This window comes from Neovison vison, chromosome 2, assembly GCF_020171115.1.
Source record: "Neovison vison isolate M4711 chromosome 2, ASM_NN_V1, whole genome shotgun sequence".
In the NCBI taxonomy this organism is placed as follows: Eukaryota; Metazoa; Chordata; class Mammalia; order Carnivora; family Mustelidae; genus Neogale; species Neogale vison.
In genome coordinates this window covers 19611296-19681523 of record NC_058092.1, presented here as the reverse complement: position 1 = coordinate 19681523, position 70228 = coordinate 19611296, and the positions used below count along the sequence as shown (strand labels likewise).

Genomic DNA, 70228 nt, shown 5'->3' with positions numbered 1-70228 from the left:
TGACAGACAGAGATCACAAGCAGGCAGAGAGGCAGGCAGGCAGAGAGAGGAGGAAGCAGGCTCCCCGCTGAGCAGAGAGCCCGATGTGGGACTCGATCCCAGGACCCTGAGATCATGACCTGAGCCGAAGGCAGCGGCTTAACCCACTGAGCCACCCAGGCACCCTAAGCTTTTATTTATTTGAAAGAGAGAGAGCACACGAGGTGGGGTGAGGGGCAGAGGCAGAGGCAGACGCAGGCGCAGGCAGGAAGCCTGATGAAGGGCTCCATCCCAGGACTCTGGGATCATGACCTGAGCGAAAGGCAGACACTTAACTTACTGAACCACCCAGGCACCCCTACATTATAGTATCTTGAAGGCATCATAAACTTCTTATGGACCAAAAAAATTTTTTGCTCACACATCATTAAATTATTCTCTAGAACACTTAGTGCTAGTCACACCCGGTTCTGTAAAACTACCATAAGAAATTACTGGAGAAACCCTGGGGAGGTAGGATGAGGTCACTTTTTGTCAAGCAAGGGTCAACATGTCCCAAGAGGCTTGCTGCTTTTCATAATTCTGAATCTCAGACCTACCAGCATATCTGATCTTATCTTTCTTAGTTGGCTTCTCATTCTCTTCTGCTTAAGGAATAAATGCCTGGAAGTTCCTGGGTGGTTCAGTCAGTTGAGCATCTGACTCTTGATTTCTGCTCGGGTCATGATCTCAGAGTCATGAGATCGAGCCCGAAGCTAGGCTCCATGCTCAGCAGGCAGTCTGCTTGAGATTCTCCCGATCCTTCTGCCCCTGCCCTTGCATGGCCTCTCTCTCTAAAGTAAATATATATATATACGATTTTTTTTAAAGCAAATGGCATAATAGGTCTACAAGGTCCTTTGGGATCCTGGTATCGCCCCACCGTGGCCCCATTAGGCTGATGAGAGAGGAATGCAGGAGATGGGGAAGATCTCCTGGACGAAATGACACTTGAGATGAAATCTAACCAATTTGTGGGAGAGAACTAGGTGATGGTGGTGAAGAGCTTTCCAGGTAGGAGGAACAGCGTGTACAAAGTTCTTGAGGCTAAAGGGACTCCTGTGCATGTGAGCAACTGAACGACTCTTGAGGAAGAGTCAGGGAGAGGAGTCTGTAGGTGCCAGATCCTGCCTGTCATTCCTGGAGGCATCACAAGCACTGTGATTTTTTTGTAAAGGTTTTATTTATTTATTTGCTACAGAGAACATGAGCAGGAGGAGGGGCAGAGGGAGAAGCAGACTCCCTGCTGAGTGCAGAGCCCAACATGGGCCTCCATGTGGGGCTCAATCCCAGGACCTCAAGATCATGATCTGAGCCAAAGACAGATGCCCAACTGACTGAGGCACCCAGGTGTCCCAACAAGCTCTGTGATCTCAATGCTGTGCCCTATGGGGAGCCATTTTGAGTTTCAAGGAGGGGGAAGACTTCTATCTAATCATTAAATAACAAATATTTTTTGAGCTTGGGATTTTATTTTATTTTTTTTAAGATTTTATTTATTTATTTGACAGAGATCACAAGTAGGCAGAGAGAGAGAGAGGAGGAAGCAGAAGAGAGCCCGATGCGGGGCTCAATCCCAGGACCCTGGGATCATGACCTGAGCCAAAGGCAGAGGCCTTAACCCACTGAGCCACCCAGGTGCCCCTGAGCTCGGGATTTTATAGTAACAAAATTCTTTTTTTTTTTTTAAAGATTTTATTTATTTATTTGAGAGAGACAGTGAGAGAGAGCATGAGCGAGGAGAAGGTCAGAGAGCGAAGCAGACTCCCCATGGAGCTGGGAGCCTGATGTGGGACTCGATCCCGGGACTCCAGGATCACGCCCTGAGCCGAAGGCAGTCGTCCAACCAACTGCGCCACCCAGGCGTCCCTATAGTAACAAAATTCTTATGGTCCCATACCATCTGGAAACTTATATTCTTTTTTATTGTATTTCTTTAAAATACATTTTTAGGGACGCCTGGATGGCTCAGTTGGTTAAGCGGCTGCCTTGGGCTCAGGTCATGATCCCAGCGTCCTGGAATCGAGTCCCACATCAGGCTCCTTGCCCGGCAAGAAGCCTGCTTCTCCCTCTGCCTCTAGCCTTCCACTCTGTCTGCCTGTGCTTGCGCTCTCTCTCTCTCTCTCTCTAACAAATAAATAAAATCTTTAAAAAAATAATAATAAAATAAAATAAAATGCATTTTTAAAGTTTATTTACGTAATCTCTACACTCCATGTGGGGCTCAAACTCACAATCCTGAGATCAAGAGTTGTACAATCAACAGACCGAACCAGCAAGGTGCCCCTACGATTCTTTCTTTCTTTCTCTCTTTTCACAGAATGAGAAACTTCTTTTTCTTTTCTTTTTTTTTTTTTTTTTTTTAAGATTTTATTTCTCTACGTCAGACAGAGAGATTGAGAGAGCGAGCACAGGAGCAGTGGGGAGGGGCAGGGGGAGAAACAGATTCCCTACTGAGCAGGGAGCGCAACTTAATCCCAGGACTCTGGGATCATGACCAGAGCCCAAAGCAGACACTTAACCAACTGAGCTATTCAAATGCCCCTAAGATTTTTTTTTAAGAGAAAGTTATACATACACATGGTTTAAAGAACTAACAAGTATTACAGGCTTTTCTATGGAAACAGAAGGCAGTCCATCACCCTTTCCCCACATTTCCACTTTCCCAGAGGCACCTATTTTCAATTCTTTCAGCTGACTGTTTTTTGCATTTATCTCTGTCATCTCTAAGTAGCCTGCTTGTTTGGCCATTTCTTGATGTTTCAGTTTTAAGCACCATCTCTTGACTTTCTACTGAGAAAGATAAAGTTTGAACTCTTTCCCCATCACCTGCCCCACTGTACACATAATCTTTCTTCCCCCAACCACCAACACAATTTTGGTTGATTCAGTAGTCATTGCGCACATTATTACATGTAAACTATGTTTCCTTTCTCTCTCTCTCTCTTTTTTTTTAGATTCATTTATTTATTTGAGGGAGGGTATAAGTGGGAGGGGGAAGGGCAGAGGAAAAGGGAGAGGGAGGGAAAGAAGCAGTCTCCCTGCTGAGGACAGAGCCGGAAGGAGGCAGGGAGGCTCAACCCCATTGCCCCGAGATCATGATCTGGGTCGAAACCAAGAGTCAGATGCCCCACCCACTGAACCACCCAGGTGCCCCTGTTTTTCCTTGTACAGCTGTTTTCCCCAGACTTAATAATTGTCCTGTTTTGTCACTTGCTTAGTTTTTGTGAGTTTCACCTTTTTTTTTTTTTTTAGGTAACTCCAGCAGTTATCTAAATGTCTTCCCAAAATGTTCACACCCATCAGCTGGGTGAGGAAGTGGGTGGAAGCAGGATTGGGCAGAGGGAAAGGAACTTCGATGAGGGATTCTCGTGCATGTGCAAAGCAGGGAGCTTTGGAGCAAGGATTGCCCGTCAGAATGTCCCAACCCCAGCAGAAATCTCAGGCCCTTAGACCCTGCCTGGCTCAGTCACAGTGTGGGGCTGCCCCAGGGAATGATGCTCTTTTGTACAGTAGCTCTCCATCTGGAGCCAACACAGAAGGAGCAGGAGTTTACACCTGGTGAATGGTTAGCATTCTGGGTGGGAAAGATCTAGATTTTGTAGGGTTTCAAGTTTTAAAGTTTATACAGTCTGGAGACCCTTAAAAAAAGAATACAAAGTTAGGTATAATTTATAGATTGATAAGATAAACCAGTAAATTCCTGGAGCTTCGAATCCCGGGAAGACTCAGCACCTTTTCTTCTGAGATCTCATCAGGCAGTCTAGCAGAAATGCTTTCTGGTTACAACTTGGCTTCTCCTGCCCACCTAGAACCCTCTATAGCTCCCAGCGCTCACAGGGTCCCGTGGACATGCAGGACCCTGGAACTTAGGCTGTAGGAACTTCTTGGGAAGTTTGCCACTGATCCGGGGATCTTCTTCAGTCTTCCTAGGGATTCCTCTGTGATCACATTTTTCTTGATTTACTCCATCCTTTCTGTGGAGCCCCTATTTCAAAAATTTCTTGGGGAAAAGGGTGTGGGAAGTGACATTTTGAGACCTTGCATGTCTGCAAATATCTTCATTCTACTTTCACCCTTAATAATTTGGCTGGGGGGGCGCCTGGGTGGCTCAGTGGGTTAAGCCGCTGCCTTCAGCTCAGGTCATGATCTCAGGGTCCTGGGATCGAGCCCCACATCGGGCTCTCTGCTCAGCAGGGAGCCTGCTTCCCTCTCTCTCTCCCTGCCTGCCTCTCCGTCTACTTGTGATTTCTCTCTGTCAAATAAATAAATAAAATCTTTAAAAAAAATAATAATTTGGCTGGGTACAGAATATATTTTAAAAAGCTTCTAGAACAGTGCCTGGCATAGAGGGGCACCTGGGTAGTTCAGTTGGGTAAACATCTGCCTTTGGCTTAGGTCATGGTCCTGGGGTCCTGGGATCTAGCCCCGCATGAGGCTTCTTATTCAGCGGGGAGCCTGCTTTTCCCTCTCCCTCTGCTGCTCCCCCTGCTTGTGCGCTCGCTCTCTCTCTCTCTCTCATATGAATAAAATAAACAAATAAATAAAAATTAAAAAGAACAGGGGCACCTGGGTGGCTCAGTGGGTTAAAGCCTCTGCCTTCGGCCCAGGTCATGATCCCAGGGTCCTGGGATCGAGCCCCACGTCCAGCTCTCTGCTCGGCCGTGGGCCTGCTTCCTCCTCTCTCTCTGTCTGCCTCTCTGCCTGCTTGTGATCTCTATCTGTCAAATGAATAAATAAAAAATCTAAAAAAAAAATTAAAAAGAACAGTGCCTGGCATATTTTAAATACCATTGGAGTTTTGGTATTACTATTATAAAAAATTCTAGTTGGAAATTCTTTTTTTTTTAACTTTCTATTTTTTATTTTCTTTTTTCTTTTTTTTAATTATGTTCAGTTAGCCAGCATATAAGTACATCATAAGTTTTTTTATTAACATATAATGTATTATTTGTTTCAGGGGTACAGGTCTATGAATCATCAGGCTTACACAATTCACAGCACTCATCATAGTACATTCCCTCCCCGATGTCCTTCACCCAGCCCCCACATCCTTCCCACCTCATTCCCCCTAGCAACCCCCTCAGTTTGTTTCCTGAGATTAAGAGTTTCTTATGGTTTGTCTCCCTCTCTGGTTTCGCCTTGTGTCATTTTTCCCTTCCTTCCCTGATGATCCTCTGCCTTCTTTCTCAGATTCCTCCTATCAGTGAGATCATATGAATATTGTCTATCTCTGATAGACTTATTTTGCTTAACATAATACCCTCTAGTTCCATCCACATTGTTGCAAATGGTAAGGTTTCAGTTTTTGATGGCTGCAAAGTATTCCATTGTATATAAATACTACATCTTTAAGATTTTATTTATTTATTTGACAAAGAGAAAGACAGGGAGAGAGAGAGACAAAGAGACAGAGACAGAGCACACAAGCAGGGGGAGTAGCAGAGGGAGAAGCAGGCTTCCTACCAAGCAGCGAGCCTGACGAGCCTGACGTGGGGCTCTATCCCAGGACCCAGGGATTATGACCCCAGCTGAAGGCAGTTGCTTAACAGCTGAGCCACCCAGGCACCCCTATACCACATCTTTATCCATCCATCTGTTGATGGATATCTAGGCTCTTTCCATAGTTTGGCTATTGTGAACTTGGAAATTATTTTCTTTTAGTGCTGTTACTGAGAAGTCCAAAGGCCTCGTGATTCCTGGTGCTTTGTATGAGATGTCTTTTCCACTCTGGAAGGTGGAGAATCTTCTCTTTTTCTCTGGGGTTCTGACATTTCACAACCGCATCCTGATACTGGTCCATTTTCATCCACGCACTGAGCACTTTGGAGATACCTTTCAATATGGAAGCGTCCATCCTTCAGAACTGGGAATTGTCTTCAATCTTAATTGATATCTCCTCTCTTTTTGTGTTTTCTCTTTCTGTAATTTCTGTTGTCCACGTGTTGAGTGTCCCGGACCAGTCCTCTAATTTTCTTTTTTTTACTTTCCTCCTTTCCATGTCTTTCTGTTTTAGTTTCTGGAAGGTTTCCTCAAATTTATTCCAACCCTTCCATTGAATTTTTTTTTTTAAGATTTTATTTATTTATTTGACAGATCACAAGCAAGCAGAGAGGCAGGCAGATAAAGGGGGAAGCAGGCTCCCCGCTGAGCAGAGAGCCCGATGCGGGGCGCGATCCCAGGACCCTGAGATCATGACCTGAGCTGAAGGCAGAGGCTTTAACCCACTGAGCCACCCAGGCGCCCCTCCATTGAATTTTTGATGTGCAGGGCCTCGTTGTTGTTGATGATGTTTGTCGCTCTTCTTCTTCTTTGGTGTATGTTCTTTTTATTTTTATTTTAAAAATAAAAATTGTACTTTAAAGATTGCATTTATTTATTTGACGGAGAGAGACACAGCGAAAGAGGGAACACAAGCAGGGGCAGTGGGAGAGGGAAAAGCAAGCTTCCTGGAAACAGGAAGCCGATGCAGGGCTTGATCCCACCACCCCGGGATCATGACCTGAGCTGAAGATAGACGCTTATTGACTGAGCCATCCAGGCGCCCCAGATGTTTGTTCTTTTTAAAATAACATCCTGGGGGTGCCTGTGTGGCTCAGTCCTTAAGCGGCTGAGAAAACTTTTCTGATCCCCTGCCTGGAGCACAAAGCCCCAGCTGCCACCTTCCTGGGGGGCCAGCTGGGAAACAGGAGCATTTGGGGGGGTCTCAGCATTCCCAGCGTGTATGTTCCTGCCACTGCCTGACTTGGGGAGGTTGCCCCTGCCGTCCCCTGCACTTGCGGTTTTCCTGTTCCCCTGAACTCGGGTTATCCTTTCCAGGGAACAGACCTCCATCCAGTCTTCTGCTGGGATCGAGGAAGAAACCCTGATGTCGGGTCCCCAGGGAACCTGACAATTCTGATTTGAAACAGCTTCCAAACTCATTTCAGATGCCCCCATGTTTAAACGGGTACCTGGACCTTTTGGGGGAGTCTGTGACCCTGTGACCCTTCTTCCCCACATGCAGCTTAGCCTAGGTTTTCTTTTTCTTTCTTTCTTTTTTTTTTTTTAAGATTTTATTTATGTATTTGACAGACAGAGATCCCAAATAGGCAGAGAGGCAAGCAGAGAAAGAGAGGGGGAAGCAGGCTCCCTGCCGAGTAAATAGCCCGATGCGAGGCTCGATCCCAGGACCCTGGGATCATGACCTGAGCTGAAGGCAGAGGCTTTAACCCACTGAGCCACCCAGGTACCCCCAGGTTTTCTTGTACTTACCTAGGTCTTGTACAGCCTAGGTTTTCTTGTCCTTATCCACCCAACCGTCTGTGTTTGAGCTTCCTGATGCTATGCTCTGATGTCTGCCCTCATTCTCCTCGTCTCAGTGGGTTTGTGCCTTAGACAAAATCTCTTTACTGTAGTTTTCTCGGGGTTGTAGGAGAAATGCGGAATTAGATATGTATGTTCAATCTGCCACAATTTTCAGAACTTCCATTCTTCCGAAATCAGTAAGCAGATGAGTAATTAATTATAGGCTGTGAGAGTTATGGAGGGAAACAAACCTGGGGCCAAGATGAGCATAGCAGGCAGGACAGCTCAGACCTAAGAAACTCAGATTTTGTCTTTTACTTTTTTTATGATTTATTTATTTTTTGAGAGAGAGAGAGTCTGCACGTACCAGTGTGATTAGGGGGAGGGGCAGGGAAAAAAATCCCAAGCAGACTACCCTGCTGAGCCCAGAGCTTGAGGTGGGGCTTGATCCCACCACCCCGAGATCATGACCTAGGCCGAAGCCAAGAATTGGAAACTCAATCGACTGAGCCCCCCCAGGCGTTCTATCAGATTTCTGTCTTTATTTTATTTTTTTTTTTAAGATTTTTTTTTTTTTAATTTATTTGACAGACAGATCACAAGTAGGCAGAGAGGCAGGCAGAGAGAGAGAGATGAGGAGGCAGGCTCCCCGCTGAGCAGAGAGCCCGACGTGAGGCTCGATCCCAGGACCCTGGGATCATGACCCGAGCCGAAGGCAGAGGCTTTAACCACTGAGCCACCCAGGCACCCCAGATTTCTGTCTTTAAATGACACCCCTCACTGCTGGGAAGAGAAGAGACCATCCAGGACCAGGTGTGGAGTCAGAGCTGGTGGGGAAGCCACCAGGAAGATCAAGGTGAAGGGGTGGGGGTCGGTTTGCAAAGGTGAAGGGCTCTAGAGCTGGAAGGAGCGATTTAGGACAGGGACCATGAAGGCAGGAACCTCCCAGAGGGCATTGCACACACCACTTCTGTTTTGTCCCCTGCTGTGTACATATCCAGGGCTTACCAATGTCCCTCGCTACCAGAGACACTTTATAAAATGTTTGTGAAGGGACACAGTGAGGGTGGGGCGTGAGAAAGGGGGGAGGTGAAGACCATCTAGAGGCTTCTCCTGCTAGTGTGGACTTTGGAGGCCAACTAAGGGCTGTGTAGTGAGCAACCAAAGGGAGCCACAGAAGGTGTGGAAGTTGGGGACTGACCCCTGCACACAGGCTCAGTGTCACCATGTCCTTCCCCTTCCAACCTGTCTTCTGTCACACCCTTTCCCCTCTGGCCATTCCTGCTGCAGCCTGACTCCTCCTGACATTTTGGCCTCTGCCTGATGCCTCTTCCTCCTCCCGGCCTCACCTTTCTGCCTCACGACTCCTCACTCCTGTCCTGGCTCCAGAAAGCCACAGTCTGATTCTTCAACCATGTTCTTATTCTGCTGACACTGACCTCAATCTGCGATTGGATTCTGGGTTTAACGTCAGATTCCCCCACAGAGGTGAGTTCCCAAGAGAGGGAGTCAGCCTGTTTCACTTGCCATGGCGTCCCTAGCAGCTAGGACTGGGCCTGGTGTGCCAAAGTGGGCTCAGTTAAAAAAAAAAATTATGATTTATTTATTTGAGAGAGAGAGAGAGAGCACAAGTGGGAGAGGCAGAGGGAGAGGGAGGTGAGCGCCAAGCTGGTCACAGGGCTCAGTATCAGGACCCCGAGATCACGACCTGAGCCGAAACCAAGAGTGTGACACTTAAGTGACTGAGCCACCCAGGTGCCCATGGCTCAGTAAATTAAAAAAACAAACTGAATTTAGGTTTTATTGACATATGATTGACATATAACATCATATGTCAGATATTACAAAAAGATCAGCACAATAAGTCTAGTTCACACACATCACCACTCATTGTTATAGTTTTCTTTTTTTTTTTCTCATGGCGATAACTTTTACATTTACCTTCTTGGCAACTTTCAAATATACGACATGGTATTGTTAGCTCTTGTCACTTGCCAGACCAGTAATTGTTGCAAGAACCAGACGAAAGTGGACATCATCTTGTGTAAACGGTGGATTGGAGAAGAGGTTGAAGGGGAGACCGTGGCCAAGGTATGTGACGTGGAAAGGAGAAGGGACAGCCTGAGCATAGGTGAGGGGCAGAAGTCCTGAGAGAGGAAGGGATAGGTCTCAGGACCTGGTGGACTTGAATGAAGCCATCCCCGAGCCTTTGCTCAGTGCTTGGCCCTGAGCCCTGGGCGATGGGAACGTCTGTAACACAGAACTGGGTGAAATCAACAACAGACCAACTGTGCTGTGGGCAGATCACACCTGGTGAGGGGGTGAGGAGGAGGAGGTTGCCCTGGAGATGGATTTTCAAAGCTGAGGGAGGGGTGCCTAGGTGGCTCAGTGGGTTAAAGCCTCTGCCTTCAGCTCAGGTCATGATCTCAGGGTCCTGGGATCCAGCTCCACATCAGGCTCTCTGCTCAGCAGGGAGCCTGCTTCCCTTCCTCTCTCTCTGCCTGCCTCTCTGCCTACTTGTGATCTCTCTCTCTCTCTCTCTCTCTGTCAAATAATAAATAAAATCTTTAAATAAATAAATAAATAAAAGCTGAGGGAGATACGGCCGGCAAGGGGGTGTGATTCCAAGGCCTCCAAGGTTCTGAGCCTGGGTGAGTGGTTGACTAGTGGGGCCGCGGTGGAGACAGGGGATGTGGGTTTCGGAAACACCGACCAGTCCGGGACCTTGGAGGATGTGCAAGGACCTATGAGGGGTCAAGGTATGAGGCGGGGCAGGGCACACACCTCAGGCTCACCCCACCCTCTGCATGGCCTTGTTTTCTTCCTGAGTTTGACCTCACCCAGACCTACTGCACCCCCCCATCCCTGCTGCGTACCCCAGCGTAGGTTCTAGGCCACTGACACTGGGTTGTGATGGCCCCATTCCCCACCTCATTCCCAGCCTCTCCCCAGTTGGCCTGCCCTTCTCTTCCATCCACGAGCCTCTTCCCCTCCTTTCAGCTCCCCTGGAAGTCATCTAGGGAGTTGTGTGTTGGGAACTTTGGGAGAGCTCTCTTTTACCCCCTTGCATTTGGTCAGATTTTAAAGCTAGGAAAATTGGGACACCTGGCTGGCTCAGTCAGGAGAGCATGTGACTCTTGATCTCAGGGTTGTGTGTTCAAGCCCCATTTGGGCCTTCAAGCCCCCAGTGAGGATCAGTAGAACAGATCAGGGAGTTAAATTTCGGTCTGCTGACTCTGATGCTTACTCTCCTCATAGCACTCCAAAGGCCAGGCAGACAAGAACCTGGGGAGCAAGGCTCTTTCTCACAGCCAAAGCTCTGGGTGCCCTGGGGGTGGGGGGTTCCTATTGTACTAAACAGGAGAGGTTGAATCTTGAGGGACAATGCAGTGTTTAGAAGCATAGACCTAAAGGCCCTAAGGACCGGAGTGCTCAAGCCAGCTCTGCTGCCTCCTATACCTCAATTTTCCCTTCTGCAAAATGGGATGAAAATAGTACTTGCCTTACTATGGGTATTGTAGGGATGAAATGAGGTGCATAGAAAACACTGTATGTCATTATCTTCTTTCCTGGAGCCCCTCTGCCCAGTCAGGAGCTCCTGTTCCTCCTATTCTGGCCAGGGGTGTGCACCAGGGAGTGCGGGCTTCCTTCCTGCTCTGGCCTGGGGCCCAAAGACAGGAGGAGGTACTCTTTCTTTCTTTCTTTCTTAAAGATTTTGTTTATTTATTTGACAGACAGAGATCACAAGTAGGCAGAGAGGCAGGCAGAGAGAGGAAGGGAAGCAGGCTCCCTGCTGAGCAGAGAGCACCCTGCCCTTCCCCCGCCATGTGGGGCTTGATCCCAGGACCCTGAGATCATGACCTGAGCCGAAGGCAGAGGCTTAACCCACTGAGCCACCCAGGCGCCCTGGAGGTACCATTTCCTATCTCCATTTTATTAATGAGGAAGCCAGGTCTCTGAGAGGAGAGATCACTTGCCAAAGGTCATGTTCAGGGACAGAGTCAGGATGAGAAACCCCATGTCTGGAATCTGGCCGCTGCACAGCCTGCTCCCCCCACATGGTGTTGATTCTCTGTGGGCAGGATGGGAAGACCCAGAATCCCCTTTTTCCAGGCCTAAGTTAGGCAGAAAACCCGTTATCTTCGGGAATGAGTCTCATCCCTTCCCCCATTGCCTGTCCTGGGCCAGACCCTAGCCCCACACTGTCGCTCAGGAGCCACCCTCTCCCACACCACTGAACACTGGGGATGTCCAGAGGTGGGCAGTCGGGGCACAGAAGGCAGGCCAACACTGGTAAGGAGAGTGGATCGTGGGTTCTGGAACCCAGTGGCCCTGGGTTCTTCAACCATGGCCAGCTGTGTCACTAGTTTACTAGATCACTCCGTCTCCCTGAGCTGTGTGTCATCCAGCCGTAAAATGACAGATGGAATAAAACGTCTCATTAGGACTCTTGTGAGGTGGGTATTTTGAGGGTGGTGCCAGTCAGCAGCTGGTAACTGGCTGTTGAGGGGCCGCCCGACTAACCAGCTGGAGAGAATAGGTTGGTTAGCCTGGGGCCTGGCGGGGCGCTGGCGGCTTCTGGGGCACAGCTTCTCGGGGCCGGGCCCCACCACTTACCAGATCTGACCTGCAGCCTCCTCCCCAGCCCTTCTGTGCTCTCTTGCCTGGGCCCTCAGGCTGCCACCCTGGAAGCTGCTGTACTCCCCGCCCCTGTTCGTGGGCAGCGAAGCCCACCCCCAGCTTCTGAACATGACCCTCACTGTCCCAGCTCTGGCCCTGCTTATGATCTCAGACCTAAGGCTTGTCTCTCGTCAACATCTCATATTTGCCCGCAACTCCAGTTCACCTGTTCTCAGAACAGGTACTGTTTGGTTCCTGCATAGGTCGTACACGATGGTGGCACCTATGGGTGGGCTCAGAGTGCTTGAGTTCGAATCCCAACTTGACCACTTACTTGCTCTGTGACTTTGGGGAAATTATCTAACTCTCCTCTCCCTCAGTTTCCTCATCTGTAAAATGGGGTCATAATATTATCTACCTGATAAAGTAGAAAACGATTGCAACCTAGAATGGACGTTTGGTAAGAATGAGATTCTGGTCTGTTTTGTTGGGCGTGGTATCACTGGTGCCTGACACACAGAAGGTATTCAACAAATATTTGTTAAACACGTCTGTGCCCTAGTGAGGTAATACATAGGAAATGACGAAGAACCACTAACAGAAATACAACACGAGCCACATACAATTTTAACATTTGTAGAAGCCATGTTTAGAAAAAGTAAAAAGAGAAAGGTAAGATTAGTTTTAATAATATATGTTTTAACATAATGGATCATTGCAACATGATATCAATATAAGAATTATTACTGAGAATTCTTTTTATCTCTATGCCCAACATGGGGCTCAAACTCACAACCCTGAGATCAAGAGTCTATTGCTCTACTGACTGAGCCAGCCCAACTACCCTGAGATATTTTCTGTCCTTTTTTTCCTACTAAGTCTTTGAAATCTGGTATGTATTTTACCCCATGACATCTTTCAGCTCTACAACAATACTGTAAGCGAAGTCCTGCCAAAAAATAAAGCATATTTAACAAATATTTTTGTTTCAAAATTTAAAGTAATTAAAATTAAATTAAATTAAAAATTTGGTCCTTTCTGGCATCTGCCACATCTCAATGGCTCTGGATCCTCATGTGGCTCGCGGTCACCAGGCTGGGATGGCACAGGTACAAAGTACCCAGGGCCTGAGTTAGGTTCCCCGGGGAAGTTCAGCTATGATTATTAGTGACCTGGAAGATGTCTGTGCTTTCAGTTGAGTGGAACAAGAAAACCACTGAGCACTGTGCACAACATGATTTCACTTGTGCAAACAAAGAAAAACTGCACCCCCACGCTATTTCTGTTTGTTAAATATGTAACCCAGATGTAAACAGAAGCCTCCTCGCCTTGTAAGAGCTCCAGGCCCATTCCATGAGAGCAGCAAGAGAACATGAAATGTGCCACAGATGTCTGCTCAGGAGAGTGGGCCCAGAACAATGGAGGGCCTTTGTGTTAGCGCCAAGAGGGGTTGCAGAGGCGCTGGAGGGCTGAATTACTTGGGTTAGGAAGGGAGGAGAGTGTGAATTTCCTGAGGGTCAAGGTGGTAGAATGAATGGGGCAAAGAGTCAGGGAGCACCCCTTCCTGGGAATGGGGAGGCTTGGGAGGGCATGAACCCATCACAGAGATGATACAATGGTTTGCCATGTGGGGTACAATGTGAACACTTCTGGGACCCCCGAACCCTCTGGGAAGTTTGTTCGACTGACCAATGTCTGTGTGCGTGAGTTTTAGGGTAGAGTTCAGAAAGAAGCTGACCTTTCATCTGGGTCAGAGAAAGGAGATGGCCAGGGCAGAAGCAAGAGCCAGAGACTGAGGAGACCGACACGTAAGGGTCCCCTTCTTTCTCCCAACACCATTCTTGGGACTCAAAGAGGTGACTGTCAACCTCTCATGATTCACGGGGGTGGAGGTAAGAGCTCCTCTAAGCATGTCCCCTAGATCTCAGAGGCAAAGGGGGCCTCAGAACACTTCTGGACTCGTCCATGTTTGTAAATAAATGCCCAGGAAAAACCCAGAAGGGTCCGTATCCACATGACAGGGGCTGCCTCTGGGAGGAGAGTGGGTTTGCAAAGGTGACGATTTTCATGTTTGCCTTCGGTATGTCTTTATTGAGGTGTTTCAAAAAATGTTTTTATACTGAGCCATCAGTACTGTTATGTTCAGAAGGAAAAGAACACTGCCCAGCTCCTTCCTCCGGGCCCACCCAAGGAGTACATGGCCAGTGTGGAAAACTCAGGATGTATGGGTAGGTAAGTAGGAGTAAGAAGCACGAGTCATTATAACTCACTGCCTGGTAGGTACCACTCTCCCAAATGCTGCTGAAACTCTGGGGAAATAAATGTCTGGCCTCTGGGCTGGCCCTCTGTAGTGCAGGCCTGAATAGGCCTTGCCATTTTGCCCCAGCCTCAGACAAGCCAAAGGTCAGAGTAGCCAAAAATGTTGCCTTAGGGCCCAGGGCCGTGAGGGGTCTCAGTCCTGTGCCTGGAGTGCCTTGGTGGAAAATGGGGCTTTTGCTTTGGCGTGGGGACTGCCGCGGGCCTTGGGCATGTCTCTGTTCAATTTGGGAACTATGCAGGGAACCTGGGAACCCTCCTGTGGCACTGAGGATACCGCCTTCTCATGACATAGAGGTCAGGAGTTTGGTCAACTTACTGGGAGCAAGTTACTTAGCCATTCCAGGCTTCTGTGTTCTTTTTTGTAAAATGTCGTGAGGGTTAAATGAGATAATGCCTGCCATACGATCGGCATAAAGTAACCTTAGGAAGCATAAGGATATTCTAAGAACAGTCTTTGCTCAGCTAAGCCCTCTAGCCCTCATGAAGGAGGTGAGAGGGGATGAATTTTTTTCTCCTAAAGGAGTGAGAGATGGAGCGCGAGGGCCAGTGTTCTGTCTGGTTAGAGAGGGAATAGTTGTGACTCCCTGTCTTGGGGCAGCGGCACCAGCAAGGAAGCTGGACACTTCCAAAGTTTCAGTGGTAGAAAATGGTGGGTAGTGGGGTGGCGGTTGGCTGCTTTAAAGGGTGGTGCCGAGGGGCCCCTGGGTGGCTCAGTGGGTTAAGCCGCTGCCTTCGGCTCAGGTCATGATCTCAGGGTCCTGGGATCGAGTCCCGCATCGGGCGCTCTGCTCAGCGGGGAGCCTGCTTCCCTCTCTCTCTCTGCCTGCCTCTCTGTCTACTTGTGATCTCTCTCTGTCAAATAAATAAATAAAATCTTAAAAAAAAAAAAAGGGTGGTGCCGATCCGGGGCCCAGACCACTGTGGAGGCAGGTGTGGATTCTAGTCTCCACTCGGCCATCATTGTGGCCCAGAACATGCCACTGGGCCTCAGAATAGTGTGGAGGTTTCTTATTTTTTTCTAAAGTTTTCTTTATTTTGGGGGCGCCTGGGTGGCTCAGACAGTTAAGTGTGGAACTTTGGCTCAGGTCCTGGGTCCTGGGATCGAGTCCCGCATCGGGCTGTGGGCTCAGTTGGGAGACTGCTTCTCCCTTCCCTCTGCTGCTCCCCCAGCTTGTGTTCTTCCTCTCTGCCAAATAAATAAATAAAAATCTTTAAATTAAAAAATTGTTTATTTTAGAGAGAGAGAGCACATATGAGTGGAGGTGGGGCGAGGGGGGAGAGAATCCCTAGCAGACTCCCTGCAGAGCCCGACAGGGGTCTGGATCTCACCTCCCTGAGATCATCTGACCTGAGCCAAAATGAAGAGTTGGATGCTCAAGTGACAGAGCCACTCAGGCGCCCCGTGTGGAAGCTTCTAGAGCGGCCTTCCTTTAGGCTCATTGCATCCAAGTCAGATCAGGTTTAGTCCCTCACCAGCTATGCAATTTGGGGCAGGTTACTTAACACTCCTAGGGCTTCAGTTGTCCCATCTGTAAAATGGGAAGCATGATGTTACGAGCTTCTTGTGAGAATTAAATGTGGTAAGTCCAGCACGTTCCGCAGAGGCTGGAGGCTTCCGGCGAGGGCTCGCTAACCATGCGGACTCGTTGGCGTTGGCTGGCTGCGGCAGGATGTGGCGGGTGACCCTTGGGGTTCTTTCTGGTTTGAGAAGTCATCACCTTTCATGTCTGATCCAGCTTCTCTGAGGGCAATTTAAGAGCCGTCCCCTCCGGTTCCATCTTACATGCAGCCCGGAAGAATGACAAAGCTCTCAGATAACTGGGAAAACCTTCTCTGCCCCCTGCGTTGCTGTGGGAGCAGGAAGGGAATGTTTCTGCTCTGGCCACTCGTTAATGCCCCAACTTCTCGGTCCAGAGCCCAGTCCAGGCTCTGATCATTTACGTTTCCATCTTCAAAGCCAGCTCACTCATTCCCATCGCAAATGCTCTCTGAGCATCTGCAGAACGGAGTCAAGGGTCACAGAGTGGGTCCTGGAGCCAGATGGGCCTGGACTGGACTCACGACTGGACCCCCCTGGGTCTCCCAGACCCTGTTTCCTCACCTGTAAAATGGAGAAATTGTTTCCCACTTCTCACGTGAATGTGAGGATAAGATCAAACAATCTCTTGAATCCTTTGGGGCTGTTTTTAGCTGCAAGCGATGGGTTATCTGACAAAACGAATCAAGGCATTTCATTCTCTCCCAGAAGGATCTAGATTTGGTAGCTCTGAAGCTGGCTGGGCAGCTATCTCAGGGTTGCTCTTTTCGCTCTGCCGTCCTTAGGGTCTTGAACTTATGATCCCAAAGAGGTTGCTGCAACCCCACACTCCATATTCTCATTCAACATACTCAAGCAAAAGGGCGCCTGGGTGGCTGGGCTGGTGAAGCATCTGCTTTTGGCTCAGGTCACTATCCCAGGGCTCTGGGATTGAGCCCTGGTCAGCAAGGAGGATGCTTCGCCCTTTCCCTTGGCGGCTCCCTGTGCTTGTGCTCTCCTGCTCTCTCTCTCAGATAAATAAAATCTTAAAAAAAAAAAAAAAAGAAAGAAAAGAAAAAGAAAAAAAAACCACACTCAAGCAGGAAGCCAGCAGGAGTAGGAGAGAGCAACAGCCCTTCTCCTCTAGAAACTCCTTTCTTTCCTTGAACAATCTTTCTCCAACTTTAGCAGGTACAAGACTCAGCCGAGCAGCTTGTCGAATCCCGGAGTCCCAGGCTCCTTCTCCAGAGATCCAGACTCCAGGGGTCTGAGGCAGGACTCAAGAACTGTGTGCTGAGGGCCCCTGGGTGGCTCAGTGGGTTAAAGCCTCTGCCTTCGGCTCAGGTCATGATCCCGGGGTCCTGGAATCGAGTCCCGCATTGGGCTCTCTGCTCAGCAGGGAGCCTGCTTCCCCCTCTCTCTCTGTCTGCCTCTCTGCCTACTTGTGATCTCTGTCTGTGAAATAAATAAATAAAATCTTAAAAAAAGAAAAAAAAAAAAAAAAAAGAACTGTGTGCTAAGCTCCCAGGCATGCAGAGGCCCCAGAGTTCACCATGGTTCGCATTGGGGAATGTGTCTCCCCCTAGTGCTAACTTTGGTCCTTAAGAAGGAAGAGGCTGGGGCATCTGGGTCGCTCAGTAGGTTGTGTCTGGCTCTTGATTTCAGCTTAGGTCATGATCTCAGGGTCCTGGGATTGAGCCTCATGTCTGACTACCTTCTCAGCAGGGAGTCTGCTTCTCCCTCTCCCTCTTCCCCCTGCTCATGCTCTCTCAAATAAACAAAATCTTGAAGGAAGGAAGGAAGGAAGGAAGGAAGGAAAGAGAGAAAGAAAGAAAGAGAAAAAAAGAAAAGAAAAGAAAGAGGAAGAAAGAAAGAGGCTGAAAAATGGGTCCAAGCCCTGGTCCTTTATCGGGAAGGTGCAGGCCCAGGGAGCAGGGGGCGGGGAGGAAGGAAGAGGGGAAGCAGGCAGGGAGCAGAGGAAGGGGACGATGAAGTCCCTCCGCTCTGACTCCATCTTCTGTGACTGAAGTTTGAGTCACTGAAGTCATTGAAGAGGGTGTTGGAGACGAGAGAGGAGACCAGGGTGAGAAGCAGGCTTTCCGCGTGAGAAAAGGTGACTATTTCAGGGAACTGTGGCAGGAGAGCTTGGCAGTGTCGGGGCCCACTTGAAGTGCGGCCCTAACTATGAGGGGCATCGGGGCAGCGTGGTTGGCGGGTTCAGCTGCTTGGGTGGAGGTAGCTGCCGGGGTGCGAGAGAGAGCCAGGCCGGAGTGGATGCGGTGTGCTTAGAGCTGGGCAGTGAAATCTGAGCCCAGGAAGGAAAGTGGAGACAGGAGAGAAGAGGTGACTGGTGCAGAAAAGGTGCAGAGAGGTCGGCTCCGCGGGCTGGAAATCTCAGTGAGGCTGGAAGAGGGGAAGGTTCTTCTAAAAGGCAGTAATAAAAAGTTAACCACAGGACAAAAACACACCTTTCAGAATACCACGTACGGATCCCTGCTCAGTGTGGAGTCTGCTTCTCTCTCTCCCCTAACCCTCTCCCCTGCTTGTGCTCTTGCTCTCTCGTAAGTGAAAAAAAAAAAAGTTTAAAAAAAGAAAAGGGAAAGAAGGGAAAAATAGACAACAGAAGGACTATATATAAAAGACTTGGGATACATGTAAATATAACAGAAAACAGTATGATGGATCGAGGCCAAACATATTTACCATTTTATGCTGCTGTAGAACTGAGGAGCCTCTACAATGGATTTCTACAATATATTGGCTTTTGTTTTTTTCTAAGATTTCATCTGAGGGAAGGAGAGAGCATGTGCAAACTGGGGGTGGGGCAGAGGGACAGCAGCTCAAGCAGACTGTTGTGGGGCTCAGCCTCACACCCATAAGACAGTGACCTGAGCCGAAATCAAGAGTCAGATGCTTAACTGACTGAGCCACCCAGGTGCCCCAGGATATACTGTTAAGTGACATGCAAGATGGAGAAATGTACTGTATGCTTTTTTTTTTAATTTATTTAAAGATTTATTTGAGAGAGAGGGTGAGTGAGTGTGGGGTGGTGGTGGGGTGGAGGGGAGGAGCAGAGGGAGGGAGAGTCTTAAGTAGACTCCACCAGCGAGCCCCATGGGGAGCTTGGTCCCACCTCCCTCAGATCACAGGGTGGAATCCAAGAGTTGGATGCCCAACTGACCACACCCCCCAGGCACCCCTAGATGCTCACTTTATGTAAGAAAGGGGAACAATAACATATTCATCTGTTTAAATTTAAAAAAAGATTGGAATAATTAAATCAAATTAAAAAGGTCACTAAATGGGGGCGCCTGGGTGGCTCAGTGGGTTAAGCCGCTGCCTTCAGCTCAGGTCATGATCTCAGGGTCCTGGGATCGAGTCCCACATCGGGCTCTCTGCTCAGCAGGGAGCCTGCTTCCTCCTCTCTCTTTCTGCCTGCCTCTCTGTCTACTTGTGATTTCTCTCTGTCAAATAAATAAATAAAATCTTTAAAAAAAAAAAAAAGGTCACTAAATGGGAAGGGAGGGAATAAGGTGGAGGACATAGGAACAGAAATTAGACTTTGAAGAGATCTTGTTTTGTAGATTAAGACTTGGAACTCTAACTATTTAATGTATTAAACTAGGAGAATTTTTTTAAAATATTTATTTATTTATTTATTTGACAGAGATCACAAGTAGGCAGAGAAGCAGGCAGAGAGAGGAGGAAGCAGGCCCCCCGCTGAGCAGAGAGCCCGATGCAGGGCTCGATCCCAGGACCCTGAGATCATGACCCGAGCCGAAAGCAGAGGCTTTAACCCACTGAGTCACCCAGGCGCCCCAGGAGAATTTTTTTTTTAATTCTATAAGGAAATGCAAGTTGACATTTTCTCATGTCCGAGATACGTAGAAAGGATGGATCTGCACGTACATTTCCAGGTGTAACTCCACTTTACTCACATGTCATAGATGGCTTTACAGGAATATTTTTATCGTGACATTTCATCATTTTCTTATTCAATACCGCACATCGTGCTTTGGTTCATCGTTCCCTCTGTGGTAACCCACTGAGGGCCGCATGGGGCATGGAGCCCCTCCCACACCTGCGTGGCATCCTCCCACGGCGCATGTGCTCATCTTCTCTGGGTTGTTCCACTTCTAGTCTGTGTGCTGCGAGGGCAGACCGAGAAATTCTTTTTTTTTTTTTTTTTTTAATTTTGTTCATCCATTTGAAAGAGAGAGAGTATTAGAGAGAGAGCATGACAGGGGAGAAGGTCAGAGGGAGAAGCAGACTTCCTGTGGAGCTGGGACCCCGATGCGGGACTCGATCCAGAGACTCGGGGATCATGACCTGAGCCGAAGGCAGTGGCTTAACCAACTGAACCACCCAGGTGCCCAACCCGAGAAATTCTTAAAAAATGGAAAAATACATAAAACAGGTTAATGTAAATGCGCATTCAGTGAGTAGCAAGCCACACAGAGGAACCACACTAAACTGGAAATACCGTGAACCAACTAGCTGTGTCTCAGGAAATATTACCAAAACAAAGAACTACAAACAAAACCTTAAACTCCCTTTCGTTATTCTGATACTGTTGTGTGATATGGAATTTAACAACTGAGTAACTGATTATCTATTTCATAACTCAGGGTACAAATGAGAATCGGGATTCTCATGTTGGGGGTAAATATACAGATGGAAGATACAAGAGTTAAGAAAAGTCTCTTAAGGGGCGCCTGGGTGGCTCAGTGGGTTAAAGCCTCTGCTTTTGGCTCAGGTCATGATCTTACCGTCCTGGGATCAAGCCCCGCATCAGGCTCTCTGCTCAGTGGAGAGAGCCTGCTTCCCCCTCTCTCTCTGTCTGCCTCTCTGCCTACTTGTGATCTCTGTCAAATAAATGAATAAAATCTTAAAAAAAAAAAAGTCTCTTAAGTCTTGAACTTGAATGCAAAGTACGGATGTGTTTTATCTTAAGAAGAAACCATGTAGGGCACCTGGGTGGCTCAGTGGGTTAAGCCGCTGCCTTCGGCTCGGGTCATGATCTCAGGGTCCTGGGATTGAGTCCCGCATCAGGCTCTCTGCTCGGCGGGGAGCCTGCCTCCCTCTCTCTCTCTCTCTGCCTGCCTCTCCGTCTGCTTGTGATCTCTCTCTCTGTCAAATAAATAAATAAAATCTTTAAAAAAAAAAAAAAAGAAGAAACCATGTAAAAAAAAAAAAAAAGAAACCGTGTCCTAGCTTTGTCTACCAAAGGCCATAAATAATGACCAATAAAGCAGTAGACCTTCTAGAACCTTGATTTTGGTGTTGCAATGCCATTCACCACTAAACGGAACTAGGATTTTGTTTTTTTTTTCCTGGAAATAGATCACCCCAGGTCTGGAGCAGGAAATGTACAACCTAAATGTGGAATAGCCTATCATAGTAGTTAGGAGGGGAGTTACCACACGCTACCATCAAAAGGGTTGTTATCAAAAGGACTTGGCAGGCACTTGAGGCCCCCCCACTGGGCAGAAAGAACAGTTTGAGCATCATTAAGTGTAATTAAACTACAATGAACTGAAACATATAAAATGTTTAATTCAGTGACCATGAAACTAACAACATTAAAAAACCACCCACTGGTCACTTTCGAATGGAGGATGCTAGTAAACCCAGCTCGTTATTTTGGAAACTGGCCAAAGATTTGGGCATTTATCCTTTTTCCGATACGAACTCTAATTCCAGCTAACTGAAGAGCAGATGAGTCAAGAAGTTTCTCTTCACGCTGGTATTTTGGGCATTATATGAAGAAGGGATGGTAGAATTAGAGGGTCCTCATTTTGCAACCCTTGATGAATTAATCAGTCTAGGAACTGAGCTTCAAGGGCCACAGTATCTAGAGACAACCAGGTGTGATGCGTCTCTGTGAGGTTTTCTTACCACTAAATCTGAATCCAATCACACATCCAGATCTACTCCTATTTAGCAGGAAACACAAAGGATAAAGAAACCTGTGAAATGACACCATGGAGACAGAAGAGCAAAATCCAGACTGGGAGAGAGATGGAGGGAACTTACAGGTGCCAAGAGATAAGAAATATGCCAACCATTTGCAATACAGAGATGCTCATTCAAACAAATACATTACTAAGAAAAAAAGCAAAAAGATACCCAGTTAGAAATTCGAGAGTTTGAAGACTTCATAATATTAAGGAATTAATGTTATTTGGGTATGCTAATGGTATTGTGTTTTCTACGAAGTCCCTATTTGTGGGTGGAATGGTGTGTCCCGTTATGGTAAGGGAGAGGAGCCAGTGGTATAAATAAAGCGAACTTAGCTACGAGTTGATAATTGCTGAAACTATGTGATAGGTACATGGGGTCTTGCTCAGTCTACTTTTGCACATATTTGAGGGTTGGTTTTTTTCTTTTTTTCTCTTGGAAGATTTAAAGTGAGCTAGAGTGCATGTGGTGGGGATGGCAGAGGGAGAGAAGCAGACCCCCCACTGAGTGAGGGGCCCGACGCAGGGCTCCATCTCACCACCCTGAGATCATGACCTGAGCCGAAGAGTCAGATGCTTAACTGATGAGTCGCCCACACGCCCCTAATTGAAATTTTCCATGACACGAAAAACAAGAATTTCCAAAGCCAAGTCATCGTGATTTAGGCTGTCCCTGGAAACTTGTGATGATGGGAAGGAACGAAGGTATCTGGGCTATCTTTCAGGTCTCTTGCTTGAGGAACAGAACAGGTGCTGGTTTACTAAGTTCAGGAAAAGTAGGGAGGTGGGGTTGTGAAGCACACGAGGAGTCCCACCCCGTCACTCTGACTTGGGGTGCCTGTGGCCCATCAGGGTGGGACCACACAGGAGCTTGGTGGAAATACTGAACTCGAGAGAGATGTGGGCAGGGGTCAAAAACTGTGTCACTGGATGACGTCACAGGGAGAAACTGCAGAGAAGGGACTTGAGACGAGGTCAACCAGACAAATAGTATCTTAGGAAATGGCAGGCCCCAGAGAGGTCTAGAACAGTTTTTAAAAAGAGGGGAATACTTGAGCCTTATCTCACACTGTATATAAAAATTAAAATGTTTTAAAGACCTCAAATTAAGAGTTAAAATTATTCAGAACTCTTAGGAGACACCAGTATAAACCTTTATGACCCTGGACTGGGCAATGGATTTAGACAGGACACATAAAAAAATAAGCAATAAAAAATTGAGTAAACTGGACTTCACCAAAACTAAAAACTGTTGTGTAACAAGTAAATAAAGAACACCCAGAGAGGGGCGCCTGGGTGGCTCAGTGGGTTAAGCCGCTGCCTTCGGCTCACGTCATGATCTCAGGGTCCTGGGATCGAGTCCCACGTCAGGCTCTCTGCTCAGCAGGGGGACTGCTTCCCTTCCTCTCTCTATGCCTGCCTCTCTGCCTATTTGTGATCTCTCCCTGTCAAATAAATAAATAAAATCTTTAAAAAAAAAAAAAAAAAGAAAACCCAGAGAATGGGAGAAAACATCTGCTAATCTTAAATCTGGTAAGAATCTAATACCCAGAATATATAAAGCACTCCCGCACTGTACCAATAACAAGATAAATAGCCCAATTAAAACATGAGCAAAAGGGGTGCCTGGCTAGCTCAGTCTCCAGTTTTCTCCAGGCTCAGAGTGTGGGCCTCTTGGTCTTGGGGTTGGGAGTTCAAGCCCCATGTTAGGCGTAGGAGTTTACTTATCAAAAAAATAGGCAAAGGATTTGAATACTTAAAAAAAAAAAAAAGATATACAAAGGTTCATTAAACATGGAAAGATGTTCAACTAGGCGTCCTAGGACGAGGAAAATACATATCCGCACTGAAAGATCATTGCATACCCACCCAGATGCCTCTAATAAAAAAAGAAATGGGAAAATGTGTGCTGATGAGATGTGGAGAAATTGAAACCCTCGTGCACTGGGGCTGCTGGGAGTGGAACCCGGTGCAGCTGCTGTCCCAACACAGCCCTGCAGCTCCTCGGGGAGTGGCGGAGCCTCAAGACCCCGCAATCCTACTCCAAGGTATAGATCTGCAAGAGCTGAAAACGTCGCTCCATGCCAACAGTGTGTTCCCGGTAGAGAAGGCGTCAAAACAGCCCTAAAATGGAAACAACCCAAATGCTCTCAACTGATCAATGAATAAACAAACTCTGGTACAGGTCTGCCCCACTATCCAGAAAGCAGAGCTCCCCCATGAACTAACAGACCGAACAAATCTCCACTCATATAGATGGACACATTTGTGAGTTTTCCTGGACCCCAGAAACAACACCGGCTGGTCTGAGACCTGAGGACATGCTTGCTAACGTATACACAAAATCAATCGAGATACAGCCCGGATGCTCACGCAGTTCAGGTTATGAGACTGATGCATTGCTACTGCGCTAAGGCACTACGCTCACACAGTTCAAGGGTGTTCTGGTGCTTTGGTCTGGAGTGTAGACTGTGGGAAGGGAACCTGGAGGGGCCACCCCCACAGCTCAGTGGGGAGCGCTGCCTGGAGGATTCAGGAATGGCTCAGTGCTGTTTTTTTTTTTTTTTTTTTAAGGTCTTTTGTAAAAGCAAAGTGGCATAATGTGAACTTTCCAAAAGCATTAAAGAGTTTACCTGTAAAAGGGAGTATTTGACAAAAGGGATCGAACACGCACTAGAACACCGTGAACCTCCAGAACCTCGTGCTTCCAAGCCGGTAACAAGCCTACACTTTATAGAATTGTCCAGAATAGGCCAATCTAGAGAAACAAAATAGATTCGCAGTTGCCTAGGCCAGAAGAGGGAACGGGGAATGACTGCTAAGTCTGGGGTTTCTTTTTTGAGTGATGGAACATTCTTCAATTATATAGTGTTGTTGCACAACCTTGTGAATATTCTAAAAACCACCGAATTGCATGCTTTAAAATGGTGAATTCCTAATGCAAATTCTAGTTCAACTTCGGGCTTCTGCTCAGCAAATGCTGCAGTGAGGCCAGTCCTGGGGAAGCCTGGAGACAGCGCGGGCCCTGAGCCCAGGCGGCGGCTGGCCACTTGTGGCACCTGTCCTCTTCTGTCATCTCTCCCCCGCCCCCCAGTTAATTCCAGCAGTTCTGGCCAATCCGAAGCAGAATCTGTGGTTTCATCCCTCTCACCAGGATTGGCTTAGGGGCAGGCAGGTGGTCCAGGTCTGCCCAAAGAAACCCCGGTTGCTGAGAGGCTTCTGGGTAATCTTCAGGAGAAACCAGTCTTCTGCCTCTGGACACCAGGCCACAGCCAACAGGGCACAAAAATTGGAAAGAACCAGCTGGGTACTTAGAACTACCTGAGCTCAGAACTTCATTTAGGGAGATGGGTTTTCCTCCTTGTAAGCCATTTTCTTTTACTTAGAGCCCAAAGCACCCATTCTATCTAGTCCAGGTTATGGTGACTGCTCCCCAGAGATGGGATAAAATGGGCTTGGAGACAGGGGCAGGGCTGCCACGGAGCCTGATTACAGCTGGCTGAAACAGCTTCACCATGTGTTCTCAAGATTGGGTTCCTGGTATGTAAGCCCAGGTACTCTCGTGGTCCAGGGCTAGTCCGCTCAGCAAGTATTTCCCATGAGGGCAAAACGAAGTTCAAGCTCACCCTACTCATCCTAATTCCTAAGGAACAGGAATAGAGGGTTACTACTGGGTTTAACGTCAGCCAGTCACTTCGCGTTTTAACTGTAAAACAGGGCTAAACAGAATTTTTGACACAAAAATTAAAAGAGGCTTGGGCTGATGTCCTAGCATAGTCCACAGCTGATCACATCTGACTGAATCTGAAGTCCCACAAACAGTGATTAAAGCAACCCCAGCTGTGGCTTCCTCCAACCCTGCAACTTCTGCTCCAATACCAAGCTGCTGTCTCCCTGACAGCAGTAACGTCCCCTCCGCAGAGGACACCTCCCTCAGAGTAAAAACTAGGTGTACAATTTAGAACGATTTCACCAACAGAGAAAGCAAGAGGCTGCAAGTTGCCTAAGTGGACAAAATTATCCAAAAGGTGCCCCTAAACAGAAGTCAGAAGTTATTTTTGGATAAAGCTGGGAGTCTGAACCCTGACTTTGCTACTCACTCTTGTATACAGGACCCTGAACCAGTTTCTTCATCTGAGCTCATTTCCTCACTCATAAAAAGGGCGTTAACATTGCGTTACACAATTGTCCCAAAACCGAAAACTAGAGATAATGCACCAGAAAATGATCAAGAAAGTGCTTCATAGAATAGTGCTACCTTCCCAAGGGGATAAACAAAGCAATGTTTTTTTTTTTTTTTAAATCTCCACTTTGCTTTATTTCTCCCAAACGATAGAGGTGACTTGTGAAAGCACATTCCAATTGCATCGATTTATTACAAGCTTTATTTCCCCAAGAGCTAACTTCTTGCTCCTTCCTCTGGAGGAAAGGGGGTTCACTGCAGGGTCTCTTAACAGAAGCAATCAGAGTCCCCATTAACAGCTCTGGTTTGCAGTTAGAGCAGTTCACGAGCAAGGACAAGAACGTAATCAATTCACAGACTTGTGTGTCTGTCTTAAGAACAGAGTGCCCATCGGTCTTAACATGTCTACGGCCAATTGTATAGACACAGAAGCACTTTTTCCGGACACAAGGACTATAGTTGGACCTACTAATTTTCTAGTTTTAGGGAGACTTTAAATGTGAATGAAGTGGAAAGGCTCTTCTGCTGTCCGCTACCAGGCCCAAATCTAGACCTACCCAAACTCTGCCTTGAGAAATACACTTCACGTTAACGCTCCACAACCAAGTACAGAAATCGCTCCTCTGCTCCCGGCCTCCACCAGCACTCCGCTCCAGGGGATCTTTCCTCGTTGCGCCTAGCACTGTGTTCTACAGCCGGACTCGAGACCAGAACGGCTGGACCGGAAAACCTCTACACCTCACACCAGAATGCGTCCTGTGCCAAGAGACCTGGAGAAACCAGGCTCCCCCACTCCTGGGAAAAGATTAGAGGCAGCATTCCAAGCCAAACTGTATCCAGCTTTATTAAAGATACTTTTCATAAACAATCATGGTATTTCAGGCAGGACATGGGCAGACAATCGTTAACAGTATACAACAACTTTCAAACTCCCTTCTTCAATGGACTACCAAAATCAGAAAGCCACTATAAAACCCAATGCAGTCTTCATGTGATGCTCGGAGCAGGGACGTTTAGAGTGAGGGCGGACAGTTCACATTTAGCATGTTGTTTAACAACTTTTCACATGCCGACCCTGACTTTCGGGAAATGAAATGAAAATGGCAGGATTATCCATCTGAAGATCCACGAGCTAAAAAAGGAACTCTTTTGAGGGACGCCATCTCAGTGGTGACACTTTGTCAAGTCCAGATTGCCTGACATACTGGGAACCATGTCTTGGGGGTCAGGTTCCAACAGGTCTCTGGGTTTAAGGGAGTCAAGTCTATGTTGAAGGCAGAGAGGGAGAAGAGGACATAAAAACTGAATTTTAGTTTTTTCCACGCCACCAAGGGGTTTGTACCCAGGCAGCTCATGTGTGTCAACGTCAAGGAACCCCTCCTCCTGGGAGCCAAGAGGAAGTTTCTCAAAACTAGGAGGGGAAGGTGTTTTTCCCCTTGTGTCAATCTAGCTTGAGAGGTATTCTATTAGTGACATATGCCCTTCCCCCAAAACAATGAAGTGTTCTGTGTGCTAACAACATAGCTTAAAAAAAAAAAAAAAAAAAAAAAAAAAAAAGTAAAACAAAATTCTGCATTTTTATAAAACTTGATAAAAAATAGTATTTCAAACTGTACAGTCACCAGAAGTACACAGTTATCAAAAATGCACACCCTTCACTTGGCATCTCCAGCACCTTCAGCTTTCTGTGCCTAGAAGAAGAAAAAGATCAATACAATGTCACCACCTACAGACGTGACACGATTTTCATTCATATCCCATCCCCAGCACTACACCTGCACCCACACCCAAGTTCAGATTTTAGATCCTTCCAGACTCAGTCCTTGTTTTGAGGAGAACTTGGTAACCTTCCCTCTGGACCTCACTCGACAACTGGGGAAGGGAGCACACTGGCATCAGAAGAGGCGTTTATCCTCCAGCTTGAAAACACTATGGTGTAGCGTGAGCTCACACAACAGTGCCCATTACTGGACAGCAGAGACTTTAGGAATCCAGAATGTAAGCTCATGGAAAAACCACAAGCAAACTCTGGGCTGAGTTTGGGGCAATACAGGAGCAGGAGAAAGATAAAAGAAGCTTCTGGAATTGGTAACTGACTCAGAGCTGGCTCCATGAAGTCGGACAGCTGTTGTACCTGGTCTGTTTTGGCATCTCCGTTTTCTGCAGGGTTATTCCCATCCTTGCTGGCATCAGCTTTCCCCTTTTTCCCTTTGGGTACCTTCTCTCCCTTCTAAAAAGGAGAAGGGAGAAAAAAAAGAAAAGAAAAGAAAAAAAAAAAAAAGAAAAAAAAGAAAAGAGCAGTTTCCTCAAATTTTGCCTGAGCAGGGTATGATCTGCCAAGTTCTGTACGACACAGGTTTATCAAAGATAACACCCACAGACTATAAACCCCCCCCATTGATAAAAATGTATCAAAACAAGACCAAATTATCATCTGCTCTGGTCTTCAGTATACACATTTTTATTTGAGTGTAAAAAATAGAAGAAACAGTGCCTTGAATACTCAGGTTTAATATGTACAATCTCTTGTAAACTGTGGACCCCCCCGCCCAGAACCCTGTTGCCCCATTATTTTTATCTTGATAGAGTTCTTGATTAGAAAACCAGTATTACAAAATGTCAGGGATAAATAAGGCAAGCTATCAAAACAAGTTAGAATGTCCATTAACAGGGTCATCAGTCTGCTGAATTAGGACACTGAACGACAGGCCTCATCCTGCGAAAATGATCAATTCCAATATAACTTTTAAAGCCCAGTTCAAATAACTTTCTCAAATCAAGTCTGTGTCAATGGATGAAACTGTCAGACAGCAGAACTGCCAGCAATGTGGGAAGCCGCAGCAATTCCGAGGAGCATCCTAGTCTTTCAGTTCCACTCACCTTTGCAGGGGCCTTTTTAGGCTTGGGCTCTGGCTTTGGAGGAGCAGGTTTCTTTTATTTCAGGAAAAGAAAAATAGAATATTAGTATGATGGGCCAAAGAAACAATCTACCACCAAACCACAGTACTACTGGCACGTAAGTTTCTCTTATTTCCTAAAGCCTCTGGGGCTGGCTTTCAGTTAGGAGTTTCCAATCTCCAGGAACCCATTTAAGTAATATGCCAAGGTATCCCACTTTGGCCACAAGCCACCTGAATTTCAGAACCAGCAAGTATCAATCAGGTAAGAGCCCACAAGAGAGTAGTTCATTCAAAAGCTGCCCCTAACCATAACCCACGGGAAACAAAGGGAATTTTTAATACTTTTCAGTTTCAGGGATAAACAAAGTTTAATAGCAGACACTTACAGCAGATAACCTTGCAGATCTTCTCTGTGGCTATTAAAAGAAAAAAAAATTAGAAATAGGACAATTAAAAAAAACCAAAAGGTAAAAAATTTTGTTATCAGTTCGGTCTAGACTATAGGAAGCGCAGAGAGCATAGGGAAATACCGGACTAGAGGTGTGATTAATTACCAGCAAAGGAGTCCCAAAGCTGTTTAAGACTCACCTCGTCCTTCACCTTGGCTTTATCTCCTTTAGCATCCCCCTCAGCCTGTAAAAGACAAACAAAACCTAAGAAAGTTGTAGCTTCGAAGGCAATGCTTACGGACTCACTAAGCGTAACAGGAGGGGGAAGTCTTGCAGACAACTTTTCCAAGACATACAAATCTTCCGGTTTTAGCATCCCCCGCTCCTATGAAAATGCCCTGAATGCTCAGCAATCTGACTGCTCCACTGTGCAAGCATCATGCCCGAGATGGCCCAAAGCGCGCAGGAAAAGCGGGTGTCCGAGCCCCAGCCGGCCTGGAGCCGCCCCGGGCAGCGCGCGCTCAACTGGAGCTCGGAGGAGCGCAGCCCGCGCCGCGCCGCCAAGCAGAAGCAACAGCTGCAGATGGTGCAAACAAACCCCTCCGGAGGCGGGGCCCTGGCGCCGTTACCATGGCAGCCGTCGAGGGCGGGAGACTGGAGGCGCGCGCAGCCGGGGGAACTCGTGGGCGGCAGCGGCGCGCACCGGCGCGAGTCTCGTGCGCCCGGGCCGTGGGCGGAGGCGGGGCCACACAGTGAAGCCCCGCCCCAAGGGACACGGGCCCCGCCCCCTCACGGCGGCGGTTTTTTGGCGGCAGCGCGCTCCCCCGCCCGCCAAGCCCGAGCGCCGCCTTCCCGCCCTTTCGGGTTTGAATTGCCCGCCCGCGGGGAGGGGAGGGGGCATGGCGATGGGGGAGGGGGCGCGGGGCGGGCACGGCGAACCCGAGGGGAGCGGGATAAACAGCCGCCAACATGGCTCCTCCCGCCGCGGCCGCCGCTCCTCCAATATGGCCTCTGGCGCCCGCGGGCAGCCGAGCCGCGCAGGGTTAGCCCGGGGCAGCCTGACACCGTCTCGAGCTCCTGTGCAAGGCGTCCGAGCCTGCTCCAGCCTGGCGCCGATTCTCGCGTCCCGAAGCCGCGGAAGCGGCGGCGGCGGCAGCAGCGGTAGCGGCGGCGGCAGTGGCGGCCCAGCGCCTGGGGCCCTCGCGCCACGTACCTTTCTCTTGGGCATGGTGGCGACGGCGGCGGGACGTAAGCGCTGGACGCGGGGATGCAGCGGCGCGCGGGCTTTGGCCGGTCCGGGGGTCGTTCTCGCCTCTTCTTCTTCACACTGCTCGGGCTCCGGGGGGTTTATAAAGTTTTTATAGCGCTGGGAGCCCCGGACCGGTTAGAACCGGATTTCACCTCCCGCCGCCGCTCATTGGCCCAGCTGGGGTCACGTGGGCGGGGTTTAAACTCACCTCCTCTGGAGGGAGTGAGGAGGGGGGTACGGGGGGGGGAGGGCGCGCGAGACGGCGGCGCGCCTAGGGGGTGGGGGCGCAGTGGGGGAGGCGCGCGTCGATGGCTGTAAACGAGGAGGGGGTGTGCGATTCGGCGGGCTCTGCGTTACAGCTCCCGCCAAGCGCTGGCTTTTGCAAACTACCAAGTTCCTTCCACCTTATGCAACCCAGCTACCCACTTCTCCAAGCCATGCGACACTTAGGGCGCATCTCAGCCGCTTTCCTTCCTGTTCCCGCTGGGGGCCCCAGAAGAAGGGTTTGCGAGGCCTGGCCGCACCGCCCTTCTCCGCCGGAGGCGGGAGGAAGCGCGCGGCTTGGAGGCACAGGCTCCCAATTCCCAGGGCTAAGGCTGACGCTGAAGTGGGGAAAGAGTGGGGAAGCCAGCTTGGCGCAGCCGGACGTGCATCCTTCCAAGCTGCCACTCCGAGGAATCCTTTCGTGCTCTTCACCTGGAAGGCGGTCCACTCGAGGTGGGGTGGGGGCTCGAGGGGGGAGACTTTACATGCAGAGGTCCCCTTCGGGTGCTGTGGGGCAGGTAGGAGCTGTCCTTTCAGCACCCGTTTCCCAGCCGCCTCCCCAAATGCCAACGAAGCCCCCCCACCCCAAAGCCTGTCGAGTGGCTCCCTTAGGTCCCTCTATTCCCGGACCTCGGAACCCCGCCACAGAATGATGGAGAGCAGCCGCCTAGGCCTACTAGCACTCCCCTCCCCCTACGCTCCACCCGCTCTGGAGACATCAAGCTCAGCTGCCCCCACCCGACGCGGCCACCAAGCCTGGGCGCTGCAAACGCAGCTGGCGAAATCCCTCCTTTCCACACTGGCAGGCTGGCTTCCTCTCACTTGCGGGAGGACAAGGAGGGTGGACGATAGCAACCGGGGATTAGGAAACAAGTAAAGGAACAGGTGTTGCAATGGCAAAAGGGCTCTTCCACTGGCTCCCCCACCTCGCACGGCCCCCAAAGCTGGGGATCCTGGAGGTAGCCAAGCGCACCTGAGGGAGGGCAGACAATTGCAGCGGCAAAACCAGATGTTCTTCTATTGTACTGTTTGTAGACAAGTTTTACATCTAAGAAATAATTTTTTTAAAATTCTATTTGAAACCCAGGAGAACACAAGAACACAATATCCTCAAGTGGGGGACTAGCTCACAGGTGAGAGGACATTTACATAGGTCCCACCTACTTTCTTGAGGCAAGGATTGAGCGGGTTTGTACAAATCTTGCGGGCAGGAAGTAATCATAAGGAGTTCCTATCTGCAGCTTCTGCACCTCCACAGTAGTGGTCTCTCAGCCCCTGCCTGTCCCACTCTGTGTACCTTACCCCCAGAATACAGGACCTAGACCCAAAGACATCAGCTTCATTCATCTCTGCTGTACCCCAGTCATATTAGGGAAAGTCAGACAAGAACGGAGACAGGACTCAATAGTCAGGCTCACTGGGCAGATTCCGTTTGTTGCCTCCAGCCCCTCATTCCCGCCTTAATTGTAGGGCTCTACATTATAGCCGCATAATTCATGCCTCCCTAATTAAGGCTGTCAACAGCCCCATTGTAAAGCTGGAAAATGTACAGCACCTGCTCTCTGGGAGCCGTGTGCCAGGGATTGGTTGTGGGGAATGCCAGGTGTGTGTAGGGGGCTTGCCAAAGGGTGCATTGATTGGCTTCTCAATCGCAGTGTCTGGCATTTCTGCCTGCTTCTGGGAGCAGGGATGATGGCCAAGGGTCTCTTGTGCCAGGTATCCTGGCACAGGAAGGGGAAGAGGAGACTGGAATATAGGGAAGTTAGGGGTTTCAAGACTGCTAGGAGCACTGCTTGCAAGACCCCACCGCTCCCCTAGAGGGAGGTGCTGGGGAAACAATTTGCAGAAAGTAAAAAGGGGAGACTGAACAGAGCGGTGGTGTTTGGCTGGTGTGAAGGGCTGGTGCTTGCTGCTCCCGGCACCTGAAGCAGAGCTGCTCAGGCAGACAGCTCTACAAAGGCACTAATCCTCTCAGCAGCTCCGCTGCAAGGCCTGGCCGGGAGACGTTAAGGGACAGGACACAGCCCTCAACTTGGCCCTCCTCTCCCTGCTGGACAGCGTTGGCCCTGACAAGGTGAGACTCCACCACGCTGAGAATAAATCGTCTCAGGGGCTACTTGGGGCCGGGTCAACAACAGAGAAGCCTCTGAGACAGGCGGCAGGAGGCCAGAGTCTGAGATGGTGAGGACAGCAGTCAGTTGGGAGAAGTGCTTGTTTCTATGCTCTGGGTCCTGTGACGTGTTCCAGGGAATGAGGCCTATGGTGGATCAGACTCACCAGGGCCTATGGGCCCTTCTGTTACCCCGTAGTCATGGACGGGGCGGTCTCTCAGGGGTGTGGAGCCTGGCCCCATGCCCCGCAAGAGGAGGAGAAAAGCTTGTGTGGGCTGAGTCGACAATAGGTAATTGGATTGTAATCACCCGCCTGGCTTCCGCGCGCCATTGGGGGCGCTGAGCCTTTCAGTGAGCAATCAGCACTGTGCGGTGGGAGGGGGGTAGAGATTCAATAGCAAATCCCAGGTGGAGAGCCCAGGGGGAGGAGCAGCAGATGGGCACATTTTCTTTCTGTCACTCCCTCCCCTTCCTTGCCCAAATAACGCTGGCTGCCTATTAGCTATTTACCAGCGGATCCAAGGTGGAGCCAAATCTTTTGTGAAAGTAGGGTAGAAGATTAAGATGGATTGATTGGTAAAGGGCTAGGGTTTGGGGGAGACCTTTGCCCTGAAATTCTGTGTGTGAAAGGATGTGCTGGTGAAAAAATAAAGTGCATTTGGAGCACACGTAGAGGTGGCAGAAGTGGCAGAGGCAGAAGGATCAGGCAGGGAAGACCTGGGGCTCCCTGCTCTCCAAACCTACTGGTGACGGGAGCTGGCTTTAGTGTACTTGTGGAGACTCTCACCTCAACCCTCCCCAGGGGCCACTGGGCCAGGCGGTCCAAAAGGTGTACCTGTGGCCAGCAGACCGGGCCTATGAGGCTCCCTTGCCAAGCAAAGGAAACACAATTCATCATTAGGAGGGAGGGGCCTTTCACCAAGAAAAGAAAGGGGAGTGAGGCCCTAGAGGCAGAGGGCAGGGCAAAGTGGCAGGAGGCCAGCCTCACTCAGGCTGATGCAGTGCCCAGACGTGCCAGCCAGTCAGCCCGCTTGAGTTCCAAGGCCTGCAGGAAGCCCTGGACCCGCTCTTCCCGTCTGGCTGCGAGTTTGTGCAAGTGTGTCCGTCGGAGCTGGGCGTCCCCACTGGCCAGGAGCCCCTCGCGCAGCAGCTGCTCTGTCACTGCAGCCTGGTCCCTCTCCAGCTGCTGCCTCTTCCGCTCCTCCGCATACATGTCTCGGGCCTTCTGCTAGAGAAAAGTGGGGATTGGGTGGGGAGATCATTTTTAGGTGTGAGTGCAACTGGGATGGAGGCGGCAGGGAGGTGGGGCACCCAGTGGGCCAAGCTAATAAGCAGGACAATGGTGAATTTGTACCAGATCAGGAAGAGCTGGGGTGTGCACGGGTGGTACCCAGGAGGCAAGGGCCCCAGCCCTGGCAGCTTGGGCTCCATCGTGGTTTGTTTGAGGTGGGAGCCTCTGTCTTTCATGAAATTCTTCTCAGGCCTACACTTGGAAGGGAACCAGGCAAATGTGGGTCTGACTTCTGGTTCCCCCACCAGCTAGCTTTGTGGCTTTGGGCAAATCCTCTCCTAACCTCATTTCTTCATCTGTAAAGTGGGGGTTGTGTCTACCTTGAAGAGTGGTTTTAAGGATTAGAGATAATATATGCAAAACCCTCTCCCGCACATTAGCAGGCTCTCACACGGAAACAGCAATTTCACTAGTTACTGTCTATTCTCTGCCGCAGGAAAGGTCCTAGTCCTGCCTGGGGCACAGTCACTAGGTCATCTCCTTTGGCTTCCAGGGTCACTCTACGGTACCATTGTCCCAACCCCCTCAACTGTTTTTTCAAGTTTGGCTCCAGACTTGCCTCCTGTAGGGAGACCGACCTGACTCTTCCAGCAAAGGATCCTCATAGCAACACTATGAGAAAGAGCTTTGGCTCGCTTAAGCCACTTACTGCATTCTACCAAGTAGAACAGGTGTTAGTGTCCACAGTCCACTTTTCTGTTAGAAAATAAAGCACGTGAAGGCTTGCCCAAGTGCCCAGGGCTCCTGGAACCAGCTCTGACACCAGGGAAGGGATCGTGCTTGCTGGCAACACTTCTCATTCACCTGTGTATCTTCAGACAAACCATCAACTCCCAGGAGGCAGAGACCGTGTGGCTTTTCCTCTCTGGCACTTGGGCACCCAGTACATGTGAAATACTCAACTGACCAGGTGACCTTAGGAAGGCGGGGAGGAAGCTCCTGGAGAGGGGAAAATCCCCCTGGAGCAGGACCAAGGCCTTGCTATGCCTCCCTGACGTGCTGCCACCCTGACTGGCCATGGAGCCTTGGCAGCAGAGCTCCTCCTCCGAACCCATCCCACGTGTAAGAAACCACACTCTGCCGCTAACTTGGCGTTCTATGCCCTGATGACCCTTACCACATGCTACCTTGTAGTAGCATGTGTACCTGTTTGTGTCCTGCTCAGCCTGTAAACCTGGATTGCTCTGTCCTCCCCCTTTAAAGACTATCTTACATATGCACAAGCACTTGACCCTCTCAGTGGAGCTACTTTTTATCCGTTGGAGACGGACATAGGTCAGAGTAGGGAAGTGATTTGCTAGGGTCTCAGCAATAAAGGTTTACCTGCAAGGAAAGATGACAAATGGAAATTCTGGAAAATCCCTCCCTAGGCTCCTGTACAAACCCAGGCATTCAAGGGCACTCTTCTGCTAGGGTGATGAGCTTACACATGGAACTACAAAGACCAGAAGGGTTTGAGAAGTTGCTGTGAAGGCCCTCCATCTTGCTGGAAGGGCTTCTTCCTGGCCTTGGTTGGGTGGAACCCTGGGTTTTGTGTACAGGACCTTACTATGATGTACAGGATATCGTCTCAGCAATCCATGTGCTTGTGGGCCAATTAGGACATGGATCTAAACACAAAGTCCCATAATACAAGGCAGAAAGGCAAGAAAAAAAGGTCAAGTAGCTCAGAGAAGAGAGACATCGTTGCTGCTGAAGGTCAAGGAACAGTGACGCCTCATGGACAGGCAGAATATGAGCTGGTCTTTAACCAATGGGGAGGATTTGGATAAAGGTGGGGTATATGGGGGGAGGAGAGTACCAGGGAGTGGGAATAATGGCAAAGACACACAGAACTGACTGAAGAGCTTGACCAGGCCAAAGTGAGTCCTCTGCACAATGGGTGGCTTAAAGGAAAAATGAGAAAATGGGAGCCAACATGGCAGCTGGCTAGTCACAATCAGCTGCTTTTCTCTCACCGCTGCTTGTGGCCAGAGCTAAGTAGGTATGTTCTGGTAGGACAGAAAGGAGGGGAGCACCAAGCCACAGAGGTAGGAAACATGGAGCTGCTTAGTCACTGTGTGAGGCTCAGGCTTCTTCTGATGGCACCCCCAGACTGAGTGCCGGACAGGAAGGCTGCAGTCAAGGAAGAGCGCGGCCCCTAATTGCTAGGAATCAGATTCACTGTTAGGATGACAGAGCCTGGGGAGCTCCTCGAGACCCTCTGCCCAGCTCCCCATTGTACAGACAAAGACACTGAGGCTGGGGTGGGGAGGGACATGGCCTAGGTCACAGCAGGCTGAAGTTCCACTGGTTTCTCCACTAAGGCAGCTTCTTGAGAGATCGATGGGCAATGTATCTCTGGAAAAGCTGCACTGGGTAGGGGCGGTGTGGGGCATCAGTGCATATAAATGCCGTCTGTCCGGCCTCCACATAGTCTGGATCTACTGCCACGTTTCAGACGTGTTCAAAATCTCAGGCACTCCGCCTCAGACAATCCAGGCTCAAGGAAGTCCTAGCAGTCAATCTCTCTCTCCCTGACCGTACTGTCTACTGTCCCTGTGGAACAGCCAATCAGGTGTGGGGGTATTAATAATTTCCTTAGAGACTTTTTGGACAGACCTTATGCCATCCTGGTGCAAGGGCTCCACGGAGCTTGCTTGGAGAAATGGGGCTCTGACCTATTCATCCAGACCTCTCCTGAGCAGTAAGGCTCTCTGCTCTTGTTCTCTCCTCAGCAGAATTAGGGAGCAAGATGTAACAGCCCCTCCAGAACATAAATCCTCCAGTCCTCGGCTACACTGTCTGGGCCTGCAGAGAGGCTGTGGGCACTTGGTCACAAAACATTCATGAGCCAGGGACAAGTCCTCCCAGAAGCCCCCATTTGCCACAGCCAACGTGCCAGGGACAGGGGATGCATTTTGGAGGGCTGCCTAGACAGCTACCCCTGCCAGAAACGCCACGTACTGAAGCACCCAGGGTCTCCCTGCCTAAGGAACTGTACCGGGACAGGACGAGAAGGGTGCTCCGAGCCTACGGCTTTTCTGGAGCCAGAACTCTGATGAAGGGCTCAGAGACACAGATGGGAAAGGATACTGGTCACCATTCTCTTAAGACAAACTCTGTTCCAGAAAGGCTCTCGGCACTTTTGCTGTATCAGCTTACTGCACCCTAGCACAAACCTGAGGCAGGCCTTCTTTTTTTTTTTTTTAAAGTGGGCTCCATGCCCAGCGCAGATCCCAGTGCAGGGCTTGAACTCACGACCCTGAGGTCAAGACCTGGGCCAAAATCAAGAGTTGGACCCTGGACCCATGGAGCCACCCAGACGCCCCAAGCAGGCATTCTTACTAACGCCACTCCTCTCATTTTACGGATGAGAAAAATGATACTGTGCAGGGTAAAGTCACTGCCAGGCACAGAATGAGCAGGATTAGCAGGCGGCGCCATGATGCAAAGTCAGGGATGTCTGAGACAACAGTTCAAGCTTTTAACTTTTCCTAAGGAGAAGACAGCAACTACCTGAAGAAATAAAGTAGAAATGAAACAGTCGACTGATCCAGTCCCATGTTTAATCTCTGTCAAGTGCATCAAAGGGAGTGTGGTGGGAACACGTGTCTTCTATGACACCACTCTTACAGATGAGATGGACCAAACACGGTTCACATCTGTCCGTGACCCCTCATGAACCTCCATCCCTGTAGCTTGTAACCGAGGCTCAGTGGCTCTGCACTGCCACCCATCCCTGCCCTGCTGATGTTCCCTTTGTCCTACTGCATCTGAGTCAATACTTCCTCCTTTAACCAGCCCCCATTTTCCACAGCTGATGGGTGATCACCTGAAGACTGCCAGGGCCCCTTCAGATACCAAGGTCTAGCCCCAAACAACTTGTGGCTGAGTCCCTGCTTCGCTTAGCCTGCACCAGGGACGATCAGCCCAATGAGCTACTCTAGAAGTCACCTCCCTGGCCTCTGCCCTGGCTTCCTGTAGGAACAGACACACTGTGCGGGGCTTAGAGATAGGGCAGCTCAGATTTTAACAATGGGAAGCTGGGAAATGGGATGGGAACACAGATGTGGAGGTTGGAAACTGAAAGGCAGGATCCCAAACAAGGAACCATAAAGAGTCTAGTTTGGTCATGAGACAGGGTACATAAAAGGAAGACCCTGGAGAGACCAGCTTTCTGGTCTGAGGCCAGACTGGTGAGGATGTTGTTAGTCTGGAATCTACCTTAATGCTTCTGCTAAGGTACTGAGATTTCTAGAAACAGAGCTTTGAGGACTCCTGGGTAGATAGAGCCTGGCCAGGATCCCCAAGGGGCCCCCTGAAAAAATGTTCAGGACAGTCAACATCTCTGTTTTAACTCTGGTTTCCTCACTTTAAAAATGGTGGCAATAACCATGGTATTGACCTTCTAGCACTATAAAGAATCCATGTAAAGGATGCCTGACATGTGGTAAGAACTCAGTAAATGTCTGCAGTTAGGGTTCCCAGGTACAGGATGGGACTTTTAACAATTGTCCTCAAACACATCCCCCCTCTCCCCAGGAAATAGCAGAACCATCCTCCCAACCATCTAGGCCAAAACCTACATGTCTGGATTCCTAGTAACATTAATATTTGTACTCACTTTGTTTTATCCTCCGAGATCCATGAGTTTCAAAATTACATCATCAGCCTTATCACTAATGGGAACCTCTTGAGTAATGGTTAAGTTTCCTTTCAGTTTGTATTCTAGTCCATCTCACTAAAGATGTATAGTCCGAGAACTATGTTCAGATAACCTGAACTCTCTACTCTAGGGGTTGTATTATTAACTTTCATTTGTTTCTGTTTTAAATTTTATTTTTCCCCATCTCAGTCTACTCAGCCTTCCCTCTCCCTACAGCCACCCCCCCAACCTTGTGGCACATCCTTTCACCTGGACCACTGTAGGAGTTTGGTCCCCCAGACTGCTGCCCCCCACGCAAAAATCCTGAATGATTGTTGCAAAATAAATCTGATCCTGTCATTCCTCTGATCAAAATTCTTCAGCTATGTCACCATGGCTCATAAGGTCCTATATAACCAGAGGCCTAACTCACACCCAGCCTCATCTCACACCCTTTTTTGTACACGAAGTCCTCTTTGCACGTTCTTCCAAGATCCAGACTTGACAACCTCAGTGTCCTTGTACTACTGCTCCTCTTATGGAGAATAATTCTTTATCGCCAGATTTTCTTTTTTTTTTTTTTTTTGACAGAGAGAGAGAGGTCACAAGCAGACAGGGAGGCAGGCAGAGAGAGGAGGAAGCAGACTCTCTGCAGAGCAGAGAGCCCGATGCGGGGCTCGATCCCAGGACGCTGGGATCATGACCTGAGCTGAAGGCAGAGGCTTTAACCCACTGAGCCACCCAGGCGCCCCTATCGCCAGATTTTCACACATCTGGCTGCTTCTCATCTTTTGTGTCATGGCTTAAAGACCACCTCCAAGGAAAGGCCTTCCTTGATTGCTCTGTTTAGTACCTCTTAGTTCCTTCATTACTTTCTAGCATATCACTCTGTTTCCTTCACTGCCTTATTACAGTCTGAAATTTTCTTATATACTTGTTTATTAACTATCTCAAGGAAGACGATAAGCTCCATGAAGGTAGGAATCTTATGCTTAATATAATCCTTGACTCATAGTTGGTATTATTTGTGCAACGAATGAAAGTAAGTCCTCTGACACCCAGGTAGGAAAGCGCCTGAGAAACCTGAAATGAGGGGCACCTGGGTGGCTCAGTGGGTTCAAGCCTCTGCCTTCGGCTCAGGTCATGATCCCAGGGTCCTGGGATCGAGCCCCGCATTGGGCTCTCTGCTCAGCAGGGAGCCTGCTTCCCCCTCTCTCTCTGCCTGCCTCTCTGCCTACTTGAGATCTCTGTCAAATAAATAAATAAAATCTTTAAAAAAAGAAAGAAAGAAAGAAACCTGAAATGACTATAAAGGGCTTCCGAGCAGCCAAATCCGAGATAAGAGTATCCATGCACCAAAGCTCACACACCAACATTCTCTGGGCTTCAGAGCTAGTTTATTCTCACTTTACAGACCTCTTTCTAGCAAGCCCGGCTGACTGGTTTCCTAGCCTATAGCCGATTTTAAACAGTAAATAGGAAGAGGAGGAGGGATGCTGTCAAAATTAGCCACTGACAGTGGTAGAAAATGCCACGGAGGATGTACGGAAATATACACGAAATCCCAAAGCTAAGTATTTGGGGGCCATCTAGCTTAGGGCAAACAGTCCCACCCTCCACAGGCATCACAGTCCAGTGAAGAGCTTTAAGATGCAGTTGCCATCATCATTATTAGCAAGTGCCTGGTATATAGTAGGTGTCGATGATTATGTACAAGACACATTTTGGAAAGTTTTCCAGCAAAAAGGGATAGAATAAAAACTCAGGTTCTTAAAGGAGCTTTGGTCTTGTGGAAAAATATGATATTCATTCCTCACTGATGGTGGATAGTTGAGACTCTGCCGTTTTTCCTTTCACTTGAACAAAACTCCCTCTTTCAATTCTTCATATTCTAATGACCAAGCACAGGACGAAAGCTTCATGATTTGACGGACTTTTTCCAGGAGTTCTGGACTTGGAATTCATGGACAGATTCCAGGGGTTACATAAACCCCTGACATCTTTTCGGTGATGAGTACAATTCTATGCAAAATGCCATGTGTTAGAATGATCTGTGCAATTTTTCTAGGGAGATGGTCTATGGTTTCCATCAGATTCTCCAAGAGGATTAAGAAGCCCTGAGTTAAAACATTATTTCCTCCTGGTCATTGTCTTTCCAGACTCAAGAAACAGCAGCAGCAGCTTTGGGTTTAAAAGCCTGTGGCGTTGAGACAGTGATTCTGCCCCTCTGTTTCCAGATTTGGAAAACACAGATACCAAACCTGGGGGATTGCTGGAAGGGTTAAGTACAGAAACATACCAGAATACATCTAACGCACTAACGACCACGCACACTACCCTTATTATCAAGAATTCTAATCAGATGCAGGTGACTCTGCCTCCTATTAAAACATGTTTCCAGATGTGGTGATCAAAACTGAAAGAACTTCAAATGTTGGCAGAACATATTTTATATAATAGAAAGACAGTGCTACTTTGTTCTTAATCCCTTCTGGAAGAGGCTTGAATTTTGCATACTTTCACTTTTACGATCTTTTACTAGCTTAATACCGTGAGGGAATAGCCAGTCTCTCTGACAAGTCTCCTGTGTTTCTGTGCAAAGAGATTATAGACATGTAACTTGAATCCCAGTTCTGTCTCTTATTGGTTATACATCCTTAAGAAAAGAATTTTGCTGTATTCACTTAAACAAGTGGGGCGGATGATACCTAGGCCATTGGGATCTTGGGAGCATTAAATGAGCTAGTACCTATAAAATGTTCACAGTGCCTGACATATAGTAAACAAGGAGTAGCTACTGTATTCATTAACATGCCTATTAGCAAGTGCCTCGTGTAAGTAGTAGGCAGTCCGTCGATGCTAACCTTTTCTTCCATCACATCCGGTCAGACCAGCCCTGAACTCTTTCTTACCTGGAGCATGCTGTGGTTCATCTGGTACTGCAGGATGGCCTCACAGAGGTTCCAGAATGCGTATTCTGGCCACAGAACAGGTTGGAACACCAAGCAGGAGTGAGAAGTCTGGGAAAGCAGGGGGAAGGAAGACAGGATAGTTTAGTAGCATGTTGCTGGAACATACTCCTGGTTCTGGCTTCCAAAGGAATAGGCTGAGCATGACCCAGCGGCCCAGAGCTGAGAGGTCCCAGGCGCCCTGAGCTGCAGCTACTGTCGTTGCCAGCCCCAAAGTGCCTTGCTCATAGGGTGGGGTCATCTGAGGCACCTGTGTGCAGCGAGGCAGAACTACAGCAAGACTAGATCAACATTCCCACCAGGATTTTTCTAAGAGCCAATTTTAGGACTATGAAATAACATCTGGATTATGTTATTGGCTCTTGGCCCTTAGATGTCATCTGGGAGACATGTTGTCTGATAAAAGTCAGCAATGAACAAATGGTAGCAGGGGCTGTTATTTTTAAGGAGCAGAGCAGGGCAGAGTGGTGAAGAGCTTGGGCTCTGGGGCCAGACTACCTGCCTTGGATCCTGGCTCCACCATTTATCATCCATGTGACCTGAGGCAAGTTACTTAACCTCTCTGGGTCTCGGTCTCCTCAACTATAAAACTGGCTGACAGGAGTACCTGGTTTTTAAGGTATGATGAAAATTAAACATGATAATGTACACAAAGCAGTCAGACTACAGAGCTGGGTGAACCCTAATAATAATCACTAATGTAAGAGTTCCTTCTGGAACATTCTTGACAGCCATCGCTTGATACCTTCAATAGTGAGGAGGAATTCAGTACCTCAAGAGTGCTGACTTTAGTTATCCGATAGCTTGTTCTGTTAAACCAATGACACCTTCCCTGGAACTTCTACCAAAGTCTCAGGCCTTTGCTCTGGAACAAGTCTGTTTCTTCTTCAAAGTGACATTCTTTCAAATATTTGAAGGCAAGATTAGAGCTGCCTGTTATTTGTCCCCAAGGTTGTCATGACTTGTTCAGTTTGCCTTTGCCTACAAATGATACATTTTGAAGGCGGCAGGGATTATCTCTGACTTGGTCATTGCCATATGCCCAACACACAAAGGAGGAACTCAGTATTTCTTTCTCAAAGAATGAACTGTCACCATGCCTCCCTTTTTCAGACCATTATCCTTCACTCATTCCTTACATGGCATGAGTTCCAGATTCCTTGCTATCTGGGTTGGCCACTTCTGCTAAGTCCTCCAGTTTGCCAATGAAGTCTTTTAAAACTCAGTGCCCGGGGGCAGCTGGGTGGCTCAGTGGGTTAAAGCCTCTGCCTTTGGCTCAGGTAATAGTCCTGGGGTCCTAGGATCGAGCCCCGCATCCGGCTTTCGGCTCAGCGGGGAGCCTGAATCCTCCTCTCTCTCTGCCTGCCTCTCTGCCTACTTGAGATCTATGTCTGTCAAATAAATAAATACAATCTTTAAAAAAGAAAATAAAACTCAGTACACGGAAGTAAACTTTCCGGACATGATCTGACCCACAGAGCAGACCACCAAACCATAACCTGCACATTATTTCTTTCAATATAGCCAAAGACCAAAAGTATCTTCAGTAGCTAAATCTTTTAAGACTATGGTCCATCAAAATTTCTGGAACTTGCTACAAAGCAGAGTCTCTCCAACCTCTCCTTGAATAGTCATGTGTTTCTTAGGGGCCAAGTTAACAGATGATGGGAGATTTTCAAGCAAAAGCAAACTCATCTGGCTATAAGCTTTTGGGGGACCACAGGGTTAAATGAGCTAAAAGGCAACAGCAGGCCCCTAAGAGTCTACATATAGTTTCTATCCCTGTCGACTGTGCTTGCATAGACACGGCTGCTTTCTCCGAAGGAGACAGACCTGTGACTGCAAGGCCAGGTTCTAGCCCAGAGGGGCTGGAGTAGTAGCTGGCAGATTACCAGGGCAGCAGCTTAGGCTCAGGAACACAAGATAGAAGGCCAGTGCTTTGAACAGGGGCACAAGTGAAGTTTTCACCACAGCTGGATAGCCTTGATTTTCCTCTAGGCACTTCGGAGAGCAAGAACCACCCAGGCTGGCAGAGCCAGGGACAGAGGAGGAAGGGACAGCAATGTGACCAGGCACAGCCTAGATACATTTCTCCAGATTCCCGCCCCCCCGGCCCCTGTTCTCGGGTGCCAGCGTGGCTGCGAGTGGGGAGGAGCCCTGCCACATCCATCCCGCGGGTGCGATCGCAGTTTTCAGGCTGCCACAAACACAACTCCCGTGGTTGCAAACTGCTTACCTGCCACAGCAAGAAGTCGCTGAGCCTCACTTCCCCAGAAGTCCGTATCAAGATGTCAGGGTGCGGAGAGTGGTTGGTATAGAGGCACTTATCGAGCAGAGACTCAGAGACATCACTAAGGTGAGTGGGGAAAAGACAAGGTAAGCACACATCTCTTTTCGGATTATTCTCATGGCGAACTCCTACGTCAGGCTTCCCAATTCTGAGAACACCACGAGCCAATATAGGCGGAGGCCCTAAACATTCAAATGAATGTATGATTTTAGTCCTCACAACTACAGGAAGTAGTTCGATCCTCATTTTATACATAAGGAAACAGGCTCAGAGAAGATAAATAACTTGCCCAAAGTCATTTCACTGCAGGCCTAAAACCAGATGTACCCACTAGAACGTGTCCTTCACTTAAAACACCTTATTTTCTACAATGCATACATCCGGGGCACGTGGGAGGCTCAGTCAGTTAAGAGTCTAACTTCAGCTCAGGCCATGATCTCAGGGTCCTCTGATGGGAGCCCCGAATTGGGCTCTGAGCTCAGCAAGGAATATGCTTCCCCCACTTCCTCTCCCTCTGTCCCTCCCCTGCTCATCTGCATACATGCACACTCTCTCTCTCTCAAATAAATAAAATCTTTTTTTAAAAAGGATTTTATTTATTTATTTGACAGACAGAGATCACAAGTAGGCAGAGAGGCAGGCAGAGAGAGAGGCGGAAGCAGATTCCCCACCAAGCAGAGAGCCCGACGTGGGGCTCAATCCCAGGACCCTGGCAGAAGCTTTAACATACTGAGCCACCCAGGCACCCCTAAATAAAATCTTAAAACAAGTAAAATAAAATGTACACATTTGACCCTGAAATTTGATACAATACTAATGCAACTATTTCAATAAAGATAAATTTAAATCACTGACTGGAAAAGATCAGAGCTAATATTAAATGAAAAAACAAGCTTCAGAAAATATACAGTGCAGAGGCGCCTGGGTGGCTCAGTCAGTTAAACGTCCAACTCTTGATTTTGGCTCAGGTCATGATCTCAGGGTCATGAGATCAAGTCCCATTTTGGGCTCCACAATGGGCATGGTTAAGCCTGCTTAAGATTCTCACTTGCCTTCTTCCTCTGCCCAACAACTCCCTCTAAAAAAAAAAAAAAAAAAAAAAAAGGAAAAAGAAGAGATAGAGTACAAGGGCATCTGGGTGGCTCAGTTGGTTAAACATTTGCCTTTGGTTCATGTAATGATCCCAGGGTCCTGGGACTGAGCCCTAAATCAGGCTCACTGCTCAGTGGGGGGGTCAGTTTCTCCCTCTGCTCTTCTCCTCATGTGCATGCTCTCTCTCTCTCTTCCAAAAATAAGTAAATAAATACAAATTTTAAAAATAAAAATGAAAAATAAAGAAAGAACAAAGTTTAGAAAGACATAAACACTATACTCTCAATGGTGATTACTTTTGGAAGGAAAGACTATCTCTTTTTTTACTTTACGTACTTCTGTTACTGTTTGAATGTACTATAAGGAACATTTTTTTAGGAGCACCTGGGTGGCTCAGTTGAATAAGCGTCTGCCTTCAACTCGGGTCATGATCCCGGTATCCCGGGATCGAGTCCTTCATCAGGCTCCCTGCTCTGCAGGAAGCCTGCTTCTCCCTCTGCCTCTCTCTCTTTCTGTTTCTCATGAATAAATAAATAAAATAATTTTTAAAAAAGAACATTTTTTAAAAAGATTTATTATTTGAGAGAGAGAGGGTGTGAGGTGTGTGTGTATGTGCAGGGAGGGGTGGGTAGCAGGAAAGGGGGAGAGAGAATCTCAAGCAGACTCCCTGGTGAGCGCGAGCTTGACCTAGGGCTCCATCCCAGGACCCTAAGATCATGACCTGAGCTGAAATCAAGAGCCAGCTGCTTAACTGACTGAGCCATCCAGGTGCTGCTGAACAGCACTTTTAAAAACTTCTAAGTCATGAGGATCTTGAAACACTGCAAAAAATCCATGTTCCTTAAGATTTTAAAAAACAGCAAAATGATCAGCCCCTGTTAAGAGCTACTTTCTCAAACAGACGGACATTTAGAAAGGAGACGGAATGGAAGAAGAATGGGGACTGCTACCATTTATCGGAAGTAAAACACGCCTGTCCGTGGAAAGAACGTATCTGCAAGGCTAGTTGTCCGCTGGTTCTCAGAACACTGATTACCTGTCCTACCAAGCACCAAGAGGTAGAATTTGGAATCTGTAAGTGGTAAGACTTGTATCTCAGGAGGATCTAGAAGACAAAATTTCTTCGTGGGAACATTCTTTAAGGAGCACAGTTAAAAAAGCAGGGATCTGGGCTGTCTTTTTCCCAACCCCCATCCCCCCACCCCGGTAAGATTTATTTATTTATTTGAGAGAGAGAGAAGAAAGAGGGAGCACAAGCTGGGGGAGGGGCACAGGGAGAGGGAGAGAATCTAAAGCAGACTCCCTGCTGAGCACAGAACCCAGCTTGGGGCTCGATCTCACAACCCTGAGATCACGATCTTAGCTGAAATCAAGAGTTGGACACTTAACTGACTGAGACACCCAGGCAGCCCTGGGCTGAGTATTTAAAATGAGACTACATTTACCATCTGTGTGCCTTCAGGACCTCCTTCTGCAAATCACAAAGGGAGTTTTACTTTTTGTGCCATCACAAGGGAAACCGTTTTTACTTATGAACTGCAAGAAGAATTTCCCTGAAAATCAGATTTCCCTAAAAATCTGATAGTCTCGTCTTAGCTGCATGGTCTTAATTCTCTAAGAAATCTGAGGCCCTGTATAATAAATCTAATTTCTCAGTTCTCTTTTCTTTGAAATGGGAACATTCACCCTATCTACTTATAGGTTGCTGTGAGGGTCAAATCAAATCAAGTAACAGGGGTACCTGGGTGGCTCAGTTGATTAAGTATCCAACTCTTGGGGGGCGCCTGGGTGGCTCAGTGGGTTAAGCCGCTGCCTTCGGCTCGGGTCGTGATCTCAGGGTCCTGGGATCGAGTCCTGCATCGGGCTCTCTGCTCAGCGGGGAGCCTGCTTCCCTCTCTCTGCCTGCCTCTCCATCTACTTGTGATTTCTCTCTGTCAAATAAATACATAAAATCTTTAAAAAAAAAAAAAAAGTATCCAACTCTTGGGGCACTTGGATGGCTCAGCTGGTTAAGCAACTGCCTTCGGTTCGGGTCATGATCCTAGGATCCTAGGATCAAGTCCCACATCGGGTCCCCTGCTCCGTGGAAAGCCCGCTTCTCCCTCTCCTTCTGCCTCCTACTCTGCTTACTTGTACGCTCTTTCTCTGTGTCAAATAAATAAAACCTTAAAAAAAAAAATTATCTGGGACGCCTGGGTGGCTCAGTTGGTTAAGCCGCTGCCTTCAGCTCAGGTCATGATCCCAGGGTCCTGGGATCGAGTCCCGCATCGGGCTCCTTGCTCAGCAGGGAGCCTGCTTCTCTCGCTGTCTCTGCCTGCCTCTCTGCCTGCTTGTGTGTACTCTCTCTATCTCTGGCAAATAAATAAAATCTTAAAAAAAAAAAAGGTATCCAACTCTTGATTTCAGCTCAGGTCATAATCTCAGGGTTGTGAACTTGGCCCTGTGTTGGGCTCCCTGCCGGAGTGGAGATCTCTCTCTCCCTCTGCCCCAACCCTAAAAAAAAAAAAACAAGTGAAATAACAGATCTGAGTGTACCTCAGGAAGTAACTATAAAGTATTATGTAAATAAAGAAGAAATGTTATTTCCAGTCCCACCACTTTACTGTGTGACTTCAGATCTCCACTGAATCTCTCTGAGTTTCAAATGTGTCTGCAAAAGGTTTGCTCCATCTACTTCAAGCCTTGGGCAGAATTCTTACCGAAAATGAGGTAACTCTAAGGGGGCAGGAGGAGATAAAATCAACAAAATGAAAATAGAACATCTGTGCTATGGCCAACAAAAATTCATCATTACTTGGCATTAGCTGTCTACAATGAAGACTTTATTTTATTTTTTTTTTAAAGATTTTATTTATTTATTTGACAGACAGAGATCACAAGTAGGCAGAGAGGCAGGCAGAGAGTGAGAGGAGGAAGCAGGCTCCCTGCTGAGCAGAGAGCCCGATGCGGGACTCGATCCCAGGACCCTGAGATCATGACCTGAGCCGAAGGCAGCGGCTTAACCCACTGAGCCACCCAGGCGCCCTACAATGAAGACTTTAAATAAATAATGTTGTTGTTGTTGTTGTTCTTCTTCTTCTTTTTTTTTTTTTTTAAAGTAATCTCTACACCCAATCTGGGGCTGAAACCCACAACCCCAAGATCAAGAGTTTCATGCTCTACCGACTCAGCCAGTCAGGTACCCCAAGAAGTAATTTCTGTTAAATAAAGTGAAATACCAGCTTTTACCTACAAAACTAGAGTAGTTTACAATTCTTTTTGGCAAGAATAAGATGAAATGGACACACCCAGATCCTGAGGTAACAAAGCAAAATGCTGATAAGAGTTAAGTTTATAGACTTCCTTGTAGCATTATTTGTAATAAGGACAAATTAGAAACAGCCTACATAACCAACAACTTGAATGATTAAGTCAATTAAAGCAAGACACATTCTGCAGCCATTAGAAATGGTAAGACAAAAGATGAAAAATATGAGGCATAGAAAAGTGCTCATATTACAACATCAAGTGAACAAAAGCATAACGCAGGTCGTAATGTGTTCACAGTGTGATTTCTTTTGTTATAAATATTTTCTTTTGTTATAAATATTTATGTCATTATTGGATTTGTGTTTTAAAAAGATGACTCTGGGGGCGCTTGGGTGGCTCAGTAGATTAAGTGGCTGCCTTTGGCTCAGGTCATGATCCCAGTATCCTGGGATCGAGCCCCACATCAGGCTCCTTGCTCAGCAGGGAGACTGCTTCTCCCCTGCCTGCCATTCTCCCTGCTTGTGCTTGCTCTCTCTCTGTCAAAAATAAATAAAATCTTAAAAACAAAATAAAATAAAATAAAAAGATGACTGGCTGGACTTTGAACCACAACTCATCACTGCTTTCATCACATCAGCTTGTGCCCTGCGCATCCATTAGCGTGACCCAGCGGCACGGGTGACTTATGTGTGTATGTGAACCAGACTCGGAGCTGCCCGAGGGCAAACCCCATGAAACCTTCAACTCTGTGTTCTTGCCCTTCTAGCATGGCAACTTCTTGGGACAGAGAAAGACTTGATACAAGTTTGAATAAATGAGTGAATGAATCGGGACGCCTGGGTGGCTCAGTTGGTTGGACGACTACCTTCGGCTCAGGGCGTGATCCTGGAGTCCCGGGATCGAGTCCCGTATCAGGCTCCCAGCTCCATGGGGAGTCTGCTTCGCTCTCTGACCTTCTCCTCGCTCATGCTCTCTCTCACTGTCTCTCTCTCTCAAATAAATAAATAAAATCTTTAAAAAAAAAATAAAATTAAATTTAAAAAAATGAGTGAATGAATCACTGAAAACAGATCTCAGAAACAAATACATATTGGTTTTCTGAATGTGAGGAGCTCACAGGCTAAAAAAGTTTTTGACAATGTACTTGCAAACAACCTAGAACGTAAACACAGGTAACAGACATTGTCACCAACTAGATTGGAAAAATCAACTCAGTTGATTAAACTCACACACACATATCTAAGCAAACAGTAAGACCTACAAAGACATCCTAAAAATCAAAGTGTTACCAGGAGCGCTGCTGATCCTGAAAGACCTAAATTTTCATCTTTCTATATCCAGTAGTTTGTAAATCCTCTCTGATGAACATGTATGACCTTTATAAAAGTATGTCCATATTGGAGCGATTAGCCCAGTCCAAGTAGAACACTAACCTTTCTAAGCTTGCAGCCTCCTTCCCTGGCAACCCTGACCCACCCACACTTTATCTATCTGCTTGACTAATCCCACGTAGGCAGGTTCCTAAGCCACGTAAGGCAAAGAAAATTAGTATGGGAAAACTTCCTGGGCAAGAAAGACGAGATAAAGGTCAGTGGTTGTCACTGTGGTAGGAGTATCAAGAACACTGAACTTAGAGGCATGATCAGAGTTCTAGTCCCAGGCAAGAATACACACAAATCTACTGGCCAAAACCTTTCTTTCTTTCCAGCATAAACATTTGTCTCTTTAAATGAAACATTAACCAGAAAGCACAATAGTACTGTGAACAACTATGAAATCACCCCATAGGTCAAGAATCAGAAAATCACAATAACCTGCATCTACTCATACAACCCTGTTCCTCTTCGTCTCTCATCTTCCTGCCCGCCCTCCACTGACTTAACCAGCATCTTAATTTCTTCCCCAACAGTTCGCTTTCAATCCATAGCTTAACTGACCTCTCTACCGCATTCGACACTGTTGCTCCCACCAATGCCCCCTTCCTCCCAACCTGCCCCAGCAAAGCCCCTCTTCTCTTGGCTTCTGTAATACCGACTGCCTGGTTTTCTTCCTGCATTTCTGGTTGTTCATCCTTTTTTTCCCTTAAGGCTTCTTCTCCTCTACCCAGCCAGCACAACTCCGAGTTTCTCAAAACTCCATCCTTGGCCCTCTCCCCCTCTCATTCTAGACTCTCATCGATGTCCTCATGCCCTCTTTGCTTTGGTTACTGACTCGCAGGTGACCTCCGCACTGTTACGTCCAATCCCCACCACTCCTGGAAAACTGTAGATCTGACATCTACGTTCAACATCTGCAGTTTATCCCAAATCAAACTGCTGACCTTCTTTCTCAAACTGGATCCTCCCTCAGAGATCCCTAGCACAGGGAAGGGCACCGCTGTGCACTGTTTCGGAAGTCAAAAACCCTGGAGTCTCACATAACACATCTTTTTCCCAGACCTGGCCCATGAAGGCCTCTCAGTTTTATCTACTTCATAACACTCGATGCAGTCTACTTGACTTCCTCATCCTCCACCACCACCATGCAAGCTCCATTCCAGGTAATCCCTAACTGAATTATCCCAACAACCTTTCTGTTACCGACAACCTCCTCACACTACTACTGCCTCTTTCCTCGGGTACTGCTTTTCCTTCCTTCTCTGGTCACTTATCATTTCCCTAGCAAAGACTTCCCTACCAGGTCTATTCCTCTTACTCTAAATTCTTGTACCATGCACTGATGCTTTTATAACATTGGTCACCATTATAATTGTATGTCAATGTGTATAATATTGATTATGGCCTGTTTCCTTTACCAGAGCTCCCTGAGCACAGGACATACATACTTTTATTTTTGCCACTGTACCCACTCTGTACAACATGCTTGGCCTACATTTATGTGGCATTTTAAAAATGTTTGTTGAGTGAATAAATGACTGACTGACTGAATGAGCTATGTGGCACAGAAAACCACCCAGCTGTTGGAGAGGAAAAGGATTTACAGAACAGCCTTAAAAACAGTCTCCTTTTCTCCTTATCTAATTCCATTCTCACTGAGCAACTTTCTAATCGTTAATTTAGTTTCGCAGATAAATCAATTATACCCAAGGAAGGAATCAGACAAATTCCTGAGTCCCAAGGTCCAGGTGACAGAGGAAAAGGACAGGCACTCTGGAATCAGACAGCTCTAGTGATGAGTCAGCTCTGGCGCTCACTAGCAGAATGGTCTGGGGAAAGCTGTTCAACGCTCAGCTTGGTTTTCTCATCTATAAAATGGAGAAAACACCTGAACCTCTCACACATGAGATCAAGGACTAAGTAAAATACAGAACATAACACATCGCCTGTGTTATTTTTGCTGTTATTTTACTCTTGCTATTATTAGCTGATTAATAATATTACTAAATGTTACACTAACAATAACATGACGGGACTGAGAGGCTAGATGGTTTCCAAAATCTCTCAAGCTCTAATAGTTAGGATTCCACATGCTGCTTGGAATGAATAATTGTCTTTTTGGAAAATACCTGAATTTTGCATGAAACTGTAAAATGAGAGACCTAAAGGACTACACCCGGCACGAGGGGCATTTCTGAGAAATCATTCGAGGGCAAATACTGCCAAAGGGCCAGAAAGACATCCTTTTCTTTTTTTTCTTTTAAGATTTTATTTATTTATTTATTTATTTATTTTTAAATTTATTTGAGAGAGAGAGACAGTGAGAGAGAGAATGAGCGAGGAGAAGGTCAGAGAGCGAAGCAGACTCCCCATGGAGCTGGGAGCCTGATGTGGGACTCGATCCCGGGACTCCAGGATCACGCCCTGAGCCGGAGGCAGTCGTCCAACCAACTGCGCCACCCAGGCGTCCCTATTTATTTATTTTTTAAAAGATTTTGCTTTTAAAGTAATCCCTACACCCAATGTGGGGGCTTAAACTCACAACCTCCAAGATCAAGAGCCCCATGCCCCATGGAGGACATCTTTTCTTTTCTTTTTTTTTTTTTTAAGATTTTATTTGAGAGAGGCAGAGATAGTACACATGAGCAAGAGGGAGAGAGGGAGAAGCAGACACCCTGTGAGCTGGGAGCCTGATATGGGAGCTTGATCCCAGGACCCCGAGATCATGTCCTAAGACAAAGTCAGACACTCAACCTACTGAGCCACCCAAGTGCCCTGGAGGCCATCTTTTTAAAAAAATTTGTGAATTTTAAGCCATCTGGGTGGCTCAGTCGGTGAGGCATCTGCTTTCGGCTTAGGTTGTGATCTGGCGGTCCTGGGAAGAGGCCCGGTGTTGGGCTCCTTTCTCAGTTGGGGCATCTGTCTCTCCTTCTCCCTCTGTCCCTCCCTCCTGCTCACTCTCTATCTCAAATACATAAATTTTAAAAATTAAAAAAAAAAAATTCCAGAGGCACCTGGCTGGTGGTGGTCCTCCAGTCAGTGGAGCACAAGACTCTTGCTCTCGGGGTCATGACTTCAAGCCCCAAGTTAGGTGCAGACTTACTTAAAAATAAAACCTTAAAAAAAAATTAATTCCAATATAGTTAACATGAGTGTTACATTAGTTTCAGGTGTAAGGACATCATTTTTTAGTGAATGCCATAGCTTTGCTACCTGCTACGCCATTTTCTCAGGCGCTTCCTGAGTTGTGGTGAACACAGAAATTCTGAAGTAGGCTACGGTAAGCCTCTCCTAAGCTCTGTTGGGGGGGGGTCACACCCCCTTACTCTGTCTACATGCATCCCTCATTTGACTTCCAGCCCAAGGACATGGCTTAGGAGGGGCAAGGCTGGCTTCCCTACCGGTGATCATGTTAAACAAGTAGAGATACCTGGGATCCAGCAGGCCCTGCTCCACTCCCCAGGCCATCTCTCTCACAGCATTGCTGATCTCGTGACGGGATGTGTAAGCAAAGCAGACATTCAGGAAACACCTGAGAAGGGAAGAAGAGAATAATTTACCAGAGGAATGGACTAAGTCACTGTCTGTAGAGTATTGCTTCCCCAGAAGAACACACACACACCCCAAATGTCAATCGTGGGTATCTCTGAAAGGTGAGATCATGAATTCTCTGCATTTTCCAACTTTTCTTAGAATAAACATGTTATTAATTTTGTAATAAGACACATACTAAATGACCCTTTTGCCCCTAACCCTCTCTCCTACTGCCAACCAGCTTTCCGAGGACTGAATTCACTGTGATACTAGTACAAGCAAAGTAGAACAGGAAGGAAATTTGATGCAATCCAGTCCACTGCCAAACACTTATTATATTCCAAAGGCACACCTCATGAAATTTGATTACTGAACTCTGGTCACCTCTGCATCTGCATGACCTCCCAATGTCAGCCTCTCCATGGGTTAAAGGAGTGGGACAGAGAAAGATTTTCTTGAAGGATCTGCCTTCAGAGACAGAGATATACCATAGACGGAAACAGAATATATTATAATACGGGGTATCAGACAGGTCCTAGAGAACTCGGATCCAGAGCTCAAGGCCACATCCATAGCTTATCCACCCTATAATGCTCATTTCGACCCTAGCCCGTCAAGTAAAAAACTAATAATAATGATTATTACATATATGTGCATATGTAACCTATGTATATGTATGTATCACGGAGGGTAGGCACATAGTGGAGGAAGAGGATGAAACACGGTATGTGTATGTTCGCACACATCTGACGAGGTAGTAAAAACCATCTCTAGCCTGCCCTGCAGACGGAAGAGGTCTCTAAGCATCCCCAACCCCTCCTGGCCTCTTGTACCAAATGCGTACCAAGAAAGCCCAGCATGTCTCCCTCAGGCTAGCAGGGAGTCAGAGACCACTCTGGGATGCTCTGGGGAAATGGGAACACTTACTTGTTATAGTTCTTGGTGGCCTGCACCGCCTGTGCAATCAGCTCCTGGAGATCCAAGGGCAACAAATGCAGATCGCCCAGGACCCGGATACACACCCCATGCTTCTGCAGTTTCTCCCTGATCAGGAAAAGGAGGCAGGGTTGGGACAGAGAGTCCATGGACCTGAAGAACTGCTACACTCAACTCCCAGTTCCTAAGTGCTGCCCTGTGTGTCAGGCACTGTCCCAGGTGCACTGTGTCACTGCATCCCCTCAATGACTCTGACCCGAGGCTGCCACATTCCCCGTTCTACTGCAGGAGATGGACACTCAGACAGGCAGGCAGACACGGCCCAAGGTCAGCCGGCCATTAAGGGCAGTATCAGAACTGAAAGCCAGGTCTGCCTGATTTAAGAACCCGAACCCGAATTCTTTACCACACATCACACCGCTTCAAGTGTCCTTCTCAGCAAGTTACATTTTATATATCCTGTCCCGTTCTGACAAGGGAATGAACTCAAGGGCAGGAGCTATACTGTTCGTTACTTCTGTACCTTCTGATAAAAGATGTTAATAACAGCAACATTTCAGATTAATTTAATTTTATTTTATTTTTAAGATTTTATTTAGCCACCCAACAGAGAGAGAGTGATCACAAGTAGGCAGAGCAGCAGAGAGAGAGAGGGAAGCAGGCTCCCTGCCGAGCAGAGAGCCCGACGAGGGGCCGATCCCAGTACCCTGAGACCATGGCCCGAGCCGAAGGCAGAGGCCCAACCCATTGAGCCACCCAGGCGCCCCCTCAGATTAATTTTATGTTTACTAAATGCCAGACACTGGTCTAAGTGCTTTATACTCATCAGTACATTCTATCCTTACACCAGCCTTTAAGGGGGACAGTATCATCATTCCTCTTTTATAGACGAGGAAACTGAGGCACAGGGAGGCTAGGTAATTAACTCAACATCAGACAGTGGTGAGTGGAAAGCTGAACATGAACCTAGGGAGCCTGGTTCCTGGGCCTGTCCTCTTGGATCATGGCATCTTGCTGCCTCTATAAGTTATTCCCAAACGCTGCACAGCGGGCATGAATTCAGTAACCCAACCAGCTCCCCTCACCTGGGGACACTATGGAAAAACTGAATGACAAGTGTTTGTTAAATGGGAACTGAATAACAAGAAGATTCCGTAGGGCGGGCAGGTCCTTGAGATCCCTGGCCCAGAGTGCAAGGCCGCATCCATAGCGGGTCCACTCCATAACCTGCATCACTCTGCTTCCGGAGTGAAGCAAGATCTAGCCACCTGTTTTCATGAATCCACCGAAGCTGCTACAGTAGACAAATGAATACTCGGGATCAAGGCAAAACCAGAATGAAAAGAGCTAGCTTCAAATCCTAGCGGCAGTCCTTACTGGATGACCTTGCGTAACAGCCTCTCTCAGCCTCAGTTTCCCATACCCTGTGAACTGGGGTAATAACCATCCCTGTCATACTCTCCACACTGGCCTGTGTTGAGGGAGAGGATGTACCTGTAAGTGTTTACTCTCAGACAACAGTCGGATTACTTGAGTGAGGCCTATAGGGAAGGAGAGGCAAAAGCCCTGGCAAGGAGCCAGGAGACCCGGGTTCCCAACCTGGTTCTGCCATGATCTGACTGGGGAGGTTTCCCCACCATGGGCATGCCTTGTGCTTCTATCCACTAGGGCTGTCTCCCAACTGATGAAACTGAACTAGTCCCGTGAACTCATTAAAGAACTCATTTTTTAAGTCACACATTAAACAGAACCCCAAGGGCACCTGGGTGGCTCAGCTAGTTAAGTGCCTGCCTTCAGCTCAGGTCACGATCTCAGTGCCCTGAGATCGAGCCCCGCATAGGGGCTCCCTGCTCAGCCGAGAGTCTGCTTCTCCCTCTTCCTCTGCCTGCCACTCCCCCTGCTTGTGTTCTTTCTCATTCTGTTAAATAAATAAATGAAATCTTAAAAAAACAAACAAAAAACCAGAAGCCTAATATATAAAATAGGTAAATGTCAACCAGCACCCTGTGCCCTCTTCCCTCTGGCTTCTTTGCACACGCACTCCTCAGAACTCTGAGGGTCTACTGCACATTGCTGGAAAACCACTGAAAACATTTCTTCTTGTTCTGTCCAGGACTTTAGAACTTAAGACCATTTTCTCTCCTGCTGACTGATTAGAGCAATCTCAGAGGCACCTATACTGCCATGCATTTTGATCTCTCAGGAACTGTAAGATTACCTCCTGTCTTTCGGAGCAGTGTAGCAGACAACAGCTCAGCTCTAGAGTTGGGAAGGTCTTGTCTGTCTTGCCTCTGTCTGTCTGATAGCTGTGTGACCCAGGAGACACACCTAAACTTTTCTGGTTTTCACTTTTCTCCTCTCTACAACTAGGTAATAATAATCTCCTTCTCATAGGATAATGTGAATATTAAATGAAAATACATTCCAGGCTTAGGGCCTGGCACACAGTATAAGCACTTTAAAAAGGTTGGATCAGAGGAATTTCTGTACATGTGACTACAGAAGAATTTGAATACCTGGGAAGTGCCCCCAATGCCTCCAAACCCAGCCCTTGGGTGGGAACTCTGAGCCACATGGGCTCTGTTGGGGACCAGGAAGCTAGGTCTGTGGCCAAGTCTCGTTATCCTATTATGGACCTACCCCTGGCTACCTTCCCCAACCCAAAACCCACCCTGGAACAGAAATGACAAAACTGGGCCACCTGGGTGACTCAGTGGGTTAACCCTCTGCCTTCGGCTCAGGTCATGATCTCCGGGTCCTGGGATCAAGCCCCACATCGGGCTCTCTGCTCAGTAGGGAGCCTGCCTCCCCCTCTCCCTCTGCCTCTCTGCCTACTTGTGATGTCTCTCTCTCTCTCTCTCTGTCAAATAAATAAATAAAATAAAAATCTTTAAAAAAAAAAAAAAAGACAAAATTGTTCTAGGCCCAGCTCCACGAATGCCCCAGGCTCTCTGTTCTCTCATCCCCCTGGGTCCTGGTACAGGGAAGAGCTGGGCAGAAAAGGGTTGTAATGAAGATTGGAGCAGTCCTGGCTGGGGAGGTTTCCACACTTTGAAGCAAATCATCTCCATCAAACTTCCTCTTTATCCCTTTCCAGCCTTGCTCCCTAATAAGTTAGTTTAAACTTAGTGACAGCAAAGAACAGTACTGAGTCTTCCCCATAAAGGCCTCATACACATCATTCTGTCCCTTCCAAGAGAATATATACGGCAGTATAGTAATGTTTTAGGATGATTACATGGCAGAAAAGGACTTTTCCAACATTTCTCTGATGCTACTCCCCTGATCACAGTTTATTGGTTGTGGGGTAGAAATGTAAAGTGGGCTATTAATTAAGGGCTTTAGTTAATTCTGGGCTGCTCTCCTGAAGCGGTGAAAGGCGGAGTACAGAGAGTAGGAAGAGGCCCTAGCTAATGGATTTCAATTCCTGGTTTCAGTTTTGCTTGAGGCTGGTTGTATTTGTCCTTGAATTCTGTGAAATATCTCTATATCATCAGATAAACACCTACTTAAAAAAAAAAAAAAGTGGGGGGGGGACTAGCTTGCATTGATGCCATCAGAGATCTGACTAACATTAAAAGGGTTTCGAGTTCCTTAAATAAGCCTGAGATAAGAGGGGTAAGGGTTATGGTCCGAGCACACTCCCCACTCCGATAAAATCTTACTGTTCTTCCATCAAGCGTCGGAACTTCTGACGGGCCAGATCCATTAGCCCGTCTACCTCACTCTTGGAGCGTTTGAAGTTCTCAATGCTGAATGCGTAGACCGTCACCTCTAGGATGCCCAGGTTCAAACACCAGCGCAGGGTCTGAGAGGGAGAAGGCAAGGAGCTAGGGTACGAGGAAGAGCAGGGAGGCAAATTAAGGGATGCCTCCGCTCCCACTCCGCACTGGAGGCAAGAGGCAGACTTTTCTCCTCCCCAAACCAGGCAAAGCTAGGATAACCCCAGTGTTTCTGTCAGAATAACAAACCAAGTAAGCAGAAAGCCACCACTTGAGAAACTGAAAAATGTGAACTTAATGAGTAAACTGTGGTTTATTAGAAAGAACTCTTTACCGACAAGAGTCAAGATCTGGGTCCAGTCCCCAACTCCAACGTGCACTTGCTGTGTGAGGGTGGGCAAATCATTTAACGTCTATGGGCCTAACTCTCCTTATCTGTAAAACAGGAGCACTGTCCATCACTCGCAAGGTGACTGAAGGACAATATAAAACACAAGGTATTAGGGACACCTGGGTGGCTCACTCAGTTAAGCATCTGACCTCAGCTCAGGTCATGCTTTTAGAGTCCTGGGAATGAGCCCCACGCCAGGCACCACCCTCAGTGAGGAGTCTGCTTGTCCCTCTTCCTCTGCTCCCTGCCCCCCGATCATTCTCCCCCTCTCTCTAATAAATAAATAAAATCTCAAAAAACAAACAAAGAAACCCACACACAAGGAATTATTACTCTCGACATAAGCTCATTTTTCCTGTTAGATTGAGAGGCTGATGAGTTATAAGAATAAAGGCATCGAGTACACAGCTGTGTAGCATTAAATTTAGAAAGGGTTTTCACATATATTATTTCATTCCATTCTCTGAAAAACCTCTTGAGAATGGCGCTGCTGACTTCAAGTCTACTTTATAGAGGAGAAAAACAGGCTTGGAGAGTGGAAGAAATGTGTCAGAAGGCTACAACTCCACTGTATGAATCCTTTATATAAGGTTCTAGAACAGCAAAAACTAACCTCTAGTGATAGAAATTAGAATAGTGGTTGCCTCAAGAGGGGAAGAGGAGGTGGGACAGGGTTTGACTGGGAGAGAAGGGGCACAAGGGAACTTTCTGGAGAGATGGGAATGTTCTATATCTTGACAGGGGTATGGATTAACAGGTAAATGCAACGGTCAAAACAAAATGCATATCCCCGTATGAAATTATATCTCATTGAAAAGAGAAGTGAAACTCGTATTTAAACCCAGTCCTTGGGGCACCTGGGCGGCTCAGTGGGTTAAAGCCTCTCTCTTCGGCTTGGGTCATGATCCCAGGGTCCTGGGATCAAGTCCTGCATCGGGTTCTCTGCTCAGCAGGGAGCCTGCTTCCTCCTCTCTTTCTGCCTGCCTCTCTGCCTACTTGTGATCTCTGTCAAATAAATAAATAAAATCTTTTCAACAAACAAACAAATAAATAAATAAACCCAGTCCTTTGGGGGTACTCTAACCCAGAACCACTAAAGGCAGAGAACTAACTGGGGCTGAGACTAACAGTGTTGAGCTAGGGAGCCTGGAGGTTAAGGGTAAGGAACAGAAGACATTCAATCAGAACTGAACCTAAAGAAACAAGGCTGAAGCGAGCTGCCTTTCTAATCCCTTAACAGACATACACACAACCCAGTTCATTGCCACCTGGGGAAAACTACAGTGAGAAACTGACACTTGAACAGACTCAGGCTCCACAGATGACGGGGAAGCCACCTTTTGGCTGGCACAGCTGGGGTGGAACCTACCACTGACCAGTCTTTATAGCGGCGAATGGTAACAACGCCAACTTTTTGAGCACTTTATGCCAAAACCGTTGCCACACACTCTTCATAGTGCCAACTTATTTCATCCTTGCAAAATCTCCAAAAGTAGAGATTATTACTGTCCTCATTTTACTGATGAAGAAACGGAGGTAAAGGGAAGCTGTCTAACTTGCTGCAGGTCACAGGGTCAGGAAGTGGTAGAGCAGGGGTGCCCACAAGTTCTGAGTGATTCCAGAGCTTAAGATCCCAAGCACTGGACAAAACTGCCTTTTACTTGTCACAAAAGAGAAGCTGAGGTCAACAAACCTAAAGACCTCCTCACGGTGTTCAACTGAGTCCCACATCCACTCACTCAAGGCAAAAAGTATCACTGCCCTGGCATCAGGCCATGTTCTTGTGCTGGGAAGCTGAAGGCTGTCCAGACTGAATTTCCATCCTTCTTAAAGTTAGCTTCACAACGACAGATCACATTCTGTTCTTATTGTTAAATTTAATGTTTTCCAATTTGCAACATGCACTAAAAGCATAAAATCCCCTTGGCCTTTGCTTCCAGTGATGATCCAGGCTGTCTGGCACTCTTCCCAGTTTAAGCACTAAAAGGCCTCAGTCAAACCAGGATAGGCAGTCACCCTACCTTTGCTCCAGAAATGTTACATCCAAGAATTTATTCTAAAATGGAACTATTAATAAGATCGGATAATAGTGGAGCAGCTAAACAAATTATGTCAGATCCTGGAAATAAAATATTCTACAGGCATTAAAACATAAAGTTAGAAAAGCTACATATCAACCTTGGAAAAAGACTTGCCAAAATACCCCATAAAATAAGGTTACTAAAAATACATATGTAATTTCACAAATACTAAGTCATGTTAGAACATATTACAAGGACTGGGGTGATGCACAGAAAATTATAAACTGCTGGTTTACTGAGGTGGTAAGAGAAGTCAGTTTTGTTCTTATTTCTAATTTTCTGTGATGATTCACTATATAACTTAATTTCTGTTCATGTTGATATGAGACCTAAGCAGGCAAGCAAGTTACAACAAACGGCTGTTAAAAAATATATATATATACTCTCCATAGTAAACTCAGGGCCTGATTCTGTAGCTATTGTCCAATTCTCCACACACTGTTCCCGCTGGGTTCTGCCGCCCACACTCACCTCAGCCAGCTTGTTGAAGCCCTGTGAGTGGCCTTCCTGCCGCTCTACCTGGCACTTCCTGGCATAGCGACGGTTTCCATCCATTATAAAGGCAATGTGTTTGGGCATTGGGCCTGCCTGTGAAATAAGAAGACAAATGTATCACGCAGGGAGACACTAAACCCCTGGCTGAAAGGCTTGACTTAGATGATAAGAGCCCCCATGAGAAAGAACTGGGTATATTTTGAGCTGCTGGCTCAATAAAATGGTATTAAGCACTTTTACCTATTTATATAAATTCATTTATATTGAGCACTTACTACATGCCAAGTATTATACAAGGCTTTTTATACTCCATCTCAGTTTTTCCTTCATATAAACCTATAAGTAAATAGTATTAGCTTCATTTCATAGGTGAAAAAATAGGCTCAGAGAGGTCACGTGACTTGCACAAGTCACACCGCTAAGAAAAGTCCAAGTGGTTATTCAAACTGAGGTCTGTATGCTTCCAGAGTTCATCTTTTAACCGTATGTGCTTGACCACCACTTTAGTTTCATGTCTCCACCTAGAAGGCACAGGAACGATATTGACGGCTACAGTCCAGTGGTAAGGGTATCCTCCACAGACAAGAGGAATCTACTCTATCCGACCACAAAAGGGGGCTCAATGTTGTTGCTCCCTAAATACCCATGAGAAGCTGAACACTGGGATTTTCAACAAAATGTAAATGTCAGGAGCCATTTCAAAGCAAACAAATAAGACAGTTTGGGGACCCAATAAAATGTTTTATCTGGCTTAGAGCAACCTTTTGTTGTCCATCACAGCAAAAATGCACTCCTTAGCCTAATTTTCCTCACTGAAGGACCTCATCACTGACTACTTTCCCCATAACTCTCCAACATTTTCAGCTTTTGTCCTCCACGTCTTTTTTTTTTTTTTTAAGATTTATTTATTTATTTGAGAGAGAGAGAGAAAGAGATCACAAGTAGACAGAGGCAGGCAGAGAGAGAGAAGGGGAAGCAGGCTCCCCGCTAAGCAGAGAGCCCGATATGGGGCTTGATCCCAGGTCCCTGAGATCATGACCTGAACCGAAGGCAGAAGCTTAACCCACTGAGCCACCCAGGAGCCCCTCTCCACGTGTAGTCTTAAAAAAAGAAAAATTCCAGTCAAGTCATGCAGCTTATTCTTCCTAACATGTGACTGCAGTGGTTCCCCAGGAAGATGCTTTCTATTTCCCCGTCTGCCAGAAATCACTTGGTATTTGTGTATGAATGTGCGGTGGGGGGATGGGGTACAAGGCTTGCTGACTCATAAGTTCACTGCTACACACTGCCTGACAGATTGCTGAAAGACCAAACCAGGCTGCCTGGCGTCAATCTCAAACCTGTTATATGCAGAAAATATAACATTGTTGTGATCCCCAGAGAAAAGCGGAGGCAAAATTTGGGCAAGGGGTGTAGGAAATAGAATGACCGTAGTCTTCAAACAGCTGAAAACAGCCCCAATAACAGCAGTCATTAAAAACCACTAGACACTGTGCTGTTTTCAGTCTATGTTTCATCTCATCCTCAAAACAACCATATGAAGTCACATGGGTTAGTAAATGATAGACTAAGACTTCCATTCTGTTTGTCTTTAGAGTCCAAACTCTCAACCGTTATGCTCTACTGCAACATCAAGGAATGATTATTCTATCTAAATCCAGAGAACAGTGCAAGGAAAAGTAGATTAAAGTTCCAAGTTAACAAATTTCAGCTCCCTATAAGGAAGACCTAATGGTCTAGGTTACTCAATGATATTGGGAGGTCCTGGCGTTCCTAAAAGTGTGAACGTTAGGACAATAATCTGCCAGATGTAGACCTGGAAGTCACCTTGCAATTCAAACACTCATTGGTTCCATTATTAAATTCCACTTAACGTCATGTGTTACTCAATTTTAATAACAGGTTTTGACACAAGATTACCCAACTAACCAGGAGGCCAAGTGGTACTCACCTTTATGATGTTGGCACAGAACCGTTCCCAAAGTGACAGCTCTCCTTCCTTGATCCATGACATAGTTCCTGACCTGGCAGATGAGCCCAGAACAAGAAGACACCAGACAGGTAACCCTGGATAAACAATAAAGAGACTAAATCACCAGAGCTTGCAAACTGCTTCGGATGGCTTCGCAGAGATTTATCTGGACTGTGGAAAGTGGCTAGGTTTAGGATCCAAAGACTCTGGTCTGTAATTCTTCACCACCCAGAGTTTATAAGCCAATGAGACCTTTGGGGCAGAGGCCTTTCCTTGGTTTTGGCTTGGTGGACCTTGCTGCTCTCCCCTTTTCCTAGGCATCTGCACTGACTGTTCCTGAACATCCCAGTCCACTTCCTGCCACATCATAGTGCCTACATCCTGAGCCTTCCCCGGTTTCCTTCTTCTCTATCTTCCCCGAGACCGGTTCCCATTCTGCGCACCAACACACTAATCCTTTCAGGTGTCGCCTCCGTCACCTCCAATCTCAGTATTCTCCAAATTATTTATTCCCTCATTCATCTCTTCCACTGTCCCCTCTGTTTCTCCCACAGCCGCCTCCCCGCCCAGCAGTCTCCCCTCTAGCCCACCGCTTGAACCCAGCACCTGCTCCGATCGGCCCGGCGCCTTCCAACTGCTCCACTTCCTCACGACGTGGCGCTGGAAGAACACGTCATCGTTGGGCGCTGGAACACGCCCCCTCTGTCAACCAATGGGCGGGGCTCCTCCCTGCGCCTGCAGACTGGGAGGAGGGGCGGTGCTAGGGTTGCGGGCGAAATTCGCCCTCCCGGCATCCGAGAAAGGAGGGTGGAGGGAGAGAGGTGGAGAGGTGGAGACCGAGCGAAAGACCGAGCGAAAGACCGAGCGCCGCGCTCACGTGACCGAGGGGGCAGAGGAGCGGGCTCCGGGCCAAGTGGCGGGGTTCAGATCACCTGGGGGAGCCCGGAGGTCTGTAGAACCAGATCAGAGGTGTCCGGCAGTCTGCCCCACAGGGCAAGAGTTCGGGGATCCCCATGTCAGAAGCGCAAGGGCTCAGCAGCAGCTGGTGGCAGGTTAGGACTGTTAAGAAATGGGGCTGCTTGCTGGAAGTCCTGAGAAGTGGGCGTTGGGAGTCCTGGTTCAAGTCTTAAATTCTCTATTTACATGTTGTAGTTTTATTTAGTGGATTTAATTGCTTGTTAACTTCCTAGCCCTAGTCTGTCTCACAGACGCACTTACTATCAATGCACCTTGTGACTTAAAGCACTTATATTTTGGGTTTTTCATATTCAGGACCTGCCCAGAGCAACTCAAAATGGGATTGAGGCTGGGAAGAGCTCTAAGAATGACCAATGAAAGGCCATCAATTAACCCTGATCGAAAAATCAACTCTGTAACCTTTAAGGAAAACTGTTGCAGGAACTTGAGGGACTCACAAAAGAAACTAAAGAGTTCAATTTTCAAAATAAATAAATAAAAGTAAATTAAAAAAAAATTTTTTTTCAGTTTCTAAAGAACCTTCTTGTAGTTTCTCACTTTGTAGTCTCATCAAGGAAACAAGGCCAGGAAGAGTTCTTGCACTGGTAGCTCCCAGTTCATCATGTCACGTGAAAGGGTTACTCTTAACACACGTGATCAAAGAAAGCCCTAGAGATGAGTAACCCACTCCATGAATAGTCTCAAGCTTTTCCCTGCTTCCTGCTTTGCATCCTGAGAATTAAGTTTCAGCCTAGCTGATTAGATCAATTTTGCAGGAAGACCATTTACTGAAGCCCTGCAGTTTGCTTTCAGCTGCTTCCGTGGTCAATTTTGACTTTTGGTATGAAGTTCCTGGAATGCATGTATGAAACTTCTTACTCTTGTCCTGCCATTTCTGTGCACTTTGTGTACTAGATGGCACGCCTCCAATCAATTTTTTAAAAAAACCCCTCCCTTGTTGGGGAAGGTGGGGGGGGGCTAGATGTTTTAAAATACAATGTTCATTAGAAAGCTACCACACTTGGCCTCAAAGAAAATGTTAACGTTTTTGTATAGCTAATCAGTGTTACTTCCTCTGGCCTCAATTTCCCTAGTTTCACTATTTCCCTCCCTGAGGTGCTGCAGGGGGCTAATTAATTAAGATTTGTAAAAGGCTTTGAGGAGCAGGGGAGAAAGTATTAGGGTCTCATGCCCCAAGCCATGGCCCCATCCTTTCATCCCAGCCAGTGGCACAGGCAACCCCATTCTTATGCATGCCATGCTCCTAATCCCCTCTTGAATGTGGCAGCTTCCAAGGAACAGGACAAGAGGCCTTAACTAGAAACAAAACTCCACTGTAATGAGGTGCTAAGAGGACTGAATTTTCAAATTCATTTTTAACAAAATGGCTGAACAGGAACTGTAATGGTTCTTCCCTGACTTCTGAGTCCCAGTCCAAGAAGGTAGGAATTATAGAAGAAACAACAGCCTAAAGACCCAACAAGAGGACAGTTTCAGTACCAATAAGGTTTTTATTTATTCATTGTATTTTCCCAGGGTAAAGAGAGAAGGGAAAAGGGACAGCATGTGTATTACAAAACAATAGCAAGTGGGAAAGGAATTATCTGGCACAGCAAAATCAACCATCAAATAAACACTCCTCAGAGATGGAGTTACTAAAGCCCCAGGGGGGCTCAGTCTCCTGCAGTTCAGAAAGGAGGGGAAGGAATCAGGGAAAGAACAGATAGGTACAGCTTTCCTACCACCCCCCCCCATAAATTCAAAATTCAAGATTTCACACAAAGCTTTGGTTTCTAGCAGTAAACATGGAGTTACATTCGTCCGTCTCCTATTAAACAATCTTGCGGCCGCTTTGACGTAAGTTTCTTACACCTGCATAAAAGTTCCTGAGTGACTTGGATATACATTCATCTTCCCTTTCTTGGTCTCCCAACCCTACTTTCTATATGGAAGGCCCCCACCCTTCATTGCTTCTGCTGCTCTCTACCCTAAGACTGGAGATTCAAGTAGGTTTATTCCAACCAAATATAAGCATATTAATATGAATCACATCAAGGAATGGTTTTGGCACAGGAGATTGGGAACAAGGGAGGAAGTATTCTTCGCTTCTACCAGATGGAAATGTGTATGTGGGGGGGCTTTTGGGGGGAGGGGAGATAAATGAGGGGTAGGGTAGGAGTCAGGCTTTTAGGACAGAAGATCTGGCCCAAAATAGGAAATAGGGGAAGGGAACACAAAAGGCTGGTTTAAGACCGCCACGCTTCCAGAGGATCACCAAACGATGTTCCAGATTCTTTTCCTGGTGCAGAACTTTTGTCAAAGATGCTTTGGCTATTTTTCTCAATACAAAGAGAAGTTTGTAAACAATAAAACCCCAAAAGAACATGGAGAAGACCAACACATTCTATTTACACAAACCAGGCCACCTAGCAATCACCCAATCTGCTATAAGTGAAGTCCTACAAAACCCAGACAAATAAGGTAACTGGGGGGGGGGGCAACGAGCAGGGGAGACAAGAACCCAGGATCAGACACACATCACCCAATGCGTTCTATTGCATTTGCCCCGTTTCAACAGTGAGGTAGGTTTGTGGTGATCTCACAGCATGTAAATAAAACCTTTTCTCCTTTAGCTACCACGACACTATCACTGCTACAGCAGGGCATGGCACGGGCTCTGGGCACCTCAAAGAAGCCATGGCTTATGGACTCTCTGGAAGCCAGCAAGAAAAGCCCAGAATTTATAAAGGTTAAGAAATTTAGCCTTTGCTTCACACACCCATCCCTGGGCAGCTCAAGATGGGTCCAGAGTTATTATTCTTAAACCCAACCTTACCAACTCATTTTAAAATACGCATGTGCACACACACACACTCACACACATACACCCTGTTGTGCATGGTAGGCCTAGCCCCAATCCAGTAGAGGATGCATCTGGTATGTAAAGTGAGTCCTGTCCCCTGGGATTAGAAATCTGGAACAGGAATCCCTTATTACACGTATAGACAACTAATCTGGGCTTCCCCCTCGGCACCTTTCAGCTGGTGCAGCCTCTCCTAATACTACTTCCTGGACCATCTTTTCCTGTTCAGACCAATTTCCAATCTTAAAGCAGGAGGTCAAGTCATGGGGAAACAGAGTTAAAACCTAGTCTCCCATGGATCACTGAAGGTAGAGGGGTTTCAAGAGAACACTATGGCAGAAAAGCCAGCTCTAATTGCCAAAAGTGAGGTAGTTCAATAGGCTATGCACTCCAACTAGATGTTCGCCCTGGTGCTCAAACAGCAAACATTCCTGCTATGTAGACCCGGAGCTGCTGCCAACTTATCCCTGAGATCGCTCATGTACCTGAGAACACAGTGCAGGAATGAGGGCCTTAAGATTAAAATACACAAAAATACAAAACCAGAATATTTATATTACGAAAACAAAGTTAAAATGCACAAGATACGTCATTCGCACACAGCTAGTGCAGTTGGCATCCTGGAGAAAGTGGGGCCCAAGGTGCGCTTATCCATGGGAGCAAATAAATAAAATTCTATTGGCCCGGAATGGGGTGGGAGTCAGCTTAGGAACAGTAGGTCTGTGGCCATTCCCCCAACCATCCTGTGGCTACTGTCACAACCCACTGCTTGAGACAGTCCTCGGCACCCTATATCCCAACAGTGGGTTACGAGACAAGATGTAGAAAAACCCTGCCTTACCCCCAAGAGACTCCTGCCCACAGAATGTAGTGGTTCATGGGTTGGGCCCATCAATCTGGTCTCATGCTTAATCTCTACATTCTGGCACGGGAAAAATTACTATTACATCTCCTTCTTCAAAAGGAAAACCATTTCCCTCTCCAGGCCACGTTCCAAAGCTGGAGATCCGGGGGTGGACACTCAGATAAAGCACACAGGGAGGGATTTTCTCCAAAACCCTCGAGAGCATCTGGATAGAGCACGGTTGGAGTTCATTGGCCTCACCCCTTCCCCCCTACCCTGCGCCAAGAGGGAAGAGGGGGTGATGCTGTGGACCCCGGCCTGAGATGCACGGCAGAGCCAGCTGCCCCCTACCCGCCCTGCCCCCACTTTCTCCATTCTGCCGATTGCTGCCTCCTCCTCAAAGCTTCCTGATCGCAAAAGAATTGCCCCCACCCACTGTAGCTCAATTCTGGGCCTCTGGGAGCAGGGCAGGGTTATGGATCTCTTCTTCTTCTTCCTCCCGAAAGTAGGCAGGCTTTCCCTGTGAGCTGGGTGCCTGCTGGGCCTTCAGGGGACACGAGGCCACCATATGGCTGATGCTTTGGCAGAAGTGGCACTTCTTAGGCTGGGGTGGCAGCTTGCATTCCTTGGCATGGTGGTCTAGACCTCCACAGTTGTAGCACCTGGTACAGAGTAGGAGAAAGGAGCTAGAGCACAAGTCTACCTCTGAGTGAGGACACCTGGGCTCTGGTCAATTACTCTATCACTCCCCTTCCTGGAAACTCATTTCCCCACTTAGAAAAGGAAGAATATGACCATGACTGATACCTCAAAGTTCTTCCCAAATCTGTAATTGTCTAGATGGTATCTTCAGATTCAGGTCAACCTGAAAATACTGAAATATCAGTGGAAATCATGGACCCCAATTAGGAACTGCAATTTGGGAGATAGGTTAAGATGCTACCTACCTAAGATGCTACTCTTAAAAAATGGTACCTGTCCTTCACTAAAAAAGAGATAATTAAAGGAGTCAGACTATATGGTCTGCTCCAGGACACAGGGAAGACAAAAGAAACCAGCCACTTGGGAGAGATCTAGAAGAAGCAACAGGGACATACACAAGTTTGTCCCCAGCACTTAGACTTTCACATTCGTGGTCTCCTTTGCTTCTAAAATAATTAATAAGGCCAGCATCACTACCCCTAATTAGCCATGGAGGCAAGAGCTCACAGAGCAAAATTACTTGTCAAGTCAAAGAGCTAGGTTATCAAGTGCCCTTCTTACCTACAGCCCTCTCCCCACCTCCCACACCCTAAGGCAGCAACCCAACACCGAATTGTTGCTTCATTTTGTTCTTTGGTGTCCTGGTCCAAGAAAGGGGCTAGATCGGGAGAGCACTCCCCTTTCAAGGGGCCTTCATACCTGTCTCCCTTTGATCTGCGTTTCTGCATGTTCTTCCCTTTGGGCCGCCTCTCACTCCCAATACAAAACACCCCACCAGGGCCGGTGACCCTGATGGATTCTAGGCCCTTAGCAGACTTCTTAAAGGTGAACTCCACTGCCTCACCCTCCTTCAGGCTCCGGAAGCCCTCCATGTGCAGCTTGCTCTGGGGAAGGGAAACATGATTTAATATTAGTCTCCATTCTAACACCAAAAAACTGCACACACACATTCTTGTAGAATATGAGAATAAGTGTAATATTTCCATGTTTTCAGTAAAGAAAACGTCAATCAAAAGAGCCACCACAGGGTGCCTGGGTGGCTCAGTGGGTTGAGCCGCTGCCTTCGGCTCAGGTCATGATCTCAGGGTCCTGGGATCGAGTCCTAAATCGGGCTCTCTGCTCAGCGGGGAGCCTGCTTCCTCCTCTCTCTCTCTACCTGCCTCTCTGCCTACTTGTGATCTCTCTCTGTCAAATAAATAAATAAAATCTTAAAAAAAAAAAAAAAAAAGAGCCACCACAGTTAAGAACAAGGGATCTATGTTACATGAACAAAGAACAATCATTACATAAACAGATGCTGTAATATTTTGGGTAGGGTAGTTATTCTCATTTAAACTAAAATAGAACAGATGGGAAGTTCTTAAACTTAGCATTCATAAGAAATCAACAAATAGGGGCGCCTGGCTGGCTCAGGAGGTGGACTGTGTGGCTCTTGATCTTGGGGGTCATAAATTCAAGCCCCATGATGGGCTTAGAGATGGAAGGAAGGAAGGGAGAGAAGCAGAGAGGGAGGGAGGGAGAGAGGGAGGAGGGAGGGAGGGAGGGAGGGAGGGAGAGAAGGAGAGAGGAAAGGAAGAAGAGAGGAAGGGAAAATAAACAAATATAAAATTGTAAAATATAACAGCCTTGTACACTTTAAAAATATTGAGGTGTTAAAAACAAAGTTTGAGTAAGTACAGAACAATTAAGTGGGATGCACTGGGTCCTGAAACAGGGCAAAAAAACCATTCCGACAACTCACAAAACTTACATATGGAATACAGATAAATGTTTCAATATTAATGCCCAGGTTTTTTTTTTTTTATCTTTGTACTGAGATTGTGAAAGGAATGACCCTAGTTTCCAAGATACACACTGAAATATTTAGCAATAAAGGTGCCTGATTTATCTTATGATTAAGGAGCCAAAAAGACAAACCATAAGAGACTCTTAGTCTCACAAAACAAACAGGGTTGGGGGCGGGAGCGGGGGGGGGGGTTGGGGTGGTTGGGTTATGGACATTGGGAGGGTATGTGCTATGG

General features: G+C 47.3%; 3 protein-coding genes across 5 annotated transcripts in view; all 3 read right to left on the bottom strand.

Annotated features, from left to right (window-relative positions):
* Window positions 1-26721: 26721 nt before the first annotated feature.
* Window positions 26722-30604, bottom strand: HMGN2 (high mobility group nucleosomal binding domain 2). Its single transcript, XM_044237506.1, has 6 exons — window positions 30406-30604; window positions 29392-29436; window positions 29190-29219; window positions 28784-28834; window positions 28038-28133; window positions 26722-27594 (listed from the first exon to the last, which is right to left on the bottom strand). The coding sequence occupies exons 1-6, from the start codon at window positions 30418-30420 to the stop codon at window positions 27559-27561; spliced, it is 273 nt and encodes a 90-aa protein (XP_044093441.1). The 5' UTR covers window positions 30421-30604; the 3' UTR covers window positions 26722-27558.
* A 1157-nt stretch (window positions 30605-31761) lies between these two features.
* On the bottom strand, window positions 31762-63548 carry DHDDS (dehydrodolichyl diphosphate synthase subunit). 3 transcript variants are annotated; one of them, XM_044237503.1, is made up of 9 exons: window positions 63448-63548; window positions 62821-62936; window positions 60846-60962; window positions 57846-57988; window positions 54172-54288; window positions 53141-53242; window positions 43940-44054; window positions 41647-41754; window positions 31762-34044 (listed from the first exon to the last, which is right to left on the bottom strand). In XM_044237503.1, exons 2-9 carry the CDS (start codon window positions 62881-62883, stop codon window positions 33805-33807), a joined length of 1005 nt encoding a protein of 334 aa, XP_044093438.1. In that variant the 5' UTR covers window positions 62884-62936; window positions 63448-63548; the 3' UTR covers window positions 31762-33804. The 3 variants fall into 3 exon arrangements, with proteins under 3 accessions (XP_044093438.1, XP_044093440.1, XP_044093439.1); XM_044237505.1 differs by having other exon boundaries at window positions 31762-34041; XM_044237504.1 differs by having other exon boundaries at window positions 63432-63487.
* Window positions 63549-67212: 3664 nt separating this feature from the next.
* Window positions 67213-70228, bottom strand: part of LIN28A (lin-28 homolog A) — a 12827-nt gene continuing 9811 nt past the window's right edge. The window contains exons 3-4 of the mRNA XM_044237502.1: window positions 68907-69091; window positions 67213-68167 (exon numbers count right to left, since the gene is read on the bottom strand). Of these exons, the coding sequence (XP_044093437.1) occupies window positions 67948-68167; window positions 68907-69091 (405 nt within the window). The 3' untranslated portion in view covers window positions 67213-67947. The remainder of the gene's footprint in view (window positions 68168-68906; window positions 69092-70228) is intronic.

What these genes read in the sequence shown, in the direction of transcription:
- DHDDS (XM_044237503.1), bottom strand. Translation starts at nt 62,883, where the DNA reads ATGTCATGGATCAAGGAAGGAGAGCTGTCACTTTGGGAACGGTTCTGT. An exon ending in CGACGCTTGATGGAAGAACA is followed by an intron (nt 54,289 to 57,845) that starts GTAAGATTTTAT and finishes TTTCCTGATCAG; the next exon opens with GGAGAAACTGCAGAAGCATG. An exon ending in GCCACCAAGAACTATAACAA is followed by an intron (nt 53,243 to 54,171) that starts GTAAGTGTTCCC and finishes TTCCCTTCTCAG; the next exon opens with GTGTTTCCTGAATGTCTGCT.
- HMGN2 (XM_044237506.1), bottom strand. An exon ending in CTAAAAAGGCCCCTGCAAAG is followed by an intron (nt 28,134 to 28,783) that starts GTGAGTGGAACT and finishes TCTCCTTTTTAG; the next exon opens with AAGGGAGAGAAGGTACCCAA. An exon ending in GAGATGCCAAAACAGACCAG is followed by an intron (nt 27,595 to 28,037) that starts GTACAACAGCTG and finishes TTCTTCTTCTAG; the next exon opens with GCACAGAAAGCTGAAGGTGC.